This window comes from Rhinopithecus roxellana, chromosome 19, assembly GCF_007565055.1.
Source record: "Rhinopithecus roxellana isolate Shanxi Qingling chromosome 19, ASM756505v1, whole genome shotgun sequence".
NCBI classification, from domain to species: Eukaryota; Metazoa; Chordata; class Mammalia; order Primates; family Cercopithecidae; genus Rhinopithecus; species Rhinopithecus roxellana.
In genome coordinates, this window is record NC_044567.1 from 61,877,752 (window position 1) to 61,937,780 (window position 60,029).

General features: G+C 50.3%; 2 protein-coding genes and 3 non-coding genes across 6 annotated transcripts; 4 read left to right on the forward strand and 1 right to left on the reverse strand.

Annotated features, from left to right (window-relative positions):
- Nucleotides 1–685: 685 nt before the first annotated feature.
- On the forward strand, nt 686–18,795 carry CDR2L (cerebellar degeneration related protein 2 like). Of its 2 annotated transcripts, none has more exons than XM_010387636.2 (5): nt 686–1,322; nt 12,476–12,588; nt 13,703–13,851; nt 14,426–14,590; nt 16,186–18,795. In XM_010387636.2, the coding sequence occupies exons 1-5, from the start codon at nt 1,244–1,246 to the stop codon at nt 17,075–17,077; spliced, it is 1,398 nt and encodes a 465-aa protein (XP_010385938.1). In that variant the 5' UTR covers nt 686–1,243; the 3' UTR covers nt 17,078–18,795. The 2 variants fall into 2 exon arrangements, with proteins under 2 accessions (XP_010385938.1, XP_030779923.1); XM_030924063.1 differs by having other exon boundaries at nt 16,213–18,795.
- A 7,572-nt stretch (nt 18,796–26,367) lies between these two features.
- MRPL58 (mitochondrial ribosomal protein L58) lies at nt 26,368–37,457 on the forward strand. Its single transcript, XM_010387635.2, has 6 exons — nt 26,368–26,572; nt 31,166–31,202; nt 35,905–35,964; nt 36,505–36,587; nt 36,680–36,849; nt 37,117–37,457. The coding sequence occupies exons 1-6, from the start codon at nt 26,387–26,389 to the stop codon at nt 37,199–37,201; spliced, it is 621 nt and encodes a 206-aa protein (XP_010385937.1). The 5' UTR covers nt 26,368–26,386; the 3' UTR covers nt 37,202–37,457.
- A 13,921-nt stretch (nt 37,458–51,378) lies between these two features.
- On the forward strand, nt 51,379–51,451 carry TRNAR-CCU. The gene has a single exon. It is a non-coding gene; the product is annotated as a tRNA-Arg (tRNA).
- A 444-nt stretch (nt 51,452–51,895) lies between these two features.
- Nucleotides 51,896–51,968, reverse strand: TRNAR-CCU. Its single transcript has one exon. It is a non-coding gene; the product is annotated as a tRNA-Arg (tRNA).
- Nucleotides 51,969–52,578: 610 nt separating this feature from the next.
- TRNAR-UCG lies at nt 52,579–52,651 on the forward strand. Its single transcript has one exon. It is a non-coding gene; the product is annotated as a tRNA-Arg (tRNA).
- The last annotated feature ends 7,378 nt before the right edge of the window (nt 52,652–60,029 follow it).

The following is a 60,029-nucleotide window of genomic DNA, read 5'->3' on the forward strand; positions in this document are numbered from 1 at the left end:
GAAAACTCTAAGGAAAGAATGCTTGGACGGATGCAAATGTGTATGATTTTAATGGGTATAATTGGATATCAGATATGGGTCCCAAGGAAAGGAAAACAGAACCTTGAATGCAGGTAACACACCCTCAAACTAGCCAAGGCACTTAAACACTCAAGTTCCCAAAAGCAACTGTAAATTAGTATTCATTCATTCAAAGAATGTCGATGGAAGGTACCAATGACCAGCATGTTGTTTGTTTTTTGTTTGTCTGTTTTTTGAGACAGAGTCTCCCTCTGCCGCCCAGGCTGGAGTGCAGTGGTGTTATCTTGGCTCACTGCAACCTCTGCCTCCAGGGTTCAAGCGATTCTCCTGCCTCAGCCTCCCGAGTAGGCATGCGCCACCATGCCGGGCTAATTTTTGTATTTTTAGTGGAGACGGGGTTTCGCCATGTTGGCCAGGCTAGTCTCAAACACCTGACCTCAGGCGATCTGCCCGCCTTGGCCTCCCAAGGTGCTGGGATTACAGGAGTGAGGCACTGCACCCGACTGGTGAGCAGCCTGTTCTAGGAGGTGAGTAGCCAGCTGTGAAAGAGAGACAATATTCTTGCTTCCAGGAGATCTAGGAGAGACGACAACTTCTAAAATAACGTAATTTTAGACATGAGACATAAACTGAATCGGTCGTCGGGGGAAGGAGGACGAAAAAGGGTTGATCTAGCAATTCCCAGACCAAGACACCAGGAGGGTCCCGCCCTCGGCTCCTCCTCCAGCTTTGCATACGCCTCCTGATTGGTTGGCGGCGGGCGGCCCCACCCCACGGAGCCGGGCTCCGCAAGCTGCAGGCGGGCTCCGCCAAGATGCAGCTGCGGCTCCGGATGTCGCCGGGCGGGCCAGGGGCAGCGCGGACCCGAGCCGGGCAGGGGGCGCCCGCCATGGCACTCGCGCGCGCCTAGCGCCCCAGACCCGCCTGCAGACCCGGATCCTCCCTGCCGCCGTCCCACCCGCCGTCCCCGCCCCTCCACCCTTTGTGTAGCAGCCACCCGGCGCCCCCGGCTTGCGCGACCCCGGCCGGGCCGGACCGCGGCAAAGCGCCAGGCCCCGCGTGGGCTCCCGGCGAGAGGCTGATGGCGAGGGGGCGCGGCGCGGGCGCTGTAGCCCGAGTTCCCGACGCTGGAGGCCCGGCCCGCCTCCGCCGCATTGTCCCGGGCCGCGCGTCCCGGCCCTGAGCCGCGCCGCCGCAGCACCCGCCAGCCGCCCGCGGGGCCATGCGGAGAGCCGCCGGGATGGAGGACTTCTCCGCGGAGGAAGAGGAGCCCTGGTACGACCAGCAGGACCTGGAGCAGGGTGAGCGCGGGGGCGACGGGGGCAGGAAGGCGGGGAGCGCCCGGTGACCCCTGTCCGCTTCTCCATTGTTGGGCGCTATCACCCCGGGAGGGGCTGGGCTGGACCCGGCGCGCCTGACTCGGAGGAGCGACGCGTCTGGAGAACCGGGACGTGGAGAGAGGGGGCGCTGCCGGAGAAGACGCGGACCGGACGGGTGGAGACCTGCAAAAGTGGGGGGGCGGGGGACGGTCTTCCTATTTTCCCAGACCACAGGGCATCGTCATCCAGCTCGCCCACCCCGTCCTGGAGGCAGCAACTGCCCAGCCACCCCTGGTATTGTTACGGGGCCTGAGCGCTGGCTAGGAGTCTTTGGAGGCCGGGAGGCGGCTCCTTCGTCATGTTTTGCTGGGAGGGTGGCGTGTGTATAGAGACAAGTTATCTCACACCAAATCCAGCAGCACCCGTCCCTGCCAGGATTTATGAGCTCTAAGACTCCCAGAAAGTTTCCCCAACTCGCTTCCTACTCAGGGAGAAGTGGTACCGGGTCTTTGCTGGTGAAGAAGCAGAAAGTCAAGTCTCCCATCTGCCTTCGAGAGTCAGGAGTCGCTTAGCCCTCCCCTGCCCGGTCCCCTTGCAAATGGCTCATGGTTTGGAGGGGGTCAGGTTCGGGAATCCCGGCCAGTGTGCCAGTTGAGAGTCTGAATAAAGAGGGATACACCTCCGCTGCCTCCAGTTGCCATCTGAGAGCAGAAAGGGCGACTGGAAGGGGGTTAGAAGCTGGTGATGAGGTGGCCGAAGTGACATCACTAGGAGTGGGGGATGGGGGGCTGTTGGGACAGGAAGCAGGAGGAGGCCTGCTGGAGTGGAGTCAGTTCTACCCTCTCCTCCCCCAAGATGCCTCATTCTTGGATGGTGAGAGCTGGAAGGGGCGAGGAAACATGTCCAGGGAGCAGTGACCTTCCCACAGCCTCCAGCAAGCTGGGGGGTGTGGACACAAGTCTGCTGCAGTTTGTGCCATCGTGGCCTGCTGTGGTGTGCCCACACCCTGGTCTCCATCCACAAGGCTCCAGAGGGCTGGTTTTGCCCTGATGTGCAGCAGCTACCGGGATCCTGAAACCCCTGACCTACTTCCCCACATGGCCAAGATTGACTGGCAGATGAGGCTCTGCCCTTGTGCTCAGGACAAGGGTGAATCATAGCCTCAGGGGGACCAGGGTGGGACTGGGGATGCTGGACTAGACCCTGCCATGGTCTGTGCCCTGGACTCTAACCTCAGCCTCCTTGCCTGGAATGAGATACAGCTCCCCTCAAACACACACACACACACATATCCACACATTGTGAAAACCCCCTCTCCCATCCTGAACAGAGATTTTTCCATGAACACCTATTAGGCTCCCTTTAAGTAACAGACACCATCCTGGGAGCTGGGAAGTCACAGCCCTGACCTTGAAGGTATACCCTGGCAGGTGAAGGAGGCAGGCTTGTAACTAAGTGCAGGTGGCACAGTATTTTTTTCTTTTTTCTTTTTATTTATTTATTTATTTTGAGACAGAGTCTCCCTCTGTCACCCAGGTTGGAGTATAATGGTGCAGTCTCAGCTCACTGCAACCTCCACCTCCCGGGTTCAAGTGATTCTCCTGCCTCAGCCTCCTGAGTAGCTGGGGGACCACACCCAGCTAATTTTTATATTTTTAGCAGAGACAGGGTTTCACCATGTTGGCCAGGCTGGTCTCAAACTCCTGACCTCAAATGATCCACCTGTCTTGGCCTCCCAAAGTGCTGGGATTACAGGCGTAAGCCACCGCACCCGGCTGGTGGCACAGTATTATGGGCAGTGGGGAGGGCTTCCTGGAAGAGCCAGGCTTAGAAAGAAAGATTGGAAACTGAGTTCTTGAGAAGACGGTTTTCAGGTAGGCTGATGCTAATATTGTTACTGTCTCACTTAATTCCTGCACCCCTAATGAAGGCTTTGGCACTGTTCCTGGCCCAGAGATGGGAAAGGAGCCAGGGTGTAGAGGTGGGAGATGTGCAGAGATGTGCAGCTTCTTGAGAGAGAGAAGTATCTGAGACTCCAGTTGCACTGAGTGGCCATGTTCTGGGCTGCCAGGAGGGATGGGCCCTGCAGGCCTTTGCTTCTCTGGCCCTGCTGGTCTGCAGCTGTTGGCCTGACCCAGCAGCGCCAGTGGTAGCCAAAGGCCAGGAATCAGGAGGGAAAGCAGAAATGAGAATAAACTGGAGCTTCCTGCCGAAAGTTGGATGTCTGCTTGCTGTGGGCCAGGTGCTGTGCTGAGCCTGAGGACATACTCTCTGCCCTCAGAGAGTCCACATTACATTAGAGAAGACAGAAATAGGACCAAACTTATAATGGCGTCAGAGTGAGGGGTTCTGCAACTGTAGACCCAGCGACAGGGACAGCAGAGAGTCAGAAAGGTTTATGCCAAGGCCCTTTTGAGCTGGAGGCTCTCCAGGAGAGGGAGGGAAGAAGTCATTCCAGGGGGAAGGGACACTTGTACCAAGTCATGGAGCGACATGAGAAGGCTGCAAAGTAGGGAATGAGGGGCTGAAGGAAGCACTGGACACGGGTTCTGAGGGGCATTCCCATGGGCCCCGCCTGCTCTGTGCCCCGGGGGCCAGGCATGGAGAACTGGATGGTGGGACAGAGCAGGGGCCAAAGGCCAGCCATATTGGGTGTCAGAGGCCTGTTGCATCTCCCAACCCACAAATTCTCTTCCACCCAGCTGCTCCCTGGTTGCCTGTGAGTGGCCCAGAAATGGTTTTCTCAGCCAGCCACCTGGTCTCACCTCCCGTCTGTTTCCTCCTGCCCCAAGGGCAGGCCCCAATTCCACTTTCCAGAAGCTTGACTGTAGAGATCCTGTTTGACTTTGATGCTCTGTCCTGGTGGAAGGCAGCCGTGGGACAAGTGAGGTCCTAGATTATCACTGTGTTCCCTCTGCCTGCTGCCATGAACATCTATAAAAATAGAAAAAGCCAGCTGGGCACAGCAGCTCAAGCCTGTAATCCCAGCACTTTGGGAGGCTGAGGCAGGCGGATCAACTGAGGTCGGGAGTTCGAGACCAGCCTGACCAACATGGAGAAACCCCGTCTCTACTAAAAATACAATGTTAGCCAGGCTTGGTGGCACATGCCTGTAGTCCCAGCTACTCAGGAGGCTGAGGCAGGAGACTCGCTTGAACCCAGGAGGCAGAGGTTGTAGTGAGCTGAGATAGCGCCATTGCACTCCAGCCTGGGCAACAAGAGCAAAACTCTGTCAGAAAGAAAGAAAGAGAGAGAGAGAGAAAGGAAGGAAGGAGGGAGGGAGGGAAGAAAGGAAGAAAGGAAGGAAGGGAGGGAGGGAAGGAGGGAGGAAGGGCCATTAATTATTAAGCACTGGCAGTCCCTCTTTTGGCCCACCTTCCTCCCCCACCTTGGACCAGGCACGGCAGGCCCTGTGAATTCCTCTTTCCAGGCTGAGAGGCGGCTGCTGAGTCACAGATTTGAAGTCCTTGGTACCTGTGCTTTCCCCGCCTGCCTAGCTGACCTTGAGTCCTCAGCCTCAGGAGAGCTCTGACCTGGCAACAGGAGGGAGATCCTGCCTCCACCCTGGTTACCCCAAAGGTGACCTGACCCTGATTCTGTGGACCCAGAGTGGCTGACAGTCATGCCCTGGAGCTGAGAACAGCCCTGCCAGGTAGTACTTGTGTCCACTACCTGGAGCCCACACCCTTACCTTTGTCCTCCCTGAAAATGTCCCATCCCTTTGCTGCATCTCTGCTCTGGAATTTGTGGTGCCCGAGCCAGTGAGCGACAGTGGGATTTCTAAGTTTCTTTTCAAAGACAGGCTCTGGGCTCCGCAGACATTCCTTCTCAGGCCTCTGGGGCATTGCTTCATGTAAAATCACTAAAGCCTCCTGAAGGAGACCCCAGAAAACCCTGGGGTCCAGGCAGGGGAGGTGCCAACCCAGACTTAATTTTATTTTATTATATTATTTTTTCTTTTGACCTGCACGGTTCAAACCCATAGCCCAGACTTAGTACCTTCCCCAGCTTGGTCCGGTGTGTCCCATTCATCCAGTTGTGACAGGCTGTTACTCCACTTTCACTTCCTGCCTAGCCAGCTCCCCCATTCTCCCGTTCCCAGGCCTCTCTCCTCTGAGCCGGGAGCCGTCACCAGCCCTCTGCTAGCTTGTGTTCTCTCCCTAGCACTTGGCTCCACTCATTTCCCTGCTCTGCAACTTCTAGACTCTTCCCTGATCCCTCCTGGCAGCTTTGACCAGCTTAGCTTGCACTGTGATCCCGTTTCCCTAAAATGATCTGAGACCTGCCTCTCTGCCCCCAAACAGCTTCTATTGTGTTTCTCTTTCTACCTGTCCGTGAATCAGTAGGTGGCCCAAGTCGATTCACTGCCTTCAAAGGGCAACCTTTGATGTCTCTGGTGTATAGGGTGGTATACCACCCTGGTCTGCCAGCATTAGAAATCTACACACAGCCCAGACACTCACCTGGAAGAAGGGGGCATGATGTTGCACTGCACTTGGCCTTTCTTCACTCACCTCTGATGCAGTGGCTTTGCACTCTAGTTAAGCTGCAGGGGCTCCATGAAGGCCACTTACATGGAGCGTGTCCTCCGACACCCACGGCAGGAGGTAGAATCAGTAGCAATGGCCTCTTTGCAGACCATGTAACAGTTTCCAAGGGGGGAACATTTAGGAGGGTAGCTCTCTGATCTCTTTCATGTATGTCTGAACTACTGGATACTGTTCAGGATGAGCTACATTTGAGTCCCACTATGGAAAACAGGAAGATAGCATGGCTCTGTCATCACAAACTGAAGATGATTTTGCCCAGCTCCTGAGTCCTGAGTTACTGCCATGCACACAACATAGCATAGGGCCGTAGTTCAATCTTTTTGTTGAGACAGTCTCGTTCCATTGCCCAGGCTGGAGTTCAGTGGCATGATCTCGGCTCACTGCAACCTCGGCCTCCCGGGTTCAGGCAGTTCTCCTGCCTCAGCCTTCCGAGTAGCCGGGATTATAGGTGCGCACCAGCACACCCAGCTAATTAATTTTTCTGTAGAGACATGGGTCTCACTATGTTGCCCAGTTCAATGATCTTTACATCAAACTTTACAATTTGTAGATACCTCCAGATTTTTGCCCAACTTACAGTTAATACATTCATACAGCATATATTCTCATTCCCTTACTAGGTTTATGTCACGTAACTAGTTTTTCTTGGCATCCTCATCAGAAAGTTAATTGCTCAAGGCTAAAGGTTCTTATCTATGATTTACATGATTTGGTTTCTTTGTTGTTGTTGTTGTTTTCAATGACTGAGGTAGGTGTTTGGGAAAGCTGCCTTTGTTTTTCCAGGCTAAGTTGCTGCAGCCTTGCTCTAGGATAGCAGCTTTGCACTCCTTCTCCAGATGACACAGGGCCCTCCTTTGGCTAAAACCCAGCCCTGGAGGCTCCACTTTGGTTGTTTTAAAACCTCACCTCTGTGCACGGGAGCAGGCTCCAGATTTTTTCCTGTGGGGCAGCTCAGCCTTTATGTCCAGGCTCGGTGGCTGGTCAGGCCCCTCTGCCTCTCACAAGGCAACGTCAGTTCTGCCCCCAGCTTGGCTGAAGGCCCAAGGCTCTGCCCTCAGCTGCCCACCAAGAGTCACTGCTTGCCCGGGCTCGTCCCAAAGGAAAACTTCCAACCCAGGTCTAGATTTCTTTTCAAAGACATCCCTTGTGCTCCCCAGTTATTCCTTCTCAGGCCTCTGTCCATTGCATAGCAAGGGCTCAGCCAAAACAACCGTATCTAGGAAACTTTCTGTCCAGGAGTATAGAGCCCATCCGTCCTCCAGAGACCCTAGAACTATCACTATGTCTAAAAAGGGAAAGCGGTAGAGAACTGGATCCCTGAACCACATCATATTGGCCCCAGTAGAGTTGCCTTTACGCATCTTGATCTGATTTACATCGTCAGCCTAGATTGAGAGCTGTTTTAAGAAGCAGCCTCATAAAGTGAAACAGACCAGCCGGGCACGGTGGCTCAAGCCTGTAATCCCAGCACTTTGGGAGGCCGAGACGGGCGGATCACGAGGTCAGGAGATCGAGACCATCCTGGCTAACACGGTGAAACCCCGTCTCTACTAAAAACTACAAAAAAACTAGCCGGGCGATGTGGCGGCACCTGTAGTCCCAGCTACCAGGGAGGCTGAGACAGGAGAATGGCGGGAACCCGGGAGGCGGAGCTTGCAGTGAGCTGAGATCCGGCCACAGCACTCCAGCCTGGGCGACAGAGCGAGACTCCATCTCAAAAAAAAAAAAAAAAAGTGAAACAGACCAGTGCTTTCCTGGATAGTCTTTTGACAGAATGCCTCAAGAAGGCCTACCTTTTGTCCCAGGAATTCTGTTTCTAGGAATTCTGTATCTAGGCCTACCTTTTGTTCCAGATACCTAGGCCTACCCTTTGTACAAGGAATCTGTGTCCTAAGGAATTGGGCGGTGATTTGCACAAAATGTTTTGTACCACAAAGTTAATTAGTTTCATTTTTTTTTTTTCAGAGATAGGGTCTTGCTTTGTCTCACTGGAATGCAGTGGCGCAATCATACATTACTGTAATCTGAAACTACTGAACTCAAGCAGTCCTCCCACATCAACTTCCCTAGTAGCTGCAACCACAGACCCACCACCTAGTAGCTGCACCACCATGCCCAGCTAATTTTTACAATTTTTTTGTAGAGATGGGGTCTCGGGTAGGGCGCGATCCCAACACTTTGGGAGGCCGAAGCGGGCGGATCCTGAGGTCAAGAGATCGAGACCATCCTGGACAACATGGCGAAACCCCGTCTCTACTAAAAATACAAAAATTAGCTGGGCGTGGTAGCGCATGCCTGTAGTCCCAGCTACTCGGGAGGCTGAGACAGGAGAATTGCTTGAACTTGGGAGGCGGAGGCTGCAGTGAGCCAAGATCGCACCACTGCACTCCAGCCTGGTGACAGAGAAAGACTCAGTCTCAAAAAAAAAGAAAAAAAAGAGATGGGATGTCGCTATGTTTCCCAGGCTAGTCTCTAACTTTGGGCCTCAAGCTGTCCTCTCACCTCAGCCTCTCAAAGCACTGGGATTACAGGCATGAACCACTGTGCCCAGTCTACACTTTCTTTTTTCTTTTTTTTTTCTTTTTGAGAGACAGTGTCTCACTCTGTCATCCAGGCTGGAGTCCAGCGGCACAATCACAGCTCACCAAGTAGCTGGGATTACAGGCATATGCCAAGACACCCCACTAATTTTCTTATTTTTTGTAAAGATAGAGTCTCATTATATTGCCCAGGCTGGTCTTGAACTCCTTTGCTAAAGCAGTCCTCCCACCTCGGCCTCCGAGTGCTGGGATTACAGGCGTGAGCCACCATACCCGGCCTGGCCTGTAATTTTTAAATCACCAGTTTGTTGTTGTTTGTTTGTTTGGTTTGTTTGTTTTTTTGAGACAGGGTCTCTCTCTGTCACCCCGGCTGGAGTGCAGTGACACAATATCGGCTCACTGCAACCTCTGTCTCCCAAGTTCAAGTGATCCTCCTGCCTCAACTTCCCAAGTAGCTGGGACCACAGGCACACGCCACCACGCCTGGCTAATTTTTGTTTTTAGTAGAGACAGGGTTTTACCATGTTGGCCAGGCTGGTCTCGAACTCCTGACTTCAAGTGATCCACCCACCTCGGCCTCCCAAAGAACTGGGATTATAGGCATGAGCCACCACGCCTGGCCTAAATCACCAGTTTTTAACCTTTCTGTACTGTTTGATTTTTTTACACCAATCATGCCTTATGAAAAACATTAAATCTATTTTAAAAAGAAAACAGCCTTGTGAAACTCAGCCTGAGCCTGCTGTAATGACGTCTTTAAGGACCCGCTCTCTCCCACCCTTCTCTGACTCTGGATTAAGCAGCCTAAATCTTTTTTTTTTAACAAATTTATTGAGATTTAATTAATACACAATACAATTCACTCATTTAAAGTGTGCAATTCAACGGTTTTTATTATATTCACAGTTATGCAACCATCACCACAATCAATTTTAGAATATTTTTATCACCCTGCCTCTTTTTAGAAACAAAAAACAGGCCAGGCACAGTAGCTCACACCTGTAATTCCAGCACTTTGGGAGGCTGAGGTGGGTGGATTGCTTGAGGTCAGGAGTTTGAGACCAGCCTGACCAATGTGGTGAAACCCCATCTCTATTAAAAATACAAAAATTAGCTGGACGTGGTTGTGGGCGCCTGTAATCCCAGCTACTTGGGAGGTTGAGGCAGGAGAATGGTGTGAACCCAGGAGGCGGAGGTTGCAGTGAGCCCAGATTGCCCCACTGCTCTCCAGCCTGGGAGACAAAGCAAGACTCCGTCTCAAAAAAAAAAAAAAGGAAAGAAACAAAAAATAATAAATATATTTAATATACATATGTGTGTTGTTGGGAAGGTTGTACCCACTCCAAATATCTAGGTATCATCACACAACTCAGACCCACAAAGAGAACTTTTAGGGATTTTAGTACCTGCCGTTTGCTTCTAACTCCTCTCTACCCACCCATCCCCCTGAAAACAGACGGATTCCCTCCTAGCCTATCTGATGGGTGCTCATTTCCCTTGGACTGGGGTCGGGGAGGGAAGGTTCCAGTCCTACAGGGTACAAACACCAGGGCTGCCGCGGGAAGAGGATGGTTCTGCTGCTCAGGGAAAGGAGAAGGTTTGAGAGAGGGGCACATGTCACTAGGGTCAAATGGTACCCAACCAGGAGCCCAATACCTGAATTATCCCCCCAGCATGGACATAAACCAGCTGGGTGACCATGGGCAAGTCACTCTGCTGTCCTGCTCATTAGCCATAAAATCAAGAATTTAAGCCAAAAAGTTCTGAATCGGGCCGGGCGCGGTGGCTCAAGCCTGTAATCCCAGCACTTTGGGAGGCCAAGATGGGCGGATCACGAGGTCAGGAGATCGAGACCATCCTGGCTAATACGGTGAAACCCCGTCTCTACTTAAAAATACAAAAAACTAGCCGGGCGACGAGGCGGGTGCCTGTAGTCCCAGCTACTCGGGAGGCTGAGGCAGGAGAATGGCGTAAACCCGGGAGGCGGAGCTTGCAGTGAGCTGAGATCCGGCCACTTCACTCCAGCCTGGGTGGCAGAACAAGACTCCGTCTCAAAAAAAAAAAAAAAAGTTCTGAATCCTCTTCCAGTTTTAATATTCAGCAAGCCCTTCTGCTCTCTCTGCCTCTCAGCAAGCTCCTATTCACCCTTTTCTTTTTTTCTTTCTTTTTTTTTTTTTTTTTTTTTTGAGATGGAGTCTCGCTCTGTCACTCAGGCTGGAGTGCAGTGGCACGATCTCGGCTCACTGCAAGCTCCTCCTCCTGGGTTCAAGCGATGCTTCTGCCTCAGCCTCCCAAGTAGCTGGGATTACAGGCTTGTGCCACCACACCCGGCTAATTTTTATATTTGTAGTAGAGATAGGATTTCACCATGTTGGCCTGGCTGGTCTTGAACTCCTGACCTCAAGTGATCCTCCCACCTTGGCCTCCCAAAGTGCTGGGATTACAGGCGTGAGCCACCGCACCCGGCCTCCTATCCATCCTTCAAAGTCCGACTCAAAAGCTGCCCGTTTGCCTGAGCCTCCCGGGGACAGTGAAGCTCTCCCTTGCCCATCACTCCATGGCACCTGGCCCCTATGTCCGTCCATGCTCTTCTCACTCACTCGTTCTTCCAAAAAGACAAATTATGCACTGACTCTGTGCTAGATACTGTCCTAGGCCCTGGGGATATTCATGAGCAAAACATAAAAATCCCTGCCCTGCCAGGTGCGGTGGCTCATGCCTGTAATACTAGCATTTTGAGAGGTCAAGGTAGGAGGGTCGCTTGAGGCCAGGAGTTCGAGACTAGCCTGGGCAATATAACATGACCCTGTCTCTACAAAAAAAATTTAAAAATTTTAAGCCAGGTGTGGTGGCTCACGCCTGTAATCCCAGCACTTTGGGAGGCCTGAGGTCAGGAGTTCAAGACCAGTGTGGCCAACGTGGTAAGACCCCATCTCTACTGAAAATACAAAAAATTAGCCGGGCATGGTAGTGGGTGCCTATAATCCCGGCATAAAAAAGATTTTAGGAAAAAAAAGAAAAGGGCCAGGCACTGTGGCTCACGCCTGTAATCCCAGCAGTTTGGGAGGCCGAGGAGGGTGGATCATGAGGTCAGGAGATCGAGACCATCCTGGCTAACACGGTGAAACCCCATCTCTACTAAAAATGCAAAAAATTAGCCAGGCATGGTGGCCGGCGCCGGTAGTCCCATCTATTTGGAAGGCTGAGGCAGGAGAATGGTTGGCGGGAACCTGGGAGGCGGAGGTTGCAGTGAGCCAAGATCGCGCCATTGCACTCCAGCCTGAGCAAGAAGAGCAAAACTCTGTCTCAAAAAAAAAAAAAAATACTACTCCTGTAGTCCCAGCAACCAGTATTATAGTCCCACGCCTCTTCACAGGCATGATCATATACGCTTTAGCCTTGAGCTCCTGGGCTCAAGGGATCCTATCCCAGGCAGCAGTATTGTACCACCCTTTTTTTTTTTTTTTTTTTTTTTTTTTTTTTTTTTTTAAATAGAGGTGAGATCTCACTATGTTGCCCTGGGAGGCTGAGGGAGGGAGGAAGATTGCTTGAGCCCAGGAGCTCAAGGCTGCAGCACATACGATCACACCTGTAAATACTCACTGCACCTCAGCCTGGGCCCCATCCCTTAAAAGAAAAAAAAAAACTGCCACATGAGCTCACAGTTAGTTGGGGGAGCTGAAAAAGATAAAGGAGGAACTTGCTTGGGAAATTAGATGGTGCTAAGTGCTAAGGAGAAAGATGAAGCGGGAGAGAGACTGCAGGGCAGGGAACAGTGTGACTGAACCAAGTGATTGGGGAAAGATCTAGAGAAAGTGACAGGCACAGACTTGAAGGAGAAGAGGGAGCAAGTCCTGGAAGTGTCAGGAAAGAACATTCCAGGCAGAAGTAACAGTGCAAAGGCTTAGCTCCTGGCTTACCTCTCCTCCCAGGCCTGGAGGCTCCTGGTGTCTTGGTTACGTTGGGATCACCTAGAGTAGATGCTCGGAACATGAATGGGACATCCTCTGCCTTTGTTCTCATGCTCATGTTTCTCCTATCCTAGACTTGCACCTAGCTGCAGAGCTGGGGAAGACTCTGCTGGAGAGGAACAAGGAGCTGGAGGGGTCCCTGCAGCAGATGTACTCCACCAATGAGGAACAGGTGCAGGAGATCGAGGTGAGGGCCCTGCATGTGCTTGCCCACACCCCTCAAGGGCCCCTTGGCCTGTGTGTGACTTTATGCAACTTAGAATAAGGTGCCGGCTTATCAGACACAGCCTTAGCCCAATAGCCTGGTATAGTTCACAACTGTGCTATCCTGTACAAGGATAGCACAGCTATCTCAGGCAGCCCTATTGCACCGCCAGTTTTGTGGGTTTTTTTAAATAGAGACCAAGTCTCACCATGTTGCCCAAGCTGGTCTCTAACTCCTGAGTTCAAGTGATCCTCCCACCTCAGCCTCCTAAAATGCTAGGATTACAGGCATGAGCCACCATGCCCAGCCTGAACCACCATTTTTAAGCCCCACTCAGCTGAAGACAAATACATCAAAGCAAACTTGTCCTTAGAAGGGGAGAAGAGGCTGGGCGTGGTGGCTCATGCTTGTAATCCCAGCACTTTGGGAGGCCAAGGTGGGTGAAATACTTGAGCCCAGGCAACATGGTGAAACCTTGTCTCTACAAAAAATACAAAAATTAGCTGGCTATGGTGGCATGCGCCTGTGGTCCCAGCTACTTGAGAGGATGAGGTGAGGATCGCTTGAGCCTGGAGGTTGAGGCTGCAGTGAGCTGTGATTGTGCCACTGCACTCCAGCCTAGGCAACAGAGCAAGACCCTGTCTTAAAAATAAATAAATAAAATAAAAAAGATTTTAGAAGCTTAAAAAAAAAAAAGAGGCTGGGGTGGTGGCGCACACCTATAATCCCAGCACTTTGAGAGGCAGAGGCAGTCAGATCACTTGAGGTCAAGAGTTCAAGACCAGCCTGGCCAATATGGTGAAACCCTGTCTCTACTAAAAATACCAAAATTAGCCAGGCATGGTGGCGGGCACCCATAGTTCCAGCTACTCAGGAGGCTGAGGCAGGAGAATCACTTGAACTCAGGAGGCAGAGGTTGCAGTGAGTCGAAATCATGCCACTGTACTTCAGCCTGGGCAACACAGCAAGACTCTGTCTCAAAAAAAAATAGAAAAGAAAAGAAAAAAGACAAAAAAAGAAGTAGGAGGAGGGTCTAGGCAGAGACATTTGCCCCTGCTCAATTCCAAAAGGTTACTCAATGTGCTTCCACCCCCAGTACCTAACCAAGCAGCTGGACACGCTGCGGCACGTGAACGAGCAGCACGCCAAAGTCTATGAGCAGCTGGACCTGACAGCCCGGGACCTGGAGCTAACCAACCACAGGCTGGTGCTGGAGAGCAAGGCCGCCCAGCAGAAGATCCATGGGTGAGGGCCCAGCTGAGGGCCGGGGGGCGGGCGAGGGAGAGCCCCAGGGCTGTGTGTACACAGGAGCCCATAGACTGATGGGTGTGACTTGTGCATGTCTCCCTAGGAACCGGGGATGGGAGTGAGCTTGTCCTTGTGGATTTTGTGTGGTTTAACATTCAGGCCGCAACCTTGCCTTAAGCACCAACTATGCGCTAGGCTCTTTTTTATACACTGGGGATGCAACGATGGGGAAACAAAGACATTGTCTTGCCCTATAAGACCTCATAGCCTGGAAGAGAAGGCAGGCATGTAAATATTTTATGGCAGTGCAGGACAATAAGTGATAGAGGAGTGACAAGGAACTAAGTTGGCACAGAGGAGAAGTCATCAGCTCGTCTGAGAGGCATAAAAGAAGGGCGGGTCCTTGGGCATGCAGAGAATTCCCCACCCTACCTCAGGACCAGACAGCGGCTCAAGGGTACCTGTCTACCTCCTATCCAACATCCCTCCATCTTCAGGGAGCCAGGGCTGCCATGAGGCAAACTGGCCCCATCCCCTTAAAGTCCCTGTGTGTCCACTGCCCCACTCCCAGGCTGACGGAGACCATTGAGCGCCTCCAGGCCCAGGTGGAGGAGCTGCAGGCCCAGGTGGAGCAACTAAGAGGCCTGGAGCAGCTGCAAGTGCTCCGGGAGAAGCGGGAACGCAGGCGTACCATCCACACCTTCCCCTGCCTCAAGGAGCTATGCACCAGCCCCCGGTAGGTGAGAGTGCTCCTTGGTGTCTCTGGGATTGCCAGCTATGGGAGGAAGGAGAGGTAGCAGGCAGCAGGGTGCTGTTGGTGCATCATCCAGGCCATCAGAGAGACTGGGCCTGTTCCTAATGACAGTCATAGCAGCTGGCGTTTACTGAGCCCTGGCAGTGTGCTGCCACTACGCTGATACAATTTTTTTTTTTTTTTTTTTTTTTTTTGAGATGGAGTTTTGCTCTGTCGCCCAGGCTGGAGTGCAGTGGCGCGATCTCGGCTCACTGCAAGCTCTGCCTCCCAGGTTCATGCCATTCTCCTGCCTCAGCCTCCAGAGTAGCTGGGACTACAGGTGCCCACCACCACACCGGGCTCATTTTTATTTTTATTTTTTTTGTATTTTTAGTAGAGACAGGGTTTCACCGTGTTAGCCAGGATGGTCTCAATCTCCTGACCTCGTGATCCACCCGCCTCGGCCTCCCAAAGTGCTGGGATTACAGGCGTGAGCCACCGCGCCTGGCCTAAGCTAATATAATTCTTTTTTTTTTTTTTTTTTTGAGATGGAGTCTCACTCTGACACCCAGGCTAGAGTGCAGTGGCCAGATGTCAGCTCACTGCAAGCTTCACCTCTGGGTTTACGCCATTCTCCTGCCTCAGCCTCTCAAGTAGCTGGGACCACAGGCGCCTGCCACCTCGCCCGGCTAGTTTTTTGTATTTTTTAGTAGAGACGGGGTTTCACCGGATCAGCCGGATGGTCTCGATCTCCTGACCTCGTGATCCGCCCGTCTCGACCTCCCAGAGTGCTGGGATTACAGGCTTGAGCCACTGCGCCCGGCCAGCTGATATAATTCTTATGACAACACTGTTGGGGGTGTTTTATTATGCCTACTCTCCAGATGATAAAATTGAAGTGCAGAGGTTGTGTGTCTTATCCAAGGTCACCTGTTTAGTAAGAGGTTCAGCCAGGATGCTAACCCAGGAGGGCTAACCCACTGTGCTTTTCAGTTCCCATTAAATCTAAGACCAGACAACCACTTAATAATGGAAAAATACATGTTTCATATGTAGTGGGTGTTTCAATAAAGGTCCTGGCAGGAAACAGTCTCTTACACAGAGTAATGGAAAAGTTTAATGAAGAAGAGGTGTGGGCAGGGCGTAGGGAAACCACAGGGACACTATAGTGCCCCAGGGTTGCAGCAGAGTGGAGCTGCCACCAGGCCTAGGCCTCAAAGAGCAAGGGGGAAGGGAGGTTACCGGCACCTAGAATGTATGGAGAAGGCTGCCTGGTCACCATTAACCATGGAGAGCCCAAGGAAGACACACCCCACGGCCTCTGCTCCCCCCTCGGACCTCTAGCCAGTGCCTCCCATGTGCCAAGCTCAGGGGAGAACCAGGCGACCTGGCAGAGGCGGTCCGTGGTGGTCAGCCTCCAGGGGCAGAGAGCAGGGGGAGAAGGGTGGAGGAGGGTGGAGAGCCAACGGAGAGGGGCAAACAATTTCAGCCCAGAGAACAAGAGAGATGTAAGGGCTGGACTTCTCAGCCTTGGCCGTGACCGTGACCACTGCCCTCTCCTCCGTCCCCACCCCGCTCGGGCTTCCACTCCCGGCCAGGTGCAAGGATGCTTTCCGCCTACACAGTTCCTCCCTGGAGCTCGGCCCGCGGCCCCTGGAGCAGGAGAACGAGCGGCTGCAGTCCCTGGTGGGGGCGCTGCGCTCCCAGGTGAGCCAGGAGCGGCAGCGCAAGGAGCGGGCGGAGCGCGAGTACACCGCGGTGCTGCAGGAGTACTCCGAGCTGGAGCGCCAGCTGTGCGAGATGGAGGCCTGTCGCCTGCGCGTGCAAGAGCTGGAGGCAGAGCTGCTGGAGCTGCAGCAGATGAAGCAGGCCAAGACCTATCTACTGGGCCCGGACGACCACCTGGCCGAGGCCCTGCTCGCACCCCTCACGCAGGCCCCTGAGGCCGACGATCCCCAGCCCGGCCGCGGGGACGACTCAGGCGCCCAGGACGGTGTCTCCTCACCTGCCGCCTCCCCAGGCCACGTGGTGCGCAAGAGCTGCAGCGACACTGCGCTCAACGCCATCGTGGCCAAAGACCCAGCCAGCCGGCACGCGGGCAACCTCACACTGCATGCCAACAGTGTGCGCAAGCGGGGCATGTCCATTCTGCGGGAGGTGGACGAGCAGTACCACGCGCTGCTCGAGAAGTACGAGGAGCTGCTTAGCAAGTGCCGGCAGCACGGGGCCGGGGTGCGGCACACCGGTGTGCAGACCTCGCGCCCCATCTCCCGGGACAGCTCGTGGAGGGACTTGCGCGGGGGTGAGGAGGGCCAGGGGGAGGCCAAGGCAGGTGAGAAGAGCCTAAGCCAGCACGTGGAGGCTGTCGACAAGCGGCTGGAGCAGAGCCAGCCCGAGTACAAGGCGCTCTTTAAGGAGATCTTCTCCAGGATCCAGAAGACCAAGGCTGACATCAACGCCACCAAAGTCAAGACGCACAGCAGCAAGTGACCCTTGCCCGGCCTGCAGCCTCCCCCAAGGTGGAGGCCGTGGGGTCCCTCAGGCCTGGGCGGCACAGCTTCCAGAGAGCGAGCGCCCTTTAGCGGCCTGCCACCTGATCCGGAAGCACGCGACCTCCTGATCCGGAAGCACGCAGCATGTTCCCTGCTGAGCAGAGGCAGCCCACCTGTTCTGCCTCCCAGGAGCCCTTGGCCACCTCGCGCCAGCCCAAAGGCACAGCTCAGAGTTCAAAGCCAAATGTCCCCACTACCCCAGGGATCCCCCAGCTCCTCCAGCCCCAGGCTTCCTGACCCTGCGCCTCACCCTCAGACTGGTGACCAGGCTTCTGAAAAAGCCATTCTGGATCAGTTGGCTGTTTTTTGGTTAAGTTTGTTTTTTCTAAGAGATTTGCAATGCAAGGTCTCCTTGACCCCTTGCCACAACTGGAAACACTTGAAAGGGGACCCCAGGGCCAGCTGTTTCAGGGGTTTCCTGGACCACCCACTGCTTCTCCCCAGCCCTAATGTGCTGACATTCCCTTAGTACCAGCTGTCCCACCCCCAAGGTCCTGACCAGGTCAGAGATGTCCCCTGCCATGCAGAGCAGGAAGCCTCAGCTGGGCCTGGAGTGTCCCTGCTCCAGCCCTGCCAAGGACAGGTTTCTCCCTGGATACTCTTGGCCCACTGCAGATCTGTAGCCAGTCAGAGGAGGAGGAGAAGGAGCCCCTCAGCAGACTGATGCATTTTCGCTCATAGCCAGCCTCCTCGGCTTCCAACCTGGGAAATGCCTGCTGGGCCTTAAGCTTTCCAGGGGCCGGGGCAGTGGGGAGCCCTCATCCCTTCACACCGCCTCCAACTAATCAAGCTTGGCCTCTGACTCCCCTCTCTGTGCTTGCCCCCATCTCAGGGACCATGATGTCTCAGTCACTCCATGCTCCCCACAGGCCAACCCTGGCACAGGTCATGTCTGCAGTCCCCAGAATGTTCTGGACATGCACCACCAGCCAGTGGTCCCAGTGTCCACCCCTGCCTGCCCTTCACTGGGGACTGGGGTTTTCATCCCATGCTGCATCCTGTTGAATTGGGATGGGGCTGAGGAACATGCTCCCTCCCTCCCTCCCTCCCATAAAATGCCTGCTCTTAACGTCCCACCTTTGTGGGGGGCTTTTGAGGACCCAGCTGGGTCAGGGGTTTTGCTTCAAGATGTCAGAAAGTCAAGGTTCAGCTAAGAGACACCCAGGTCCCCAGCTTGCCCTGAGCAGCTTCTGGTTCCTTCTGCCACCCTTTCTGAGACCCTAGAAACCAGAGGAACCATACAGTCAGTGGAAGGCGGGGACCCTGGCCTCTGTACCGGGAGCCCAGTGGGAACCTTCATGCCTTATTTATTTCTAATGGGTAAAGGGGTTTTCTTACCAAGCATCCCTGACCTCCTGGAGACACCACCTGCTTTCCGGGCGGCACTGTGAGAGGGAGCTGGTGGCGACTGTGTCCTTCTGTACATGCAACTGGGAAACTTTTGTCCTTTGAGGCTAGGCAGCTCCCTGCCCTCCGTGTGTCTCTGTTATCTGGGCAAAAGGACTGTGGAAGGGTGGGGGGAAGAGCTCCAGCCTGTTTGCTCCCCAGCTCTGTAGTGGCAGACCAGCATCACCTTTGAAGTATACGTGAGAGAAATATATTTACAAATGCTTTATTCTCTTCTTTAATAAAAAATGCACCAGTATTCTAAAAGCAGAAATGGCCCATCTCTGTGCATCTCACACACCTGCCTCACATCATGCCCAGCTGTGGGAGAGGGTAGCATCCTGGGTCCCACTTCCCTGAGACTGAACAGCTCCAAATAGCAGCCTCTGGCAGAAGTTTCTATATTTATTGAGGGCCAGCTAGGGATACATGGTGAACAAGCCAGCAGGGCCCCTCTTCCCTTGGAGTTTACATTCTTGTGTGGGGAGATCCACCCAAAATAATTAAACAAAAGATGTAGCATGATGGAAAAATCAGGGCAGGAGGGTAGTGCTACCTCTCAGCTAGAGCACCTGGGTTCAACAGGGTGAACCAAGTTTTTTTTTATTATTTTTTATTTATTTATTTATTTTTGAGACGGAGTCTCGCTCTGTCGCCCAGCCTGGAGTGCAGTGGCCGGATCTCAGCTCACTGCAAGCTCCGCCTCCCGGGTTCACGCCATTCTCCCGCCTCAGCCTCCCGAGTAGCTGGGACTACAGGCGCCCGCCACCTCGCCTGGCTAGTTTTTTGTTTTTTTTAGTAGAGACGGGGTTTCACCATATTAGCCAGGATGGTCTCAATCTCCTGACCTCGTGATCCGCCCGTCTCGGCCTCCCAAAGTGCTGGGATTACAGGCTTGAGCCACCGCGCCCGGCCGAACCAAGTTTTTTTAAAAGAAAAAAGAAAAGAAAAATCGACCTGGCACAGGGGCTCATGCCTGTAATCCCTGCCCTTTGGGGAGTCACAGTGGATCACTCAAGCCCAGTTTGAGACCAGCCTGGGCAACATAGCAAGACCCCCTCCCTCTCTACAAAACATTTTTTGAAAATTAGCAGAGCAAGGTGGTGTGTATTTGTAGTCCCAGCTACTCAGGAGGCTGAGGTGGGAGGATCACAAGCCTGGGAAGTCAAAGCTGAAGTGACCTATGATTGCACCACTGCACTCCAACCTGGGCAACAGAGCAAGACCCTGTCTCAAAAAAAAAAATCATATCTAGATATATAAATACAGCACATGAAGAGATACACAGTGTTACTAAAATTCCTGGGGGAGCAATTGGGAGAAAATGTCTAAACAGGCTCTTGGAAGTGGGAATGCGGAGCAATCATGGAAAAAAAGATTGAGAAATGCTAAGCGAGGGTGGTCGGGGCACCTCTGGAGAGGTGATGATGAAGCTGAAACCAGAAGGCTGGGGAGGAACCAATGGGAAGACCAGTGGAGGCCCAAGGAGCAGCTGGGGCAGTGGGGGCGGGGCCAGGACAGAGGGTAGAGGCCAGGCTCCCAAGGGGCCCAAAGGTTCAGGGGAGCTCGGGCCTCCTGAGTGCAATGGGAAGCCATGGCAGTGAGTCCAGGGCCAGACTGATACCCTGAAGGACCATGAGGGGTGAGGAAGCTGACCTGCCTTTGGTGAGCCACCCATTGATGACACAGGATAGTCACAGGAATGACAAGAGGGCCATCTCCTGGTGTTTTTCACGCTGATAAACCCCACATCTCTCTTCCATATTCATGAAAAACCTCACCACTCCCATTCTTCCTCAGACATCCATCTCCTCCCCATGTTATAGAGAGAACAGTACATAGAGGGGCTCATCTTCTGGAGGAGTCCCCATCACCAAGATTCCGCCAGCCTCCCTCTTGTTCTGGAAGTGCTGTCAATCCGTTGGGTTTTTTGTTCTCCTCAACGCAAAATGATAGACCAGGCACGGTGGCTCACGCCTGTAATCCCAGCACTTTGGGAGGCTGAGGCCGGCAGATCATGTGACATCAAGAGTTTGAGACCAGTCTGGCCAACATGGTAAAACCCTGTCTCTACTAAAAATACAAAAATTCTAGCTATTTAGGAGGCTGAGGTCGGAGGATCACTTGAACCGGAGAGTAGAGGTTGCAGTGAGCCGAGATCGCACCACTGCACTTCAGCCTGGGAGACAGAGTGAGACTCCATCTCAAAAAAAAAAAAAAAGCAAAATGATAGCACTTTTTCAAACTTCCCATGCTCCACCCAACCCTCTTCAGATTTGGTAATGTCCATCCTGAACTTAAGAATTGCTGTCCAAGAAAAAATTAGCCGGGCGTGGTGGTGGGTGCCTGTAGTCCCAGCTACTCGGGAGGCTGAGGCAGGAGAATGGCATGAACCCAGGAGGCGGAGCTTGCAGTGAGCCGAGATTGTGCGACTGCACTCCAGCCTTGGCGACACAGCGAGACTCCGTCTCAAAAAAAAAAAAAAAAGGAGAAAAAAAAAAAAAAAAGAATTGCTGTCCAAGCTCAGATATTGGAAGCCTAGAAACAGGACTGTGGATCCTGATCAAAGGGGGCACCTCTAGGGTATCCTCCTTCACTTCACACTGCCAACCCCACCCACCCCTTCTTGCACCAGCAGCCGGGGTGGACCTTTCCGATGGGTGACTTCCAAAATCAGAGAGGAAAATGCTCCTGAATCTTTGAGGGGTTTCTTGCTAGCTTCTTCACTCTCCTGTCTCCAGACAAAAAAGGCAGCTCTGTGGACCCCAATTCCACCAGCCCACATGACCTGAGTCTGTGGAACAGCTTCCAAGGTCTTCACAGGGAAGTAGTCTCAGGGGCTAGCTGGAGCTGGGGAGAAATGCAGGCTTCCCCCAAAACTCCTTCCCCCAATGTCCTGATGGGGAACAACTTCCCTTGAACTCGGGAGGGGAGGAGAGTGTGGTGTGGGGCCAGGCGCAGTGGCTCATGCCTATAATCCCAGCACTTTGGGAGGCCAAGGCAGGAGGATCACTTGAGCCCAGGAGTTGGAAACCAGCCTGACCAACATGGTGAAACCCCATCTCTATTAAAAACACAAAAATTAGCCAGGCATGGTGGTGCACACCTGTAATCCCAGCCACTCCAGAGGCTGAGGTACAAGAATTGCTTGAACCCAGGAGGTGGAGGTTACAGTGAGCCTAGACCACACCACTGCACTCCAGCCTGGGGACAGAACGAAATTCAGTCTCAAGAAAAAAAAAAAGTGTGATGTGGCGAGCCCGAGCCCAGGGCTGGGCCCCAAACTGCTGTGCTTAGTACATCAACTGAACAGCATGGGGGTTTCACAAGGGCAGCGTGCAAGTGGCTGTTGGGTTTTCCCATCCTGTTGTCACCTGTCATCACCAGGATGGGGAGTAGGTGGTGATGACCACATGGAGCAGTCACACCTGAGAGATGAAGGAAGCTGTGGTATGTATCCAGCCACCCTTCTCTCCCTCAGCATTTTCTTTTTTTGCAGACAGGGGCTTGCTCTGTTGCCCAGGTTGGAGTGCAGTGGCACAACTGTAGCTTACTCGGCCTCAGCCTCCAACTCCTGGGCTGAAGTGATCCTCTCCCTTTAGCCTCGCCAGTAGCTAGGACTATGCTGACTTTTTTTTTTTTTTTTAATTTTTTGTAGAGACCAAGTCTTGCTATTTGTCCAGGCTGGTCTTGAACTCCTGGGCTCAAATGATCCTCCCACATTGGCCTCCCAAAGTGCTGGGATTACAGGAGTAAGCCACCATGCCTGGCCTCCCTCAGCTTTCTAAACTTCCCTCTGGATTCATTTCTTTCCCTTCTTCCCTCCTGATCACCATTTTGTCCTTGTTCTGTGGACAGATACTCCCTGCTGCCTCCCCAGGGGCTCCTCCCCGCATCCCCCGCCTCCCCGCGCCCCTGCCTGGTTGTTCTCTCCTCCCCTGAACTGGCACCCTTCTCCTCTCCTAGGGCCAAACCCCCTGCCCCACTTGGGGAGGGGAGCTAGCCAAACAGACCTGCCTCTGCCCTCCCTGGGGATCCTGAACTGAGAGCTGGGGGGTGGCCTCAGTGTTAGGGGACCAGACAGATAATGGGTAGCAATGAAGGAAGTACCTTCCAGGGAGAGGGGGCAGCTCTGTGCTGCCCATCCCCTCAGGGAAGAAGGAAAGAGGGTTGGAATAGAGCTTGTCAGACTGGATTTCCCACTCCAGGGCTACAGAGGAAAAAAGACAGCAGTAATCAGGTGTCTCAAAGAAAGGGTTCCCTTAGGAATCTGCATGCACGTTGCATCTCTTAGTAGCAGCTAATTTTGTTGCCTGCTGACTTCATGCCAAGCACTGTGTTGTGTTTTGTATGTGTTTACTATCCTTAGGAAGTTTATGAGATGACTATAAAATCTCCATTTTACTGATGAGGATACAAAAACTTAGAGGTCAGGTTAGTAATTCAAGGTTACATAGAAATATTCAACGTTGGCTGGGCATAGTGGCTCCTGATTATTATCCCACCACTTTGGGAGGCCAAGATAAGTGGATTGCTTGAGCCCAGGAGTTCAAGACCAGCCTGGGCTGGTAGAGACAAGAAACCTTGTCTCTACAAAAAATACACAAATTAGCCAGCACATGCCAGTAATCCCAGCTACTTGGGAGGCTGAGGTGGGAGGATAGCTTGAGCTGGGGAGGCCAAGGTTGCAGTAAGCCATGATCATACCAGCACTCCAGCCTGAGTGACAGAGTGAGACCTTGTCTCAAAAAATAATAATGCAATTTTAAAATAAACTCACAGTCACAGGTACCAGCGGTTAGGACATGGACACATTTTCTATTTTTTTAATAAAAAAGAAATATTCAAACTTAGTCCTGACCAATCCACCATGCCTCATTGCACATTTCCTATCTACACATAATGATGAGTTTTGTTTTGGCTTTTGTTTTTTGGGGATTTTTTTTTTTTTTTTTTTTTTTTTTTGACACAGAGTCCTGCTCTGTCGCCCAGGCTGGAGTACAGTGGCGCGATCTCAGCTCACTACAACCTCCGCCTCCCGGGTTCAAGCGATTCTCCAGCCTCAGTCTCCCAAGTAGCTGGGATTACAGGTGCGTGCCACCACACCCAGCTAATTTTTGCATTTTTTTAGTAGAGACGAGGTTTTGCCATGTTACCCAGGCTGGTCTTGAACCCCTGACCTCAGATGATCTGCCCACTCTGGCCTCCCAGAGTGCTGAGATTACAGGTGAGAGCCACCACACCTGGTCAATGATGAGTTTTAAGAGACAATCTGGCCAGGCATGGTGGCTCACACCTGTAATCCCAGCACTTTGGGAGGCCAAGCCAGGCGGATCACAAGGTCAGGAGTTTGAGACCAGCCTGGCCAGTGTCTATTAAAAATTCAATAAGTCGGGCATAGTGGTGCGCGCCTGTAGTCCCAGCTACTCGGGAGGCTGAAGCAGGAGCATTGCTTGAACCCAGGAGGTAGAGGTTGCAGTGAGCAGTGAGCTGAGATAGGCGCCACTGCACTCCAGCCTCAGCAACAGAGCGAGACTCAATCTCAAAAAAAAAAAAAAAAAAAAAAAGGCCATCTGACCCAGGGCAGTACAGAGAAGAAGAAAGGGGAATTCTGTGGACCCCCTACCTAGGAATAGTATCGCAACTCATAGGCCCTATAGAAGGGCTGGTGTCTGCAAGTTCCTCAGCTGCCAGGAATGACCTCTTTCCTCTTCCCCCATGAACGTCCCCTCCCTGAAGCACCACCTCAGCCTATAGAGAACCACGGAGGAGAAAGGGAAGACTGGCCTCAGCCTTTAGGGCCCATCTTTTTTTTTTTTTTTTTTTTTTTTTTTTTTTTTTTTTTTTGAGACGGAGTCTCGCGCTGTCGCCCAGGCTGGAGTGCAGTGGCCGGATCTCAGCTCACTGCAAGCTCCGCCTCTCGGGTTTACACCATTCTCCTGCCTCAGCCTCCCAAGTAGCTGGGACTACAGGCGCCCGCCAACTCGCCCGGCTAGGTTTTTGTATTTTTTAGTAGAGACGGGGTTTCGCCGTGTTAGCTAGGTTGGTCTCGATCTCCTGACCTCGCGATCCACCCGTCTCGGCCTCCCAAAGTGCTGGGATTACAGGCTTGAGCCACCGCGCCCGGCCAGGGCCCATCTTTTTGGGAGAACAGGTGGCCCCTTTCTGGCCTGTTTCTCCCAGGGCCCCCATTCTGGATAGTTCACGGCAGCAGCAGGTAAGAGGAACTTACCAGCTGCTCCTCTCTCCACCCCAGGGCAGCTTGTCTCATTCTCTCTTCTACCCACCTCCTCTCCCAGAATCCAGGCCACCAGATGGCCCGAGCAGGCTGTGTTTATTTGGGGCCATGGAAACCTGCAGCTTCCTTTTCCTGTTGCCTTGGGTCAGGTGCAGAGCTGGAGTCCAGCCTCAGAGCAATGATGTCATGGAAAGGTTCTGACTTTATTACTTACAACCCCTTAGCCCCGGAACTGAGTAAATGCCTGGTTTTGCTCCCCTGAGCAGCTTATTCCAGTTGCCATGGAGATGCCTCTATTCCCTTTGAGGTCTTGGGACTAAGTCAGACAGGGCAGGACCCAGGAGACTCCTCCCAACCTAGAGCCCAAGATATGTCAATTGTCACCCCTTCCTATCTGAGCTTATAAAGTCAGTGCTTGGAAAGTGGTTTATTCCTTCTTAAAGATTTGCTGTAGCAATGATGCTGAGATGGTAAAAGCTTGGTTTGATAACAATCTCCTGTTTAAATCAGCCAGCATCCCCGAGGGCACATTTTCCTAGATAATTATGTTTGTTCCTAAAAATATAACTCTTCATTAAGAAACAATCGCTAGCATTACTAATAATTATGAACATTTATTTAGCCTTGTTTCCATTTACCACATTGCCTCTCAACAAAGTAACTTAACTAAGGTTTAGCTGTTTTCAAACACTGCTTGCTCTACTTTGAACCTTTTTCAGAATTGGAACTTGTGTGTAGTTCATCCCTTAACGGCGCTATGAAAGGGTTCCAGTTAGCCGGCAGTTCTCTGAATTCTCTCCCTACTTCCCCAGGGGCCCCCTCTCTCCTGGCTGGAAGAAAGCACCATCTTGCTCCATAAAGCTGAAGGGCAGGGAACGACGTTCCACTTTTTGCAAACCTTTCTTTCGGTGTCCTGCCGCCTCCTCCCATCTGGTATTTGTGCTGCAGAGCTGCTGGGTACAAGCCATTACACACACGTGCTCAGCGGGGAATTTGCTCATAGGCTGCCTTGTAAAAAGAGCCTGGCGTTCCTAAAACTCAGCTCTATCAGAACCCAACTTTCAAAAATACATTCCTACAGAATTCATTTTATCAATACTCATGAGGTGTCCACGATGTGCCATGTTCTGGGTGCTGGGGATACAGCAGTGAGCCGGTGCCCTCCTGGAGCTCACATTCCAGCGAGGAGACAGCAATTAGACAATTAGGACTGAGTGATTTTTGTAAAGGAAGAGAAAAAAGATAAATTAGAGCAGAGTAAAGGGACTGGGAAGCGCGGGACGGGAGAGGCCCCAGGCTTGCCGGGCAGGCCTCGCTGATGTTTGAATTGGGCAGTGGGCGGTCCAGGCGGAGGGCACGGACTCTGAAAGGGAGAGAAATGGTGTTTCTGGGGCACACAAGATCGGGGCACTCTTCCTGTAGTAGCTCGCTGTCTGGCCACCGTCTTCCCCCGCCCAACCAGGCCTCCCGGAGGCGGCCGGCCCGGGAGCATCGCCGGAACCCCAGCTTGCCGCCTCCCCTCGGCGGGCCCTAGAAACTGCGCGGAACCAAAGCTTGAGGGCGACTCGAGTTTGCGGACCGCTGGGAGAAAGCGCCCGCCGGAAGCAGTCGCAAGACCCAAGCATGGCGGCCACCAGGTGCCTACGCTGGGCCCTGAACCGAGCCGGAGTCTGGCTGCTCCCACCGCCCGCACGGTGCCCACGCCGGGGGCTGCACAAGCAGAAAGATGGCACTGAGTTCAAGAGTATCTACAGCCTGGACAAGCTCTACCCTGAATCTCAGGGCTCAGACACCGCCTGGAGGGTCCCGGTGAGCCGGGAAGGACTGGACTGAAGGGGTGTTTTGTTAGGCTGTTGGGTGGCGTTAGGAACCCCGGGCCCCATTGGCCGGATGTGGAGCTACGTCGGGGGGCTACGTGACGGTTGCCGCGGGAGGGGGCTGGCTGTCCGCGCTAACCTGGCCGGGAGTGGGGTGCTTGCTGTAGCGCGAGTTGTGCAGGAGCCGAGAAGGCCGGCTGGGTATACTTCTTTCGGGCTGCCAGCTTCTCCACGTTCGTTTCCTTGGCCCTCAAGACCAAATTCCAGTCCCAAGGGGAAATATGGGCATTCTGGCCCCCCAAAGCGGACAATAAAGGCAAGAGGCTGCCAAATTGTTTGCTACCCTTTGGGACGTTACACTGTCCATTGCCTCCAGTAACCCCAGGACGCGCGAATAAAACGGCTTCTCGATCGTTCCTTCAGGATGCATTTATTTAGTCCGCTGTGTGCAGGCATTGAATCAAGCCCCGGAGCAAGAGAGATAAGACCCACCCAAACCCGTTGAGCTTCCACTTACAGGACTGGAAAAGAATACATTCATTTGTTCATTAATTCACTCACTCACTCAACAAAAGCTGTGCTAGGCTAGGGGATGGAGTAGCAAACAAAATTGAAATTCTAAAGCTTGTGGAGCTTATGTTCTAGTGGAGGGAGACAGGCAATAAGTAAATGGACTAATATAGAATGTGTGATGTAGTACTTTGGAGAAAATAAAGCCAAGAAGGCAGAAGTAGTGCCAGAGGTAGGGAGTAGGATTGCAACTTTAAGTAGGATTGTCTAAGAAGGCCCTCAATGAGGTGACATTTGAATAACAACCAGCAAGAAGCCAGACAGCAAGTCATGAGAATAGGGGGGAGATGAGCATCGTAGGCAGAGGGAAGAGAAAGTGTAATAACCTGAAGGCAGTAGCAATCACTAGGTGTGGCTCAGCAGGCGAGTCAGGAGGAAAAGCCAAAGAGAGGGATGGCTGGGAAAAGGCCTATTTCTAGGACTTACTGGCCTCCAGCCTTTTCCTCTGAACGCAAGGCAGACCTATTGGAGAGCTTGAAGCAGGAGAATGGAATTATTTTAGTTTTACAAGGATCACTCAGAGAGCCTTATAGAGAACAGATATAGGATGCCAAGATCAGGGAGACAAGTAAGGAGATTGCAGTATAGGGCAAGAGATGATAAGCAGGGTGGAAGCAGTAGGAGTCATGAGAATTGGTCAGATTCTAGACATATTTTGGAAAGAAAGCCTGCAAGATTTGCTAACTGATTGGATGTGAGAAGTGAGAATAAAAGAGGAATTGAAGTCTGGGGCCTTTTTTTTTTTTTTAAGACGGAGTCTCGCTCTGTTGCCCAGGCTGGAGTACAGTGGCACGATCTCTGCTCACTACAACCTCTGCCTCCCGGGTTCACGCCATTCTCCTGCCTCAGCCTCCTGACTAGCTGGAACTACAGGCGCCCGCCACCACACCTGGCTTATTTATTTATTTATTTATTTGGTAGAGACGGGATTTCACCGTATTAGCCAGGATGGTCTCCATCTCCTGACCTCGTGATCTGCCTGCCTCGGCCTCCCAAAGTGCTAGGATTACAGGTGTGAGCCACTGTGCCTGGCCTTTTTTTTTTTTTTTTTTTTTTTTTTTTCTGAAACAGAGTCTCACCCAGTCATCCAGGCTGGAGTGCAGTGGTGTGATCTCAGCTCACTGCAACCTCCGCCTCCTGGGTTCAAGTGATTCTTGTGCCTCAGCCTCCTGAGTAGCTGGGATTACAGGCATGCACCACCATGCCCGGCTCATATTTTTGCATTTTTAGTAGAGACAGGGTTTTCACCATGTTGGCCAGGCTGGTCTCAAACTCCTGACCTCAAATGATCTGCTCGCCTTAGCCTCCCAAAGTGCTGGGATTACAGGCGTGAGCCACCATGCCCAGCCAGGTCTGGGGCCTTGAGCAATGAAACGATTGAGTTGCTATTAACTGAGATGAAAGAGTGGCAATAGCATTCATTGTTCATCCATTCATTCAATAAAATGTTTATTGTATACCTACTGTGTCAGTCACTACTTCAGTCTAGCATGTACAGCCATGATAAACAAAATAGGATCTCTCTCCTTCGTGGAGCTTAATTCTAGTGGAAGGAGCAGGCAGTAAACAAATAGGGAAACCATTAATTAGGTAGTGAGAGCTAGTGTGATGAATAGACCAGGGTGCTGCAACAGAGTGCTGAGGCTACCTCAGCTTGTTAGTAAGGGAAGTCCTCTGAGGAGGCTTAAGGTTTGAGTCCATTAGACATCTGAGAAGAGACGTTGAGTAGTAGTTGGGTATATGGGTGTGGAGTTGAGGAGAAAGGTTTGAGTTTGAGCCCGAAAATTGGGTGTCAAAAACAGGCTATTTTCTGGTCAGGCACAGTGGCTCATGCCTGTAATCCCAGCACTTTAAGAGGCCAAGGTGGGTAGATCACTTGAGGTCAGGAGTTCGAGACCAGCCTGGACAACATGGTAAAACCCCATCTCTACTAAAAATACAAAAATTAGTCAGGTGTGGTGGCACACACCTATAGTCCCGGCTACTCAGGAGGCTGAGGCTGGACAAGTCGCTTGAACCCAGGAGGCAGAGGTTGCAGTGAGCCGAGATTGCACCACTGCACTCCAACCTGGGCAACAGAGTGAGACTCCGTCTAAAAACAAAAAACAGGCTATTCTCATCAGCATAGATGCAGTATTCTAGGGAAAGAAGGAGAGAGAGAAGTACTTCAAGGGCATGTCAGTGTTTAAAAGTTGCAAAGAGCTATCTAAGGAGAGTGAGAAAGAATCCTAGGAAGGTAAGAGGAAAATGTCAGAAGAAACAGATAGACCATGCTTCAGGAAGGAGGGTGTGGCCCATGATCTTCAGTGCTGCAGACAGGTGGAGTAGGATGAGGGTTTCACACCTAAATAATTCTTTTTCTTTTTCTTTTTTTTTTTTTTTCCGAGATGGAGTCTCGCTCTGTCACCCAAGCTGGAGTACAGTGTCCCAGGCAAGAGTGCAGTGTCATGATCTCAGCTCACTGCAACCTCCATCTCCTGGATTCAAGCAATCCTCCCGCCTCAGCCTCCCCGAGTAGCTAGGATTACAGGTGTGTGCCACCATGCCTAGCTAATTTTTTTGTATTTTTAGTAGAAGGGAAGTTTCACCATGTTGGCCAGGCTGGTCTCCAACTCCTGATCTCAAGCGATCCACCCGTCTCAGCCTCCCAAAGTGCTGGGATTATAGGCGTGAGCCACCGCACCTGGCCAACTCCCAACTTCTTTTGTCTGGAAAAGATAAAAGAAATGAAGGCAGGCTGGGCGTGGTGGCTCACACCTGTAATCCTACCACTTTGGGGGACAGATCACGCCTGTAATCCTAGTCAAGGCGGGCAGATCACTTGAGGTCAGGAGCTTGAAACCAGCCTGACCAACATGGTAAAACCCCATCTCTACTAAAAATACAAAAAAAAATAAGTAAATAACTGGGCATGGTGGCATGTGCCTGTAATCCCGGCTACTCAGGAGAATCACTTGAACCCAAGAGGTGGAGGTTGCAGTGAGCTAAGATCACACCATTGCACTCCAGCCTGGACTACAGAGCGAGACTCCGTCTCAAAAAAAAAGAAGTGAAGGCAGTTAGGGAGAGTGCACCTGAGGATGCTGATGCTTTGAGCCTGGAGGGCCAGAAGAGCCTCGGAGCAGGTGGCGTTTGCACTGGGCCTTGTGGATACAAAGATTTAAGGCTGAAGGGCATTGCTGCTTGAGGAACAGTAAGGGAGAGAGAGACATGGAGGTGAGAAGTCCTAGAGTGAGTAGTTAGTTTGACAGAAGCCCTCAGGGTGCATTTACAGTCACTGTCCAAGATGGACTGCATCATCTGGGAGTCTCCTGTGGCCCGGAAAGAACAGGGTGGCCTGCCAGACTTGTTTTTTTTTTTTTTTTTTTGAGACGGAGTCTCGCTCTGTCGCCCAGGCTGGAGTGCAGTGGCCGGATCTCAGCTCACTGCAAGCTCCGCCTCCTGGGTTTACGCCATTCTCCTGCCTCAGCCTCCCGAGTAGCTGGGACTACAGGCGCCTGCCACTGCGCCTGGCTAGTTTTTTGTATTTTTTAGGAGACACAGGGTTTCACCGTGTTAGCCAGGATGGTCTCAATCTCCTGACCTCGTGATCCGCCCGTCTCGGCCTCCCAAAGTGCTGGGATTACAGGCTTGAGCCACCGCGCCCGGCTGGCCTGCCAGGCTTGTTGCTCCAGATTGACAGAGGGGTGTTGCTTTTGGAGGCTCTCTGATGCATGTGCACTGTGGCTCCTCCTTCCGCTGGAGCCAGGCCTCTGATGGTGCCTGACACTAGCTAAGGCTAGGGCAGGGAAGGCTGGAGACATCAGATCCATTTTCCTAGAGGAGTGTTTCTGAGGTGGTACCTCTGGAGTCTAAGGATGCTTTTTCTGTCATTTTGATATGATTTTGCAGGGGACCTGAAAATACTAATGTATAATGTTTGTGTTGTGACTTTACATCTTTTCTGTTGCCTTGAACCAGTTAGGAGTCACCCAGCAGGTAATACTTATTTGACAGTGTGTACGTTACATTACAGGATGGTGCAAAGCAAGCCAACAGTGACATCCCTCTAGGTAAGTAATTTTGTTTTCTTAAAAATCAGTTGGCTGCATGGTGACATGTGCCTGTAATCCCAGTTACTCGGGAGACTGAGGCAGGAGAATTGCTTGAACCCAGGAGGTGGAGGTTGCAGTGAGCCGAGATCGTGCCATCGCACTCCAGCCTGGGCAATGAGAGCAAAACTCTGTCTGGAAAAAATAAAAAATTTAAAAAAAATCAGTTGGCCAGGCATGGTGGTGGCTCATGCCTGTAATCCCAACAATTTGGGAGGCCAGGGTGGGTAGATCACTTGAGGCCAGGAATTTGAGACCAGCATGGCCAACATGCTGAAACCCCATCTCTACTAAAAATATAAAAATTAGGCCAGGCACAGTGGCTCACGCCTGTAATTCCAACACTTTGGGAGGCCAAGGCTGGTGGATCATCTGAGGTCAGGAGTTCGAGACCAGCCTGGCCAAAATGGTGAAGCCCCATCTCTACTAAAAATACAAAATTAGGCCGGGCGCGGTGGCTCAAGCCTGTAATCCCAGCACTTTGGGAGGCCGAGACGGGCGGATCATGAGGTCAGGAGATCGAGACCATCCTGGCTAACACGGTGAAACCCCGTCTCTACTAAAAATACAAAAACTAGCCGGGTGAAGTGGCGGGCGCCTGTAGTCCCAGCTACTCGGGAGGCTGAGGCAGGAGAATGGCGTAAACCCGGGAGGCGGAGCTTGCAGTGAGCTGAGATCCGGCCACTGCACTCCAGTCCCGGCGACAGAGTGAGACTCTGCCTCAAAAAAAAAAAAAAAAAATTAGCCGGGTGTGGTGGAAAGCGCCTATAATCCCAGCTACTTGGGAGGCTGAGGCAGGAGAATTGCTTGAACCCAGGAGGCAGAGGTTGCAGTGAGCCAAGATCCTGCCATTGCACTCCAGCCTGGACAACAGAGCGGGACTCTGTCTCAAAAATAAATAAAATAAAAATACAAAAATTAGCTGGGTGTGGTGGTGGGCGCCTGTCATCCCAGCTACTCGGGAGGCTGAGGCACGAGAATCACTTGAGCCTGGGAGGCAGAGGTTGCAGTGAGCTGAGATTGCACGACTGCACTCCAGCCTGGGTGACACAGCGAGACTCTGTCTCAGAGGAAAAAAAGAAAAGAAAAAATCAGTCATTTCTCTCATCCCTCACACATTCCTTCCAGATCTCTCCAGCCCAATTAAAGAGACTGTCTCTGGGTGTGCAGAAGTAGAATCTTTGTAGCATTATTTAGAATAGCAAATAAATGATGGTGTGGCCACTCACATTGCACTATGCCGTGTGCCACGTGAATGGAGAGCTCTTGACATTCTCATGACGTGGAGCACTCTTTACAATAGATGAATCAAAAGAGGAAGACACAGGAGAGTTTATAAGCTACCATTTGTGTTTTACATCTCTATATCTCTGAAATATCTTTTTTTCGGAGTCTCGCTCTGTCGCCCAGGTTAGAGTACAGTGGCACGATCTCTGCTCACTGCAAGCTCCGCCTTCCAGGTTCACACCATTCTCCTGCCTCAGCTTCCTGAGTCACTGGGACTACAGGTGCCCGCCACCATGCCCGGCTAATTTTTTGTATTTTTTAGTAGAGACGGGGTTTCACCGTGTTAGCCAGGATGGTCTCGATCTCCTGACCTCGTGATCTGCCCGCCTCAGCCTCCCAAAGTGCTGGGATTACAAGCATGAGCCACTGTGCCCGGCCTGAAATATCTATTTCTGAATATCTATATCAATATATCTGCGTCTATTTTGATATCCATATCTGTGTAGAAAGATATCTATATCTGAAAGGAATACAGTGACTGCCTGGAGGAATAGGGAGATAAGACAAACTTGATGGCTGGGAGACAAGAGTGAGAGGCATTTCCATGAAAATAAACCATTTGCATAACTGTAAACTTTTGCACCTGTCAAGCATAAGCAAGGCCTAACAGTTACAGTCTGTAAAGCAACAATGAGCCTTTTTGAGATTTGCAGAGTGTGTGACTTCCATAAATAGTGCAAGGAAGAGCAGGCAGAGGTGCTGGTTCCCTGTGGCCCTTGCTCAAAATGACTCTAAAACAGAGGCCAGATGACCACAACCCAAGGGACAGGATACTCTGTGGCTGAGGAGCCACATGCTGCAGCAAAGCAGTTTTATAGCTTGAAGCTGTGCCTGCCTGTAGTCTCAGCTACTTGGGAGGCTGAGGCCGAAGGATCCCTTGAGCCTGGGATGTTCGATTGAGCCTGGGATGTTGAGGCTGCTGTGCCACTGGACTCCAGCCTGGGTGCCAGAGTGAGACCCTGTCTCAAAAAATAAAAATGAAGCTGTGCCGTAAGGGTAGCATGTGTGTAGGGGAGGAGGCAGAAAGCCTCTTATCTCCTCAGAACTGGAGGTGAAGAGAAGTGTCTCGTGACAGCCTCCTAGGGGGAGACAGGCAGGCAAGTGGGCAGTGGCCTGGTAGTAGCTCCTCACCAGCCTCCCACACTCTCATGAATCCCGAACCTTTCCATTCCTATAAAGACTTCGGTCAGCTGCAGCTCAAGCTTTGCCCACGTGCAGGGTTGCCAGCGATCACCATGGCAGAACTGTTCCCCTGCAGTGGCACGTGCACTTGTTACCTAGTCAGAAAGTGGATTTAATTTGATTTTTCCAAAGGAGGAAATCCTCTTAAAAGCAGTCCCAAGATGAGGCACTGCTGCTCACTGAGGCCACCGTGGTGCCACCGTGGTGCCACAGTTCCTTGCCACCCAAACTTCTTGCAGTTTCTCAAATTTTCCCAATATAATGCCTTCCCTCCATTCCTCAGATATGACAAGACTGCTTCTCATTACTTATAAAAAGGTAAGGATGAAACCTAATTTTACAGATTAAAAACAAACAAAAATTAGACCAAGAAAAACAGTGAGACTTTGCCAAGATCATGGTCACTTTGTGATGGAGCCAGTGTTTGAAGCTAGAGCTCCCAGCTCCTCATACATCCAACAGATGTTTTAACACTAACCGTGAGCTAGGCCCAGGGAACAGCCATGAACACACCATGAATTAGACACAGTCCTGCCCTCTTGGAGCTTATATAGTCTGTTGAGATTCCACATCCACCACATCTTGGATGAAACTAACTCTGTCCCTTAGTTTGAACTTTTGAAATAATCCTTGTTTTAAAACAAACAGAAAACAAGCAGCAAAAAGTGAGGGCAGCAGATCAGGTGGCATGTACGGGGCTAGAAGCAGACAGCCAAGTCCTGATTTTACTTGTGCTATCTGTGTGACTTTGAGAAAATTACTTACTCTAATTTCAGTTTTGACATCTGTGAATAATCTCCAGCTTCACTGATCCAAATGTTATATTTATATATATGTTGGCCCTCTGTATCTGTGAGTTCCACATCCATGGAGTCAACCAACTGTGGATCAAAAATCTTTGAAAAAGAGGCTGGGCACAGTGGCTCACACCTGTAACCCCAACACTTTGGGAGGATCACTTTAGCCCAGAAGTTTGAGACCAGCCTGGGCAACATAACAAGACCGCATAACTACAAAAAAATTTTAAAAAAATAATCAGCAGGGTATGGTGGTACATGCCTGTAGTCCTAGCTACTTGGGAGGCTGAGGCAGGAGGATCACTTGAGCTCAGGAGTTTGAGGCTGCAGTGAACTATGGTCGCTGCAGTGAGCTTTGATTGTGTCATTGCACTGTATCCTGGGTGACAGAGTGAGACTGTTAAAAAAAAAAAAAATTTGGAAAAGAACAAAAATGATGGTTGCAGCTTGTGCAGAATTTTTTTCTTCTCATGATTCTCTAAACAATACAGTATAGGCTGGGCGCGGTGGCTCATGCCTGTAATCCCATCACTTTGGGAGGCCGAAGCCTGATCACGAGGTCAGGAGATCAAGACCATCCTGGCTAACATGGTGAAACCCCGTCTCTACTAAAAATACAAAAAATTAGCTGGGTGTGGTGGTGGGCACCTGAAGTCTCAGCTACTTGGGAGGCTGAGACAGGAGAATGGCGTGAACCTGGGAGGCAGAGCTTGCAGTGAGCAGAGACCGTGCACCACCGCACTCCAGCCTGGGCGACACAGCAAGACTCTGTCTCAAAAAGAAAAAGAAAAAAAAATGCAGTATAACAAGTATTTACATAGTGTTTATAGCATTTATATTGTATTAGTGTTATAAGCGATCTAGAGATGGTTGTAAGTATGCAGAAGGATATGTGCAGCTTATTTGCAAATATACCATTTTATATCAGGGACTGTGCATTCACAGATTTCGGTATCCACAGGAGTCATAGAGCCAATCCCTGACAGCTGCTGAGGGATGACTGTATATAAAAGTCATTGATTGGGAGGCCAAGGCGGGTGGATCACGAGGTCAAGAGTTTGAGACCAGCCTGATCAATATGGTGAAACCCCATCTCTACTAAAAATACAAAAATTATCCGGGTGTGGTGGCATGCGCCTGTAATCCCAGCTACTCAAGAGGCTAAGACAGGAGAATTGCTTGAATCTGGGAGGTGGAGGTTGCAGTGAGCCGAGATTGCGCCACAGCCCTCCAGCCTGGGCAACAGAGCGGGACTCTGTCTCAAACAAACAAACAAACAAAAGTCATTGAAAGAGAAAGATATATAATAGGGATAGCTGTGTTGATAGTTAATTAGCAGTTTGCACATTTGCCATGAGGTAATCAGTTTTGTGTGTGTACTTTCTTCTGTTTTACAGATCGCTTGACAATATCTTATTGTCGGAGTAGTGGTCCTGGGGGGCAGAATGTGAACAAAGGTACGGGGAGCCTTGTTGCTTTCTTTTGCTTTAAAATGTAGCTGGGAGGTGGGCTTGAGGAACTCTGTGTTTATGTTCATATGGAATAAAGGGATTTTTCAGCAGAAGCTTTAATACTGCCGGCTTATAATAATCCTCTCTATTCTTTTGAATGTGGTCTGATTCTCAGACATTCAGCTGTGGGTTGCTAGGACTAGGATCGGCTTGTGAGTCTAAACAAAGAGAAATCGCAGTGTGAGGTGGCAGCCAGCTCCAAGAATGGGTTTCCTTCATTCTGGTGCAACCCATTCCCTCCATTTTTTTTCAACCCAGTAAAACTGTAAGAGAAGCACTGGGTGCTTAGTTACCGGAAGTCTATTTTTGCCCAAGAGTGCCTCACTGTCTTTGCAGACTTGTTCATAGCCAACTTGGACATAGGCTGGAATGTACATGGTTAGGTCTCTGGCCTCCCTTTGTTTCAGGATGGTCACTGGTCACCCAGGGGTTGATCCTTCCTGGAAGTCTCAGGCACCCATGCTCCCTTCTCCCTTTCATCCACAGTGAATTCCAAGGCGGAAGTCAGGTTCCATTTGGCAACTGCCGACTGGATTGCAGAGCCTGTGCGGCAGAAGATAGCCATCATGGTAACCACCATTCCTTTCTTTCCCTAGAAATCCCTCAGTGGCTTTTAAACCTTTACTCTGTAGGAATCCGGTTTTTCCTTTGTCCTCTGCAGCATAAAAACAAGATCAACAGGTTAGGAGAGTTGATCCTCACCTCTGAGAGCAGCCGCTATCAGTTCCGGAATCTGGCAGACTGCCTGCAGAAAATTCGAGACATGATCGCTGAGGCCAGCGAGACACCCAAGGAGCCAACAAAAGAAGATGTTAAACTTCAGAGAATCAGGTACCAGGAAATGCCCTAAGTTGCTATAAACTGATTTGTGTGGACGAGAGTCTACACAGGTAAGGAAGGGGCAGGGGAGAGTCCAAGGCCGGCCATGGGAGAAGCTCTAGGAAGAGGAGAGGATGCTGACCTGGGACGGAGGCAGGCTAGTGCCTGCTGGTGTAACTGCTCGGCTTCCTGGCTTCCCATTGAGCTTCCAACTCCTCTCACCACTTTGAAAAGCACTGATTGAGCATCTGGGCCTAATTGCAGTCTTTTTGTTTTCAGGATAGAAAACATGAATCGGGAAAGGCTGAGACAAAAGAGAATTCATTCTGCTGTAAAGACAAGCAGGAGGGTTGACGTGGACTGAAATCACCCTCTGCAGCCGGGAGGGCTCGTCTGGGTGTCAGGGCAGCTGCAGCTGAGAGGCCTTTCACACTATAAGGAGATTTCCTTTTTTCTTTTTGGCTGTTAATGCTTGTCTATAACATTGGAGCCATCACAAGAATGTTCATTTGGAATGAAGGTTGCAGGCACTGGTTGCATAAGTCTTTATAGGCAGTCACCATATTGTCAAACCTTAATAATGCATCTAATGTGTTAGCCACAATAAAATTCAAAACTCATTAGGTTTCCCTTCTCATTCAGAATGCTTCAGAAAACAATTCCTACCTTTTCTCTCAGTTAAATCAGCTGCACAGTTATTGACACAGCACTGGGGAACAGGAAAGGGTTCTGGTGTCTGCTGCGAAAGAACACATAGGCCAGGCGTGGTGGCTCAGGCCTGTAATCTATTTTTTTTTTTTTTTTTTTTTTTTTTTGAGACAGAGTCTCGCTCTGTCACCCAGGCTAGAGTGCTGTGGCCGGATCTCAGCTCACTGCAAGCTCCGCCTCCCGGGTTCTCGCCATTCTCCTGTCTCAGCCTCCCGAGTAGCTGGGACTACAGGCGCCGCCACTGGCTAGTTTTTTGTAGTTTTTAGTAGAGACGGGGTTTCACCGTGTTAGCCAGGATGGTCTCGATCTCCTGACCTCGTGATCCGCCCGTCTCGGCCTCCCAAAGTGCTGGGATTACAGGCTTGAGCCACTGCGCCCGGCCATGCCTGTAATCTAAACACTTTGGAAGCCAAGGCAGGAGGATCACACGAGGTCAGGAGTTCAAAACCAGCCCGCGCAACAGCGAGATCTAATCTCTACAAGAACTACAAAAATGGCTGGGCGTGGTGGCTCAAGCCTGTAATCCCAGCACTTTGGGAGGCCGAGACGGGCGGATCATGAGGTCAGGAGATCGAGACCATCCTGGCTAACACAGTGAAACCCCGTCTCTACTAAAAAATACAAAAAACTGGCCGGGAGAGGTGGCGGGCGCCTGTAGTCCCAGCTACTCGGGAGGCTGAGGCAGGAGAATGGCATGAACCCGGGAGGCGGAGCTTGCAGTGAGCTGAGATCCGGCCACTGCACTCCAGCCAGGGCGATAGAGCGAGACTCTGTCTCAAAAAAAAAAAAAAAAAAAAAAATACAAAAATTAGCCAGGCGTGGTGACACATGTCCATAGTCCCAGCAACTTGGGAGGCTGAGGCAGGAGGATCACTTTGAGCCCCCAGGAGTTTAAGGTTGCAGTGAACCGTAATTGAACCACTGCACTTCAGCCTGAGCGACAGAGCAAGACTGTGTCTCAAAAAAAAAAAAAAGAAACTGCCATGGTGGCTCACGCTTGTAATTCCAGCACTTTGAGAGGCTGTGGTCAGTGGATCGCCTGAGGTCAGGATTTCAAGACCAGCCTGGCCAACATGGTGAAACCCTGTCTCTACTAAAATTGGTGCTGGGTACCTGTAATCCCAGCTACTCAGGGGTCAAGGCAGGAGAATTGCTTGAACCCAGGAGGCAGAGGTTGCAGTGAGCCAAGATCACGCCACTGCACTCCAGCCTGGGTGACAGAACCAGACTCCGTCTCAAAAACAAAACAAACAAACAAAAAACCACCACACACACAACCAGGTAGGAGGGCTGAGACAGTTAAGTGGGCATTTGAGCTGGGCTATGGAAAAGGCATAGGACTTTCATCAGTAGAGGGGAGGAGGACATGCCATTTGAAGGGAATAGTTTGAACACAGGAGACAGAAGAGGCTGAGGTGGAGGGGGTGACAAAGAAGGCAGAAGCACTGAATGGTGGATTCATGCAGGGCGATCCACCATTGCAGTGGGAGGTGAACCTGAAGAGAGACCAGCTTGATGTGGAGAGCATTGAATTCAAGTTAAGGAGTTTAGGTTTTTTTATTTTGAGATGGAGTCTTGCTCTATTACCCAGGCTGGAGTGCAATAGCGTGATCTTGGCTCACTGCAACCTCCTTCGCCCAGGTTAAAGTGATTCTCCTGCCTCAGCCTCCCCAGTAGCTGGGGTTACAGGTGCATGCCACCACGCACAGTTAATTTTTGTATTTTTGTAGAGACGGGGTTTCACCATGTTGGCCAGGCTGGTCTTGAACTCCTGACCTCAGGTGATCCGCCCACTTCGGTCTCCCAAAGTGATGGGATCACAGATGTGAGCCACTGTGTCCGGCCAAGGGGTTTAGGTTGTAAGAGCCGTGGGTAACAGAAAGCTGTTGGGAGAAAAGCTGTGTTGGAAGAGAAGCTGAGGCAGCGCCTGCTTGTCAGCTAGACTTGCTGTCTCCTTGCTTCTAGCACTCCCATTATCTCAAGTAGTCATATGTTATATGTTTGTCAATCACTCGATACACTGTTTCCTTTCAACCCCCACATCCTCACCACCTGTTTCTTTTAGCACCAATAAATACTGTGGGCTCCCAGAGATCAGGGTCTTCACAGCCTCCACACGATGGCCCCCTGGTCCCACTTTCTCTCTCAAACTGTCTTTTTCTAATTCCTTTGACTCCACCGGACTTTGTTGCCCCCATGACCTGGTGTTGGGTCTGATCACCCCAACATGCCCAACATGGGGTGACACCCTGGTAAAGGAATGCTAGAGCGTGTGAAAGCGGGGGACGCATCGTCAAAGGACACCCGAGGGCGTCTAAACAAAGCTTGACAGGAAAGCTGAGCGCTCAGAAGAACCAGGGTAACAATGGGATAAAATGAAAGCATACATTCTGATTATTTAAATTTCTTAAGGCATTTATTACGAAGAGGGGGAGTGAAAGTTAGTACTCAGAATTTGTTATCACTCTTTCATACAGTAAAGCAGTTTTGCCCATGGTTTCCGGAACAAGGGACTATGGAGTTAGATGAATGGCAGAGAATTGGCAGAGATTGTTAAAAGGCGTATAAAGAAGGAGCAGAAATTGGAGTTTCTGTTTGGTCAGTGTGGGCACTAATAAAGGCAGCTCTTGAGCCATTTCAAAGAGATGATGAGGCAGATTCAGAGGAGGAGGAGTGTAAAAAACTAACCAGATTCTGAGTGTGAGGAACAGCTACCAGAGGAGATTAAAGAAAAGAAAACTTTAAAAAGTATGTTTTACTAGCCTGTCAGCTCTACCTGCTGAATTAAGTGAATGGCCACCTCCTCTCTCTCCCCTTAATGGGTGAGAAGATGAATTAGCTGAAAAACTTACTGCTTCTGTAGTTGCAACATTAAAACCTGGAGCAACTGGTGGTGCTATACAAAGTTATATTCAAAAAGCTAGAGCCGAGGGAGACTTGAAGCATGGTAATTTCCTGTTACTATCATCCAGCAGAGAGGACAGAATACAGCTAATTGGCCACTTTTCCTTTTTTTTTTTTTTTTTTTTTTTTTTTTTTTTTTTTTTTTTTGAGACAGAGTCTCACTTTGTCGCCCAGGCTGGAGTGCAGTGGCCAGATCTCAGCTCACTGCAAGCTCCACCTCCCAGGTTCACGCCATTCTCCTGCCTCAGCCTCCCGAGTAGCTGGGACTACAGGCGCCCGCCACCTCGCCCGGCTAGTTTTTCTTTTGTACTTTTTAGTAGAGACGGGGTTTCACCGTGTTCGCCAGGATGGTCTAGATCTCCTGACCTCGTGATCCGCCCGTCTCGGTCTCCCAAAGTGCTGGGATTACAGGCTTGAGCCACCGCACCCGGCCCACTTTTCCTTTTAAGTTACTAATCGAATTTAAGCAAGCCGTTAGTCAATACGGACCGAACTCTCCTTTTGTGCAAACTCTATTTAAAAATATGGCTCTTGATAATAGATTAATACCATGTGGCTGGGATACTTTGACAAAATCTATTCTCACTCCATCTCGGTATTTGCAGTTTAAAACCTGGTAGGCTGATGAAGCTCAAACTCAGGTAAAGGAAAACATATAAGCACAGCCACCTGTGCCTGTTTCCGTTGAACAGTTAATGGGACTTGGCCCCAATTGGGGTCAATTAGAGAATCAAGCAGTAATGGAGGATGTAGCCATTGTTCAGCTGCGCTTTGTGTGCTTACCAGCATGAGAAAGGATAAATGTTACAGGGGAAAAATATCCTTCTGTCACTTCTGTCCAACAAGGACCTAAAGAACCGTATATTGATTTTATTGCTCCACTCCAAGAGGCTGTGTATAAAGCCATAACTGATAAAATGGCTTAGGATGTTGTAATACAGCTTCTTGCATATGATAATACTGATGCAGAGTGTCAAACTGCTATTAGACCCCTGAGAGGGAAGCCTTATTTAGCTAAATATATTAAGGCTTGCGTTGGCGTTGGAGGTAACTTACATAAGGCTACTCTTTTAGCTCAGGCTATGGCTGGATTAAGAGTAGGAAAGAATATGCCCCATTTCTCAGGCTCTTGCTTTAATTGTGGGCAATTTGGACACACAAGAAAGGAATGTAGAAAAGGAAATCAAAAGCAAACATGACTACCATCAGTCAACAGAAAAGTCCCGGCGTATGTCCCTGGGGTAAGAAAGGCAAACACTGGGCAAGACAATGTCATTCTAAATTTAGCAACGATGGGCAACCTCTTTCGGGAAACGGGAATAGGGGCCTGCCTTGAGCCCCTCCACAAACTGAGGCATACCCGACACAACCAGAGCCCTGTGCAACAACTGTCCCCTGCCTCAGCAGGCAGTGCTGCCATAGACCTCTACAGCACAATTCCTGTCTCATGAGAGGTGAAGCCGGCTGGGCTTCTGGGTCGGGTAGGGACTTGGGGAACTTTTCTGTCTAGCTAAAGGATTGTAAACACACCAATCAGCGCTCTGTGTCTAGCTAAACGCACCAATGAACACTCTGTAAAATGGACCAATGAGCATGATGTGGGCAGGGCCAAATAAGGGAATAATAGCTGGCCACCCGAGCCAGCAGCGGCAACCTGCTTGGGTCCCGTTTCACGCTGCGGAAGGTTTGTTCTTTCACTCTTCACAATAAATGTTGCTGCTGCTCACTCTTTGGGTCTGCATTACCCTTATGAGCTGTAACATTCACTGCGAGGGTCTGCGGCTTTATTCCTGAAGTCAGCGAGACCACGAACCCACCAGGAGGAACAAACAACTCCAGATGCACCACCTTTAAGAGCTGTAATATTCACTGCCAAGGGCTGCGGCTTCACTCGTGAAGTCAAGTGAGACCACAAACCCACTGGAAGGAAGAAACTCCAGACACATCTGAACATCTGAAGAAACAAATTCCGGACACACCATCTTTAAGAACTGTAACACCGCCAGGCGCGGTGGCTCACACCTGTAATCCCAGCACTTTGGGAGGCTGAGGCGGGCGGATCATGAGGTCAGGAGATCAAGACCAACCTGGCTAACACAGTGAAACCCCATCTCTACTAAAAATACAAAAAATTAGCCGGGCGTGGCGGTGGGCGCCTGTAGTCCCAGCTACTTGGGAGGCTCAGGCAGGAGAATGGCATGAACCCGGCAGGTGGAGCTTGCAGTGAGCCAAGATGGCACCACTGCACTCCAGCCTGGGGAACAGAGCACCAGACTCCGTCTCAAAAAAAAAAAAAAAAAAAAAAAAAAAAAAAAAAAAAAAAAAACTGTAACACCACGAGGGTCTGTGGCTTCATTCTTGAAGTCAGCAAGATCAAGAACCCACCAGAAGGAACCAATTCTGGACACACTTCCTGGGGAGCCACCAAAGAAGGTCCCCATGGGAGTTAGGGGACCCTTATCCTCAAGGATACAAGGATACAAGGAACAGTTGGTCTATGACTTGGAAGGTCTAGTCTAAATTTAAAAGGTGTGCCAGGCACGGTGGCTCATGCCTGTAATCCCAGCACTTTGGGAGGCCAAGGCAGGCAGATCACGAGGTCAGGAGATTGAGACCATCCTGGCTAACATGGTGAAACCCCATCTCTACTAAAAAAAAAAAAAAAAAAAAAAAAAAAAAGCCGGGTGTTGTGGTGGGTGCCTGTAGTCCCAGCTAGTCAGGAGGCTGAGGCAGGAGAATGGCATGAATCTGGGAGGTGGAGCTTGCAGTGAGCCGAGAGTGCAGAGAGCCACTGCACTCCAGCCTGGGAGAGAGAGTGGGACTTTGTCTCAAAAAAAAAAAAAAAAATTAAAAGGTGTTACTGTACATACGGGAGTAATTGACTCTGATTATACTGGAGAAATTCAATTAGTTATTAGTCCCTTAACTCTGTGGTCTGCCTCCCCAGGAGAAAGAATTGCTTAGTTGTTGCTGTTACCTTACATAAAACTAAGAAGCAGCACAGTGAAAAGAACAGGAGACTTTCCTAATACTGTAATCAAGCAGGAAAGGCTGTGTATTGGGTTACTCAAGTGTCTGACAAAAGACATGTTTGCACAGTAACTATTCAAGGAAAAGATTTTGAAAGACTATAGATACTGGAGCTGATGTCTCTATTATTGCTATAAATCAATGGCCCCTGCATTGGCCTAAACAAAAGGCATCCATTGGTATTGTTGAGTAGGAGGTGCCTCAGAAGTTTTTCAAAGTTCTTTGATTTTACCATGTGAAGGGTCGGATAGTCAGGAAGGGACAATTCAGCCTGTCATTACACCTATTCCTGTCAATTTATGGGGTAGAGACTTATTGCAATAATGAGATGCTGAAATATCTATTCCTGAGGAACAATATAGTAGTAATAATAGTAGACAGGCCAGGCATGGTGGCTCATGCCTGTAATCCCAGCACTTTGGGAGGTGGAGGCAGGCGGATCACAAGGTCAGGAGATTGAGACCACGGTGAAACCCCGTCTCTACTAAAAATACAAAAAATTAGCCAGGCGTGGTGGCGGGTGCCTGTAGTCCCAGCTACTTGGGAGGCTGAGGCAGGAGAATGGCGTGAACCCGGGAGGCAGAGCTTGCAGTGAGCCGAGACCGCGCAACTGCACTCCAGCCTGGGCAACAGAGCGAGACTTCGTCTCAAAAAAAAAAAAAAATAGTAGACAAATGACAAAAAACATGGAACATTGTCTGGAAAAGAACTAGGAAAAAATTAAAATGGCCAATGAGAACCTTTAGAAGGACAAACAGATCGGACCAGATTGGGGTGTCATTTTTAGGAGCAGCCATTGTTGAGCCTCCAGCTCCCATTCCTCTTGTTTGGCTAACTGCCAAACCAGTTTGGGTGGAGCAATGGCTGCTGAAACAGGAAAAACTGAAGGCTTTAAAAGAACTGGTACAGGAACAATTGCAAAAGGGACATATAGAGCCTACTCTCTCCCCTTGGAATTCTCCTGTATTTGTCATTAAGAAAAAATCAAGGAAATGGAGAATGTTAACAGATTTAAGGGCTGTTAATGCTGTGATTCAACCCATGGGGGCGCTACAACCAGGGCTGACCTCCCCAACAATAATCCCAAAATACTGGCCTCTCATAGTGATAGATCTAAAGGATTGCTTTTTTACCATTCCTTTAGCTGCCCAAGATTATGAAAAATTTGCTTTTACTGTTCCCGCCATAAATAATAAACCAGCAGATGATCTGGTTGAGTGGCTTTTTCTACCTCACAATACAACCAAAACACTCACTCTGTACTTAGATCAAATTGCTGTGCTAGTAGGGCAAGCGAGGCCGCGCACAACAAAGCTAATGAGATATGATCCAAATCATATTATAGTTTCATTAACTAAACAACAAATTCAACAAGCCTATATTAATTCCCAAGAATGGCAGGTTAATTTGGCCAGTTTTGTTGGCATTCTTGATAATCATTATCCTAAGTCTAAAATCTTCCAGTTTCTAAAATTAACACCCTGGATATTGCCTTCTATTACTCAAAAAGCCACTATTGAAGGAGCCATTACCACTTTTACTGATGGATCTAGTAATGGAAAAGCCTCATTTGCAAGACCTCAACAGCAAGTTTTTCAAACAGACTGCTGCTTTCTGCTCAAAGGGCTGAACTTATGGCTGTGATACTAGTGTTAAAAACTTTTAAGCAGCCAGTAAACATTGTTTCTGATTCAGCCTATGTAGTGCCAGCCATGCAAAATATTGAATGTGCCTTAATTTGAAATATGGCTGATGAGCAACTTAATATTTTATTTCATTCTTTACAGCAAGCAGTGCAACAAAGGCATTCCCCTTTCTATACCACTCATATGAGAGAACATACTAACCTCCCTGGCCCTTTCACTAAACTTAATCAAAGGGCAGATGCACTGGTGTCTGCAGCCTTTGCTGATGCACAAACATTTCATTATTTAACCCATCTTAATGCCTCAGGCCTTAGAAAAAGATATGGTCTATCGTGGAAACAAGCTAAAGAAATTGTGCAACACTGTTCCGCCTGCCAAGCCCTGCATCTGCCACATAAAAGGAGTTAACCCTAGAGGTTTATCTCCAAATTCCATCTGGCAGATGGATGTAACACATATTCCCGCTTTTGGAAAATTGCCCGTTGTTCATGTTTCAGTAGATACCTGTTCACATTTTATCTGGGCCATATGTCAAACAGGGGAAGCTACAGCTCATGTTAAAAGACATCTTTTATCTTGCTTTTCAGTTATGAGAATCCCAGAAAAAATCAAAACTGGTAATGACCCAGGATACTGTAGTAAAGCCATGGCTACATTTTTTCAACAATGGAATATTACCCATACTACAGGTGTTCCATATAACTCACAAGGACAAGCATTACTGGAAAGAGCTAATTGTACTTTAAAAACTCAAATACAAAAGCAAAAACGAGGGGACCAGGAATATAAGACACTGCATATGCAATTGCATTTAGCTTTATTAACATGAAATATTTTAAATTTACAAAAAGATCAACCTGTGACTGCAGCTGAACAACACCTGACAGGACAAAAGTAAAATAGAAAGGCTGGACAAGATATATGGTGGAGGGATGCACATCCAAAGAGCTGGGAAAAAGGAAAGATAATTTTATGAGGAAGAGGATCTGCTTGGTCTTCAGGTGACATCAGTACCTCTGTGGGTGCCCACCATTGAGATCTATCTGAACCATAGGTGGCCCCACCTGTACGTGTAGGTTTAAGATTGCGGCCGGGCGCCTCAGCCGTACCCAGCATGGAGGCGAGACGGTGATCACGAGTCGGAGATATCCTGGCTAACACAGTGAAACCCCGTCTCTACTAAAAAACAAAAACCGGGCCAGGTGGCGGCGCCAGTCCCAGCACTCGGAGGCTAGGCGGAGATGCCACCGGGAGGCGAGCTTGCAGTGAGCTGAGATCGGGCAACTGCACTCAGTCCGGCGACAGAGGAGACCCGCCTCAAAAAAAAAAAAAAAAAAAAAAAAAAAAAAAAAAAAAAAAAAAAAAGAAAGTTTAAGGATTGCTTTTATTTATTTATTTTGAGATGGAGTTTCACTCTTGTTGCCCAGGCTGGAGTGCAATGGCATGATCTTGGCTCACTGCAACCTCTGCCTCCCAGGTTCAAGTGATTCTCCTGCCTCAGTCTCCCAAGTAGCTGGGATTACAGGCATGCGCCACCACACCTGGCTGATTTTTTTTTTTTTTTTTTTTTTTTGTATTTTTAGTAGAGATGGATTTTCTCCATGTTGATCAGGCTGGACTTGAACTCCCAAACTTAGGTGATCCTCCGCCTCAGCCTCCCAAAGTGCTGGGATTACAGGTGTGAGCCACTGCATCCAGCCTTTGGATTGCTTTTAAGCCTCAGTTTGCTTTCTCTGTGCCTTCTGTTAGAAGGGGCCTGCTTCTCATTATCAACGGTAAGTTTTACCTCGCAGTAGTTAACCAAAGAGGCCAAAACTGAGTTACAAATGCTTCAGCAATGGCATGTCTCCCAGCTACAGCCACAAAAGTTTTTGCTTCTGTTTCAGTAGATTTACTAACATGGCGGTGAGGGTATGCTTGTGTTTTTGCAGGAGATGAACAAACCGTGTAGGTGCCCTCAACGTGTGTACGACCATGGAAGAGGAGACTGGAAGGAGCCATGGATCCCAACCGTGTGCCGGGTTCCCCCAGTATGAGCCATGCTGAGAAACTGCTGGAGCACCAGGGTTTTACCTATAGATGCTTAACGGACCAATGCTTTCTGACTGAACTCCTCCCTACCCTGAATACAAGAGACCCTAATAGATAGGCAGGAGTATCATCGCCCCTATTCAGCATGAAGAAGTTACAGAAAACGGACCTTCATCCTTCTGCAACCCCTAGGATTAAGGGTCCTCTCATAAAAGGGAAAGGGGAGATATGTGGGAAACATTCAAACTGGAGCAACTCCATTTTGAATAAGGGCTAAGAAAAATGAAGCTTGATCACCAACCAGCAATTAAGGGCTGCACAACCTGAAATTACCTTGCTCAATTAATTTAAAAAAGAGGTCACCTTATGCTAGTAATAATGATAGTAGCTGTGGTGGTTTTACAAAAAGAGAAGCAGGGCATGTTGGGAGAAAAGCTGAGTGTTGGGAGAGAAGCTGAGGCAGGGCTTGCATGTCTGCTAAACTTTAGCTCCTTGTTTCTAAGCATTCCCATTATCTCAAGCAGCCATGTTTCTCATTCACTTGATACACTGTTTCCTTTCAACCCCCACATCCTCACCACTTGTTTCTTTGTTTGAGCACCAATAAATAGTGTGGGCTCCCAGAGCTCAGGGCCTTCACAGCCTCCCCACCCGCGATGGCCTCCTGGTCCCACTTTCTCTCTCAAACTTTTTCTCATTCCTTTGACTCCACCAGACTTCGTCGCCCCCACGACCTGGTGTTGGGTCTGATCACCCCAACAAAACCAATGGGTATCTTGAGTGACAAAAAGTATTGTGTGTTAGGCAGTGGGTTTTAGAGGCACGAAGAGTAAGTTGGAACTGGAAGGAGAATTTTGCAGTCCTCTCAGGCTAGCATTGCAGTAGCAGATTGCTCTGGCATGTATAAATTCTTTAACGAGTTTCTATATGCATTCAGCTTGAGCCTATTGTGTAGCAGTAACTATGAGTCTAAAAAGACGGGGAAAGATGTCTATTTATAAGACTTCAAAACTTAACAAAATCTTAATCTAATGATTTGACAGTGATGTGAGACATGATCTAAACAAGGGGAAAACTTCACTTCAGCAGCACACATACTAAAATTGGAATGCCAGGTGCAGTGGCTCATGCCTGTAATCCCAGCACTTTGGGAGGCCGAGGCGGGCAGATCACGAGGTCTGGAGATCAAGACCATCCTGGCTAACACGGCGAAACACCGTCTCTACTAAAAATACAAAAATAAAATTAGCCAGGCATGGTGGCGGGTGCCTGTAGTCCCAGCTACTTGGGAGGCTGAGGTGGGAGAATGGCATGAACCTGGAAGGCGGAGCTTACAGTGAGCCGAGATCGCGCCACCGCACTCCAGCCAGCCTGGGTGACAGAGTAAGACTCTGTCTCAAAAATAAAATAAAATTGGAATGATACAGAGAAGATTAGCATGGCTCCTTTAAAGGAAAGATGTGGTCCGTGTCCTCAAGGGACTCAGAGTCTAGGAGGGAGCTGAGGCTCATATGCAGGATGTAAAAAATTTACTAGTTCATTCAGTAATTCAGCAAATGCTAAGTGAATGCCAGGCACTCACAGCGTGGGGTGGGGAGGACTCAAGTGAATAAAGCAAAATTCTTTCTTCCAGAGAATTGACATTTGATCAGGTGATAATAAAAGTGGAGAGGAAAAATGGATTCCTCTTACAGTAGCAGGACCTGAAGCATTATGAATGACGTAAGAAAGGTCTCAGTAGATTGCTGGAGGCAGAGGAGTGACTAGTTCCAGCTGGAGGGTTGGAGAAGATGTGCTTGAGATAGGCCTGAAGGGAGGGGAGGAGCTGGCAGGGTAACAGCATGTCACTTGGGAGGCTCCAGTCGTGGCCAACAGCAAAGGCTAGGAAAATGGCAACTGCAAGGCCTGCCTGCGGCTGGACAAGAAACTTGTGGTTGAGAGAACGGGCTCTGAAGAGGACTGCTCAGGGTCAGCTCCCATCTTGTCCACCTCCCCCAGCTGCTATCTAACCTCTCTGAACCTTAGTTTCTCCACCTATAAACTAGGGGTTTTTTGTTTGTTTGTTCATTTGTTTTTTGAGACAGAGTCTCACTCTGTCACCCAGGCTGGAGTGCAATGGCACAATCTCGGGTCACTGCAACCTCCACCTCTGGGTTCAAGCCATTCTCTTGCCTTAGCCTCCCAAGTAGCTGGGAACACAGACGCCTGCCACCACCCCCAGCTAATTTTTGTGTTTTTAGTAGAGACGGGGTTTCACCATGTTGGCCAAGCTGGTCTCAAACTCCTGACCTCAGGTGATCAGCCTGCCTCAGCCTCACAAAGTGCTGGGATTACAGGTGTGAGCCACTGTGTTCAGCCTAAACCAGAGGTTATGTTATTAGCGCCTACCTCATAAGGTTATTGTGGGATTTCAGTGAATAAATACGTGGTTAGTGGCATTGAGCTGGTACTTGGGCAATGTCAGCCATGATTTGTAGTCCAGTTTGGCTGGAACCCAGAGGGCGAGGAGCTGTGAAAATGAGTCTGCCACATTGACTGGAATCCTTAAGAAAGGACTTAAAAGTGACAGCTAAAGACATTTAGTCTTTCCCCTACAGAAGCTGTGGCAGGAAGACTGCTCTGCCTATGACAGAATGAGGAGACTGTAGGAAAGTGTGCATGGCTGGCAACTGACCTCATGTGAGCAGTCAGGGACATGTTCTGGAACTAGGGCGGTGGCAGCAGGGATGGGGAGGAAATACCGGATGCTGGAGGATTATGAGGACAGAAAATTGGCCTGGGTGGTGTGGGAGTGGGGGTGTGACATGGATGATGCTGTGCACTCAGGAACGTCATGAAGGGGTGTGGCCTTGGGAGGACAGCTGCATCAGTGTGGTTTTGCCTTCGAGGAGGGGTGCCCAGTGGTGATGCCCAGGAGAAAGAATGGAATCCTGGAGCTGGGAGTGAGGTTGGAGCTGGAAGAACCAAGACCCAGGGAGACGAGTTCTCCTGAGGACGAATAGGAACAGCTGAGCGAGGCAAGGCTGAGCCCCGGGAAGGCGTGGGGTGGGTGGGGGAACATGCCTGGCTAGAGGGTGGCAGCAGGAAGGCAGAGAAGGCATCCCTGCAGGCTGGCCCTGGAGCAGAGTGCTGGGTCCCAGCAAGGGACAAGTTAGTTAACTTAAAGTGGGGCATCCTCAAGGCAGTAAACTGGAGCCAAGTGGGTTAAATCCTTCTTGCTGCTATTAAGGGGAGGAGACAGGTTTCCGCAGACTCTACATTTTGGAGAGAAACAAAAAAGAATGTCCCCAAGTCTCCTTTGCCCTGCGATGCTGGGACAGATTGGCAAGGTCCCAAGAGAAGCACAACAGTGACCGACGCTGACGCTGCCCTCAGCTGAACTTATGTTAAATCCTTCGGATGTAAGTAGACTATACACACACACACACACACACACACACACACACACACACACATATGTAATTTTTTTTTTTAAATGAGACAGCGTCTCGCCATGTTGCCCAGGCTGGTTTTGAACTCCTGGGCTCAAGCAATCCCCCCACCTCGCCCTCCCAAAGTGCTGGGATGACAGGCGTGAGCCACCGCACCCGGCCTGTAGCCTTTAATAGTGGATTTTAAATGTGTGTAACATTTTAAAATGTGCTTATTCTTTGTTAGAATTAGGGCGAAATATCTACTTGGCTGATTTTCCTTTCTATCTACTCTATACTTGTAGTATCGAGTATACATATTTCTACTATTCTAACCGGAAGGACTTGTTTCCCCGGTTGTACATTCCCTCATGATAAGCAAGATTTTCAGTGTTTGTTTCAATATTCATGATTAATACTTGTCTGTTCCCCTTCACTCCCTACGCTACGTTTTCCTAAAATTCCTGGATTTTTTATCAGTTCTGTAGAGGTGGACAGCAAGGCTCAGGGCGGTAGGAAGGAAACTCCTCCAAACCTCAGTCTTCATACCCCATGGTCCGGGTGTCCAGGCAACCTCCGAGCGGACCCTCCGGGCTCCATGGAGCGTCCCAGTGCCGGGGGCTGGGGGCTGGTGCTCGCTAAGTAAGGGTCGGGGCAGGTCTCTTTGCACCGCGGTATCTTCCCGCTCGCTCACCAAACGTGCGCGCGGCAGGAAGGGACCCACTCGATGGATCGCGCCTCTCTGAGGCCTTCTCTAGAAAAAGGGGCCACCCGCTTATGAGGGAAAGGGATGGCGCAACCACGTGTCACAAGCCCCAGTGGCCTAATGGATAAGGCACTGGCCTCCTAAGCCAGGGATTGTGGGTTCGAGTCCCACCTGGGGTAAAAGTGGCAAGTTTATTCAGGGTAGTTTTTATTTATTTTCTCCTCCCTTCTCAGAGACGCTGGAATCGACCTTGGTCTCTGGTTCGACACCCGTGCAACGTGTTGAGGAGGAGCCACCTCCTCCAAGTACCTAAAGCCGGTAAGCGCGGATCTCGCCAAGCCGCTGAATAAACAGCTTTCGTCCGGGTAGGGCCCCACAATTTCGAAGCTAGGGAAACGCGTAAGAATAAGTTGCTCAAAGGGTTCCCAGGACACCCCAGGTCCACCTGGCGGGGCAACCCCGGAGAACCGGGGGTAAATGACCACCGCGACTGCAAACAGAGGGTCCTGCAAGAGAAGGTGAGGGGCGCAAACAGGGCAGAGGCAAGCAAGTAGCGGGCAGGTGGTGGTGGATTCTGAGGTCTCTGGTTGCCAGCACCAAAAGTTATCTTGAGAGCACAGTCCCACCCCAGGTGGGACTCGAACCCACAATCCCTGGCTTAGGAGGCCAGTGCCTTATCCATTAGGCCACTGGGGCGCGGTAAGACGCTAAACCCACGTGCTCATTGATAGGCATTCGACCATACGTGCCCAAATAACGGCCCTGCAGTGGGTCACCGCGCTCCAAGCCTGAGAAGCCATCGGGACGACGGGATGAACCGCCCGCTGGACGCGGCGTCCCCATCGGGCTACGCAAGAGCTCCACGCGGTGGCGACGCGCGGGGAACAGGAGCCCGCGGTGCCCTGTAACGCCGAGAAGAAGCGCTCGGCGAGCGCAGAGCCCGGAGGAGCATAGCTCGGAGGATTAGGGATGCACGAGGACGAAGGGAAGAACAAACCCTCAAACGATGCTGGGGTTCGGGCACGGGCTGCTCGCTCAAAAAGAGCCCGACCACAAAGGAACCTTCAATCTTACGATCTGAAGTCAGACGCCTCATCCCTTAGGCCACGCGATCACAATTGCCAGGGAAGCTCTGAGACTAGTCCAGGTGCCGCTCCGCTCGGGGGTGTGACTACGCGTGTGGCTGGGGCCACAGGGAGGGTGAGCTCTTCGCTATAGGCGGCCAGGGTGCGAGCACCGAAGCTGCGCCACGCCCGAGCATTAATGACCATCAAATTGGTCTCCCGGGTAAACAAGTACAGGAGGTGACCGCGTGGCCTAATGGATAAGGCGTCTGACTTCGGATCAGAAGATTGAGGGTTCGAGTCCCTTCGTGGTCGGAACGTTTTAATCCTTGCAACTATAATCTCCGTCTCTTTACTTGTTTTAGGCCCAAAAATGCCTTCCAATCCCTCCTTACCGCGGCTCCCGGGATCCGATGCTGGGGAGCTGCTTCTGTCCAATCAGGCTTTGCATCCCGGGACACTTCCGGTTATGGCGTCATTACGCAGCCTGTGGCGTCTCATTCTAAGAGACAGTAGTATCGCGCGCCCCCTGCATGATGACCCGGTGGCCTAATGGATACGGCATTGGCTTCATTTAAGGTTTAGGCTCTGCGTTCGAACCACGTTTGTGGTGGCGTGGCCTAGTTGCAGAAAGCTGTTCTTTTGAGATCCATTTTAATAGAAGTAATTTTTTTAAAAAAAGTTATAACGTAAAAAACAAAAACCAACTGGCACATTTTGTCTTTGTAACATCATTTACCTTTATTTTGTGCATGTGTCTATTTCAATTAATTTTCCTTTTCTTCTAGATGAAGAGTGACTACTTTGAAAGGCAAACCGATGTGAGGATAAGTGGGGCCCCATTTCCTGTTGTCTTGTACCTTGAACGAGTTCAACATCCAAACATTCGCCTCGTAAACGTGCTCTACAAGCTACAAACCCACAAGCAAATGAAACGGAGCGGGTTATGTTTCAGTCTATCATTATGAAGTTAAACAGCAGACAAAACTCCAGTCTCTGGCTGGGCCCAATGGCTCACTCCTGTAATCCCAACACTTTGGGAGGCTGAGGCGGGCGGATCATGAGGTCAAAAGTTAGAGTCGTGATCGCTCCACTGCACGCCAGCCTGGGCAACAGAGTGAAAGTCTGTTTCAAAAAAGCAAACAAACAAAAAACTCCAGTCCCTAGCCTCAAGGGCAGTAGGGGTGCTGCCCAACTCTCTGGCCTTAGTCCTGCTAGTGGGCTCTATCTACACTGAGAGGGCACCCACCAACCCATTACCCTATTCTTGGAGGAAGAGGGTGTCAGCATGCATGTGTGTGCAAGTGTACTTGGACATAGGGAAGAAAAATGCTAATTTTTTTTCTTCTTCTTCTTCTTTTTTTTTTTTTTTTCTTTTTCTTCCTCCCTGAGACAGAGTCTCGCTCTGTCACCCAGGCCAGAGTGCAGTAGCGTGATCACAGCTTACTGCAAGCTCCACCTCCTGGGTTCACGCCATTCTCCTGCCTCAGCCTCCCAAAGTGTTGGGATTACAGGCGTGAGCCACTGGGCCCCGCCAGGGACTGGAGTTTTGTCTGCTGTTTAACAGAAGACAAACAAGCTGGGACTATAGGCGCCCGCCACCACGCCCGGCTAATTTTTTGTATTTTTAGTAGAGACGGGGTTTCAGCGTGTTAGCCAGGATGGTCTCGATTTCCTGACCTCGTGATCCACCCGCCTCAGCCTCCCAAGGTGCTGGGATTACGGGCATGAGCCACTGCGCCCAGCCGATGCTAATTTATTTTACCAGTCAGCGTCCGGAAGGAAGAAGATGGCACACTCCCACTGGGTAATCCGAGGAGCGTTTAAAGGAGGCCCGTTTAGCAAGGGCAAGTGTAAGGAAACGTGAGGACTCCAGGATGGACATTAGTGACGCGCTGTCCCCATCAACAGGCTTAAGGGCTACAAAAGGCAGCAGCTCCTGGAACCTGGAATCGGGTTTGGAAAGTCGCCCCCAGGAGCCAAGATGTCGGGTCCAGAGATGCGGAGAGCCCATGGTGACCTTATCGCAGGGAGGGAGCCAAGGGAGTAAATACTTGCCTTCAGCTTCCTCCTTCCCTCCACTCTCCCGCTGCTGAGGCTCAGCCTAAAGCCAGAGGGCAGGAAGCCTGGTGGTGCCTCCCAGACATGATGGGGTGACGGGCAGAGGAGCCGGGGAAAGGCGGAGAGTCGGGCTGCAGGGTCAAAGGGGATGACATCCGGCATTCAGAGTTTGCCAAAAAAAAAAAAAAAAGCCTCCATTTTACTCATAACCCTCACAACAACCCTGAGAGGGAGGAAGGGGGCTGATGGATGAGAGGAAGGTGTCGCCGGGAGTAGGCAAAACGTAGTCAAAATAGTGCTACTCTGAAATAGGGGTAGCTTCAGAATCGTTTTGGGAAGCTGCTGATTCTCCCATGGGCACAGGTCTGTTCCGCCTGTGAAACATCAGAGCGGTGTACGCTTAACGATGTTCTCAATTTCCTCTGTATGCATTTATGTTCTTTTAGTAAAGTGCTGTTTTGTTTTTGTTTGAGACAGAGTCTTGCTCTGTCGCCCAGGCCGGAGTGCAGTGGCGCCATCTTGGCTCACTGCAGCGTCCGCCTCCTGGGTTCAAGCGATTCTCCTGCCTCAGCCTCATGAGTAGCTGGAATTACAGGGGCCTGCCGGGATTTCACCATATTGGTCAGGCTGCTTACGAACTGCTGACCTCAAACGATCCACCTGCCTGGGCCTCCCAAAGTGTTGGGATTATAGGCGTGAGCCACCACCCCCAGCCATGTGTGTTTGTAAGTATACTATTCTGTATTCTGGCCAGGGATTTGGGGTGTGTGTGTGTTTGAGACGGAGTCTTGTCGCCCAGGCTGGAGTGCAGCGGCGTGATCTCCACTCACCGCGACCTCCGCCTCCCGGGTTCAAGCGATTCTCCTGCCTCAGCCTCCTGAGTAGCTGGAATTACAGGCGCCCACCACCACACCCAGCTAATTTTTGTGTTTTTAGTAGAGACGGGGTTTCACCATATTGGTCAGGCTGGTCTGAAACTCCTGACCTCAGGTGATCCGCCCGCCTCGGCCTCCCAAAGTGCTGGAATTATAGGCGTGAGGCACCGCGCCCGGCTTTGTTTTTGCTTTTTACTTGAAAACCTTCGCTCCTGGGGAGCTTTGGGTGGGCTTCCCTGGTTGCATACACGGCAGCTTCCCATCAGCCTATTCCAGGTTGAATACTGCAACATTTTGAGGATACTATATTTACTATTTTCTTGGGGAGAGTCCATTGTTTCATCTTTTTTTTTTTTTTTTTTTTTTCTGAAATGGAGTTTCGCTCTTGTTGCCCAGGCTGGAGTGCAATGGCACGATCTCAACTCACCACAACCTCTGCCTCCTGGGTTCAAGCAATTCTCCTGCCTCAGCCTCCCGGGTAGCTGGCATTACAGGCATGCCCGGCTAATTTTGTATTTTTAGTAGTGACGGGGTTTCTCCATATTGGTCAGGATAGTCTCGAATTTCCGACCTCAGGTGATCCGCCCACCTTGGCCTCCCAAAGTGCTGAGATTACAGGCATGAGCCACCGCGCCCGAATTTTATTATTATTTTTTTTTTAGACAGGGTCTCACTCTGTCACCCAGGCTGCACTGCAGTGGTGCAATCATAGCTCACTGCAACCTTGAACTCCTGAGCTCAAAGACTTCTCCTGCCTCTCAGCTCCCTCCCAATCCCAAGTAGCTGGGACTAAAGGCACATACTGCTGCACGCTGGTTTTGCTTGTTCATTTGTTTTAGATTCAAGGTCTTGCTTTTTTGCCCAGGCTGGTCTTGAACTTCTGGGCTCAAGCAATCCTCCCACCTTGGTCTCCCAAAGTGCTGGGATTACGGGCATGAGCCACTATACCCGGCCTCATCAGATTCTTGGAAGTCCTTGATTCAAAAAAATTTTTTAACTTAAAAATGTGATCTCGTACTTTTGTAAAAGAAACAACAAACCAAACCAGAACAAACTCCTCTTGTCCCTTCTCCAGGGCCATCCAGAATTCTTACTGTTCTCTCCATCTAAGACCAGCACCAAGTTGAATGGACACTACCTTTTTTTTTTTTTTTTTTTTTTTTTGAGGCGGAGTCTCGCTCTGTCGCCCAGGCTGGAGTGCAGTGGCCAGATCTCAGCTCACTGCAAGCTCCGCCTCCCAGGTTTACACCATTCTCCTGCCTCAGCCTCCCGAGTAGCTGGGACTACAGGCGCCCGCCACCTCGCCCGGCTAGTTTTTTGTATTTTTTTAGTAGAGATGGGGTTTCACCGTGTTAGCCAGGATGGTCTTGATCTCCTGACCTCCTGATCCGCCCGTCTCGGCCTCCCAAAGTGCTGGGATTACAGGCTTGAGCCACCGCGCCCGGCCTATGGACACTACTTTTAAGCTGGCTCTGGCTTCCAAGCCCTGGCACATGGTGGCAGCAGCGTGTCTCCAGCCTGGACACTAGAGCCATCACTGCTTTTCTGGGCTTCAAGCTTCGGTTCCCCACAAACCACCCTCCAGGCCCTTCCTCGATGGGACTTACACTCTAGTGAGAGAGAGGGACAATGAACAAACCAATACACAAGATGATTTCAAAGGAAAGAGGGTGATGGGAAACTTTTGACTAGTGAGAGAAGAACAGTTGAGGAGGGGCATTTGGTCCAGCCCTAAATTATGGGAAGGGACCAGCCACATAAAAAGATCATATAATGGCGGGGCACGGTGGCTCACACCTGTAATCCCAGCACTTTGGAAGGCAGAGGTGGGTAGATCATGAGATCAGGAGATCGAGACCATCCTGGCTAACACAGTGAAGTCCCATCTCTACTAAAAATACAGAAAAATTAGCTGGGCATGGTGGTGGGCACCTGTAGTCCCAGCTACTCAGGAGACTGAGGCAGGAGAATGGCGTGAACCTGGGAGGCAGAGCTTGCAGTGAGCCGAGATCACGCCACTGCACTCCAGCCTGGGTGACAGAGGGAGACTCTGTCTCAAAAAAAAAAAAAAAAAAGAATTTTCACTTGTAAATTTGAGCTATTTGTTTATCCTATAAATACTTGTTTAAGAAAGGCAGGATGGGCTGGCCGCGGTGGCTCACACCTGTAATCCCAGCACTTCGGGAGGCCCAGGCGGGCAGATTACCTGAGGTCAGAAGTTCGCAACCAGCCTGACCAACATGGTGAAACCCCATCTCTACTAAAAATACAAAAATAGGCTGGGTGTGGTGGCAGGCGCCTGTAATCCTAGCTACTTGGGAGGCTGAGGCAGGAAAATTGCGTGAACCCAGGAGACGGAGGTTGCAGTGAGTGAGCCAAGATAGTGCCATTGCACTCCAGCCTGGGCAACAAAGAGGGAAACTCCACCTAAAAAAAAAAAAGAAAGAAAGGCAGGATACTTAATTTTTGTCCTTCGATGCCAGCTTTTAGAGTAATCTCGATAACAGCCAACCTAGCCAAAGACAGACAGCTTGTACTTAGATATGGGGTTGACTCAGTTCGAATTTTGCCTAACAGGAGGTCTTTACTGATTCATATTCGTCATAATTATGTTTGATTCTGTAATTATGCTGTTTGTTTTGATTCTGTAACTTTTACTATATAGAATGTACTTTTCCCCTCCTAGTGATTTGCAAAGCGTAATCCTATTTTTACTAGTACTACACCTTTTTTTTTTTTTTTTTTTTTGAGGCGAAGTCTTGCTCTCTCACCCAGGCTGGAGTGCAATGGTGCCATCTTGGCTCACTGCAACCTCTGCCTCCCGGGTTCAAGCCATTCTTCTGCCTCAGCCTCCTGAGTAGCTGGGATTAGAGGAGCCCGCCACCATGCCTGGCTAATTTTTAATTAATTTATTTATTTTTTTGTAGAGACGGGGTTTCGCCATGTTCACCAGGCTGGTCTCGAACTCCTGACCTTGGGTGATCTGCTTGCCTCGGCTTCCCAAAGTTCTGGGATTACAGGTCTGAGCCATGGCGCCCGCCAATAATTACTTTTTTTTTTTTTTTTTTTGAGACTGAGTTTTGCTCTTGTTGCCCAGGCTGGAGTGCAGTGGTGCGATCTCGGCTCACCACAGCCTCTGCCTCCTGGGTTCAAGCGATTCTCCTGCCTCAGCCTCCCGAGAAGCTGGGATTACAGGCATGCACCACCATGCCCGGCTGATTTTTAATTTTTTCTTTTTAGTAGAGACGGGGGTTTCTCCATCTTGGTCAGGCTGGTCTCGAACTCCTCCCAACCTCAGGTGATCTGCCCGCCTCGGCCTCAGAAAGTGTTGGGAGTACAGGCGTGAGCCACCGCGCCCGGCCCAATTACCTTTTTATGTAAAATTAATGCATGTACAACGCAAAAATGCTGAACAATCCAAGAGGCCATAAAAAATAAAAGTACCTCCTTCCCACCCAGGTGCCTTTAGCTGAGCCTGTTCCCAGTTGTTTGCTCACTGTTATTTAGCACAGGGAATCTCCCAAAGGGCTCCCCCTAATGCTGGGGATGCCCCCTTCACATCGCAACACCTTCACGGGGCTTGGCGGTGTCCTCCTCGAACAGTGCGAGCTCTAACCAGGCATTTTTTTTCTCAAATCCCTGCGCTTTCACTTGGCTGTCGTCTGCATCCTCAGATCCTCAGCGGGATGGCTGACTGCCAGTTCAGTGACTGCAGTCTCGCAGGGAAAGGGTGTGGTACTTTTCTTATGCACATTAAAGGCCTTGCACAGCTACTGCTCCTCATCTCTTTCCAGCCTTATTGTTGACTCCAGTAGTTTTGGGGGGAGTAGACTCCGCCCTTCTGCTGCCTTCCATCTTCAACCCGGCCTTACTCCTACCAATCAGGAGCCACGCACCCAGGCTCTCCTCTGCTTATGTTCTTAAAGACTACACAGATTTCTCGAGGGTTGTCAGGCATTGTTGCTCTTCTCCAATACACTGCGCCTGCAGAAATGGCTGAAATGGGCCAGGCGCGGTGGCTCACGCCTGTAATCCCAGCACTTTGGGAGGCTGAGGCGGGCGGATCACCAGGTCAGGAGATCGAGGCCATCCTGGCTAATACGGCGAAACCCCGTCTCCACTAAAAATACAAAAAATTATTTGTATTTTTTGTATTTTTACAAAATACAAAAAGGCGTGGTGGCGGGCGCCTGTAGTCCCAGCTACTCGGGAGGCTGAGGCAGAATGGCGTGAACCCGGGAGGCAAAGGTTGCAGTGAGCCAAGATCGCACCACTGCATTCCAGCCAGGGCGACAGAGCAAGACTCTGTCTCAGAAAAAAAAAAAAAAAAAAAAAAAAAGAGGCCAGGCGCGGTGGCTCAAGCCTGTAATCCCAGCACTTTGGGAGGCCGAGACGGGAGGATCATGAGGTCAGGAGATCGAGACCATCCTGGCTAACACGGTGAAACCCCGTCTCTACTAAAAAAATACAAAAAACTAGCAGGGCGAGGTGGTGGGCGCCTGTAGTCCCAGCTACTAGGGAGGCTGAGGCAGGAGAATGGCGTAAACCCGGGAGGCTGAGCTTGCAGTGAGCTGAGATCCGGCCACTGCACTCCAGCCTGGGCGACAGAGCAAGACTCCGTCTCAAAAAAAAAAAAAAAAAAAAAAAAGAAATAGCAGAAATGTCACATGTCTCCTCTGCGTAGACTATGTAGACTTTTCCTACAGGATTTAAGCCACATCAAGTCAGCCTTCGCATACTTTCTTACCTAGAAACTT

Excerpts from the sequence above, each read along its gene's own strand:
- CDR2L (XM_010387636.2), top strand. The coding sequence starts at position 1,244 with ATGCGGAGAGCCGCCGGGATGGAGGACTTCTCCGCGGAGGAAGAGGAG. Across the intron at positions 1,323-12,475 it reads CCAGCAGGACCTGGAGCAGG|ACTTGCACCTAGCTGCAGAG; the intron begins GTGAGCGCGGGG and ends CTCCTATCCTAG. Across the intron at positions 13,852-14,425 it reads GCCCAGCAGAAGATCCATGG|GCTGACGGAGACCATTGAGC; the intron begins GTGAGGGCCCAG and ends CCCCACTCCCAG.
- MRPL58 (XM_010387635.2), top strand. The coding sequence starts at position 26,387 with ATGGCGGCCACCAGGTGCCTACGCTGGGCCCTGAACCGAGCCGGAGTC. Across the intron at positions 26,573-31,165 it reads ACACCGCCTGGAGGGTCCCG|GATGGTGCAAAGCAAGCCAA; the intron begins GTGAGCCGGGAA and ends GTTACATTACAG. Across the intron at positions 36,588-36,679 it reads GGCAGAAGATAGCCATCATG|CATAAAAACAAGATCAACAG; the intron begins GTAACCACCATT and ends TGTCCTCTGCAG.